Below are 72,089 nucleotides of genomic sequence, written 5' to 3'. Positions count from 1 at the left end.
TTGCAATGGCAAATGGGAGTATCTCCTTAATTTCTCTGTCAGATTTTTCATCATTAGTGTATAGGAATGCCAGAGATTTCTGTGCATTAATTTTGTATCCTGCAACTTTACCAAATTCATTGATTAGCTCTAGTAGTTTTCTGCTGGCATCTTTATGATTCTCTATGTATAGTATCATGTCATCTGCAAATAGTGACAGTTTTACTTCTTCTTTTCCACTTTGTATTCCTTTTATTTCTTTTTCTTCTCTGATTGCTGTGGCTAGGACTTCCAAAACTGTGTTGAATAATAGTGATGAGAGTGGACATCCTTGTCTTGTTCCTGATCTTAGAGGAAACGCTTTCAGTTTTTCACTATTGAGAATGATGTTTGCTGTGGGTTTGTCATATATGGCCCTTATTATGTTGAGGTAGGTTCTCTCTATGCCCACTTTCTGGAGAGTTTTTTTTATCATAAATGGGTGTTGAATTTTGTCAAAAGCTTTTTCTGCATCTATTGAGATGATCATATGGTTTTTATTCTTCAATTTGTTAATATGGTGTATCACATTGATTGATTTGCGTATATTGAAGAATCCTTGCATCCCTGGGATAAATCCCACTTGATTGTGGTGTATGATCCTTTTAACGTGTTGTTGGATTCTGTTTGCTAGTATTTTTTTGAGGATTATTGCATCTATATTCATCAGGGATATTGGTCTGTAATTTTCTTTTTTTGTAGTATCTTTGTCTGGTTTTGGTATCAGGGTGATGGTGGCCTCATAGAATGAGTTTGGGAGTGTTCCTTCCTCTGCAATTTTTTGGAAGATGTCTTTTGTTATTTATAACAAGCCCCTTTCAACCACACCTGAATTGTTGCCGGGGGACCCCCACCCTGGATTAGAGGGCTGGAACTTTCAGTCCCACCCCACCTGCCAGCTGACCTCTGACCTCTGGGGAGGGGCGAGGGGCTGGAGTTTGAATCAATCACCAGTGACCAATGATTCAATCAATTGTGCCTACAGAATAAAGCCTGTATAAAAAGCCCTAAACTACAGGGTTTAGGGAGCTCCTGGGTTAGTGAACACATCCACATGCTGGGAGATGGGGATGGGATACCCCAGTTCCATGGGGACAGGAGCTCCTGCACCTGGGACCCTTTGAGACCCTGCTCTTTGTACCTCTTTATCTGGCTGTTCATTTTTATCCTTTATAATAAACTGGTAAATGTAAGTAACTGTTTCTCTGAGCTCTGTGAGCCACTCTAGCAAATTAACCGAACCTGAGGAGGAGGTTGTGGGAATCACCAATTCGCAGCTAATCAGCCAGCAGCACAGGTGGGGGTGGTCTTGTGCCCCGGTAGAGGACATCAGAATTGCGGTAATTGCTTGGTGATGTTGGAAAACACACTTCTGACCTGCCTTCAGGCACCTTCACCTGTGGCCTCTGCCAACCCCTGAGCCCTGCCCCTGCTCAGCCTGCGGGTTAAGGCACGGGAACGCCGGCACTGTCCACTGAGCCTGTCTCCCTCCTCACCACAGAGTGGGCTTCCGGGTATTCCTCTCCCCACCTTGTCTGCCCAGGAAATGTCTCCTCAAGTTCCCTTTGAGCTCCAGGCCTTCCCTGACCAGCCCAGGCTGGGGGTGGAGGGGGCATCCCCTGGGCCTCAGGAGTCCCCTCCCCTCGTTTCCCTCCCTCCTATACTGGTCACTCTGGTGGCAGGTGCCCATTCTGGTGTCTCCTCAACCAGACCGGGAGTACCCGAGGGCCAGGCGGAGCTGGTAAGTCGTGTCTGTGCTCTGGCGTGTGCACAGGACATGGTGCTGGGCCTAAGTCCTTAGCCAGGTTTCAGGGAATGAGGATGAATGTTGAAGGGAAGAACAAATGCTCCAGAAGGTTGCATCAGGAGGGGCAGGAGGAACTCCAACACAGGGCCACAATGGAAGAGTCGTTTTGCAAAAGGTGACATTCTTTCTGTGCCCGCTGCTACCCATTAGTGGCAGAAGTGGACCTGGCATTGCGGCTGCTGACCCCCTTCCCTCCCCTGTGTCCCTGCCCCCTGCCCAGGGAGTCTGGCACAGAGCAGGGGCGGGAAGCAGAGGCTTAGCCTCAGGTGGAAGCCTCAGGCCGGTAGGGCTGGCCAGGCAGCTCAGGGAGGTGAGAAAGCAGTGGCCTTGAGGGGAAGAGACTGGAAAATAACAGTAATGGGGAGAGGTGGATGGCTGGGAGTCTTGGAGTCCTGATTTCTGCTCTCCGCCCCATCGCTCGGCCTCAGAGAAGCTCCCCTTTCTGACCTTTCAGGTTCTTGTCTCTCCGGGCCTCAGGTTCTTCAACTGAAAATGGGCAAACAGGCTGGACGAGGTAGTGGCTGAGGTTCTCCCTCGCCCTGGCCAAGAAGCTTTGAGAAGACTGTGGCCGCCTCAGAGGTGCTGCATGAGGGGACTGTCCCCAGGCTGGCACACAAATTGCCGGGGCTCACATCTAGCCAGGCACTGGGGAGACGTGTCTCTGGGCGTGGAAAGAACTGGAAGGAGCTTCCCCAAGCCTCCTGTGCTGGACCTTGTCCCGCAATGCTGGCAGGCCCAGTGCGGCCCTCAGCTCTAATGAGGCCTGCCACCTGGAGAGCCATAGAGGCCCAGCTTGGCCTATTTCGTGGTGAAGCCATGGTCACTTCTCTGCCTAACCCTGAGGTGATACTCCCAAACGTGGCCTGGGGGCTGGGCAGCACCCTTCATGGGCCACCTGGGACTCTAAGGGGTACATCTGGCTGGTCAGGGCCTGAAGGAAGCTCCAAGCCACAGGGGCCCAGGGACCAGGTCTCTGACCATGTGGACAACCTCTGTCGGCCCCGCATTCCCTGGGTCCCGCCTGGCCAGGACAGGGCCTGCTGTCCTGGGCCCGTGCCTGCAGCCATTCCCTGGGCCCTGATTTCAGATTCAACTGGTGAAGACAGGCCTCCTGGGATGAGCCAGTTGGCCCCTCCCTGTTATTTGCTTCTCAAAGTTGGAAAAACTACGCTGTGCACCTGGCAGTGCTTGCTGCTGCTGGTTTTTCTTTCTCCCTTTTTTTTAAGAAACAGAAAGTAACCCCTGTGCTTACTGCAACCAAATCCATTTTACTGGTCTTCTGCATCTGCCACTGCAATAATAATAATCCCTTACATCTGGTGAGTCTTTTACAGTTTACAAGCACTTTCTTATGCTTTCTCTTTTTTCAGTCCAGGCAACAGTTTGGGGAGGGAGAGAGAGCTGGCATTATTGTCCCTGATTACAGGTAAGGAAACTGAACCTCAGACAGTAAGATCAGCTGCCCAAAGTCATGAGCAAGATGAAACTAAAGCAAAGAACCTGGGTCCTCAGACCCAAGTCCTCAGTTCTTTCCCTTGCACCACACACCCCTCTTGTCACTTGAATACTCAGGGTCTCAGACAACCTCTTCCAAAAACCAGAAAGGGCAGAAGGCTCAGGTGCACCCCTGCCCCTGGCTCTTTTTATTTCTCAACTTTTTCCCTTGGTAAACTTAACCATCGCCTCACCTTAACTATCACCTCTAAGCCGATGACTCAAATCTGTGCTTCCCTCTGAGACCTGAGATCTTCAGAGCCTACCTGGCCTCTCCAGGTGTCTTTAATGTCCCCACCTGCCCCTCGCTCCCCCAGTTTAGAAAACTCAGCATTACTTTAGTTTCTTTGTCTTTCACCTTCTAAATCCAGTTGGCCAGGTCCTGGCCATTTAACGTAATTCATTTATTCATCCAACAAATACTGATTGTATGCTACACCTTTCCAGTCTACTCTGCATCCCATTGTTACATAATACGCAGTCTTGTGTGTGCCTGGCTTCTTTTGCTTAGTATAATTTTTTTAAGGTTCATTCATGTTGTAGCATGCATCAATACTTCATCCCTTTTTATGGCTAAATAATATTTTGTATAGATATACCACATTTTATTTATCTGTCATCAGTTGATGGACATTTGGGTTGTTTCTACTTTTTGGCTATTACGAATAACTGCTGTGAACATTTGTGTACAAGTTTTTGTGTGGACATGCTTTATTTCTTTTGGGTATATACCTAGGAGTAGAATTTCTGGGTCATGTGGTAACTATATGTTTAACTTCTTGAGGAACTGCCAAACACTTTTCCAAAAGGGCTGCACCATTTTACATTCCCACCGGCAAGGCATGAGGGTTCCAATTTATCCACATCCTCAGCAACACTTGTTATTGTCTTTTTTTATTATAGCTGTTCCAGTGTGTGTAAAGTGGTTTCTTGTTGTAATTCTGATTTGCATTTCTCTAATGACTAATGATGCTTAGCATTTTTTCATGTGTTTATTGGCCATTTGTGTATATTCTTTGGAAAAATTGTATTCTGATTCTTTGCCCATTTTTCAGCTAGGTTATTTGTCTTTTTACTGTTGAGTTGTAATAGTTCTTTATATATTCTGGATGAAATTCCCTTATTAGATAAATAATTTGCAAATATTTTCTCCTATTCTGTGGGTGGTCTTTATTTTCGAAAGCATCCTTTGAAGTCCTATTTAACTATCTTTTCTTTTGGTGTTTTAAGCAGGCTTTGTCTAACCCAAGATCACAAAGTTTTACCCCTGTTTTCTTCTAAGAGTTTTATCTCTCATGTTTAGCTCTATGATCCATGTTGAGTTAAATTTTTTTTTTTTTTGTAATTTTATTTATTTATTTATGGCTGTGTTGGGTCTTCGTTTCTGTGCGAGGGCTTTCTCTAGTTGCGGCAAGTGGGGTCCACTCTTCATCGCAGTGCGCGGGCCTCTCACTATTGCAGCCTGTCTTTTTGCGGAGCACAGGCTCCAGACGCGCAGGCTCAGTAGTTGTGGCTCATGGGCCTAGTTGCTCTGCGGCATGTGGGATCTTCCCAGACCAGGGCTCGAACCCGTGTCCCCTGCATTGGCAGGCAGATTCTCAACCACTGCACCACCAGGGAAGCCCGAGTTAAATATTTTTATTAAAAACTTTTAAATTGTGGTAAAATATCCATAACATAAAATTTACTATCTTAACTCTTTTAAAGTACACGGTTCAGGGCTTCCCTGGTGGCACAGTGGTTGAGAATCCGCCTGCCAATGCAGGGCAAACGGGTTCGAGCCCTGGTCTGGGAAGATCCCACATGCCGCGGAGCAACTGGGCCCGTGAGCCACAATTACTGAGCCTGCGCGTCTGGAGCCTGTGCTCCGCAGCAAGAGAGGCTGCGATAGTGAGAGGCCCGCGCACCGCGATGAAGAGTGGCCCCCACTTGCCACAACTAGAGAAAGCCCTCGCACAGAAATGAAGACCCAACACAGCCATAAATAAATAAAAATTAAAAAAAAAAACAACAAAACAGTACGCAGTTCAGTAGTGTTAAGTACATTCATATTGTTGTGCAACCAATCTTCAGAAGTTTTCATCTTGTGAAATTGAAATTCTTACTAAAGGACTCCCCATTCCCTCCTACCTCCAACCCCTTGCTTTTATGTATAGTGTAAGAAAGGGGCCCAACTTTATTTCTTTGTGTGTGGATATCCAGCTGTTCCAGCACCATTCGTTGAAAAGACTATTCTTTTCCCATGAAGTGTCTTGGCACCCTTGTCAAACATCAGTTGACCATAAATATAAGGGTTTAATTCTGGACTATCAATTCTGTTCCATTGATATATATGTCTATACTTATGCCAGTATCAGCCTGTCTTGATTACTGTATCTTTGTAGTAAGTTTTGAAGTCAAGAAATATGACAAATCCAACCTTCTTCTTTTTGAGACTGTTTTGACAATATATGGTCCCTTACATATCCATATAAATTTCAGGATTAGCTTGTCAATTTCTGCAAAAAAAAAAAAGCCATCTGGGATTTTGATAGAGATTGCTTTGAATGTGTAGATCAATGTAGAGAGCATTCCCATCTTAACAATATTGTTTTTTGATTTATGAACATGAGATGTCTTTCCACTTATTTAGGTCTTTAAATGTGTTGTGGTTTTCAGAATACAAGTGTTGCACTTCTTTTTTTAAGTTTATTTCTGAATATTTCTGTTCTTTTTGTTACTATTCTAAATGGAACTATTTTCTAATTTCATTTTCTGATCGTTCATTGCTAGTTTGTAGAAATATAATTGACTTTTGTATATTAATCTTGTATCCTGAAATCTTGCTGAACTAGTTTATTAAGTCTAATAGTTTTTTAGTGAATTCCTTAGGATTTTCTACATAGAAGATTATATCATCTGAATGTAGAGATAGTTTTACGTCTTCCTTTCCAATATGGGTCCCTTTTATTGCTTTTTCTTGCCTAATTGCTCTGGCTAGAACTTCAGTACAATGTTACATAGAAGTGGTAAGAGACATCCTTGTTCTTGATCATATGGGGAAAGCTTTCAGATTTTCACCATTAAATATGCTGTTAGCCGTAGGTTTTCATTGATGCCCTTTATCAGGTTGAGGAAGTTCCCTTCTATTTTTAATGTTTTAGTGTTTTTTTTTTTATCACGAAAAAGGGTTGGATTTTATCAAATACTTTATCTGACTCTATTGACATGATCATGTAGTTTTTATCCTTTGTTCTGTTGATGTTATATTGAATATTAACTGATTTTTCAGATGTTTAACCAATCTTATATTCCTACGATAAATATCACTTGGTCATGGTGCATAATCCTTTTTATATGTTGCTGGATTCAGTTTGGTAGTACTTTGTTGAGGGTTTTTGCATCTATACTCATAAGAGGTATTAGTCTGTAGTTTTCTTATGATGTCTTTGGTTTCTGGTAGCAGGGTAACAATGATCTCATAGAATGAGTTGGAAGTGTCTTCTCTTCTAATTTTTGGAAGAGTTTGGAAAAATTGGTGTGAAGTCTTCTTTAAATGTTTGGTAGAGTTCATTCCTTTCTATTTCTGAGTTGTATTCCATTATGTGAATATAGCATAATTTGTTTATCCATTCACCCGTTGATAGATATTTGGGTTGTTTCCAGTTTTGGAATAAAGCTGCTATGAACATTAGTGTACAAATCTTTATATAGACATATGTTTTCATTTCCTTGGGTAAATATTTACAAGTGGAATTGCTGAGTCATTTGGTAGGAACATGTTAACTTTATGAGAAAGTTCCAGACTAATTTTCAAAGTGATTGCATCACTACACTTTACACTCCCACCAGCAATGTATTTTGCTTATTCCGCATCCTCACCATGTTAGGTGTTGCCAGTCTTTTAAATTTTAGCCATTCTAGTGGGCATGTTGTGATATCTCAATGTTTTCACTTATATTTTATTGATAAATAATGATATTAAACACATGAACATGTGTTTATTGGCCATTTGTTTATCTTCCTTTGTTCAGAGTCTGTTTGTATCTTTTGCCCACTTTTAAAAAATTGGATTTTAGTTGGGTCTTCTTACTGTTGCACTGTAGGAGTTGTTTATATATTCTGAATAAAAGTCCTTTGTCAATATGTAGATATAGAGATAGATAGAGATAAGTGTATAGTGACTATTTCCTCTGTCTATGGCTTTCCTACTCATTTTCTTAATGGTGTCTTTTGATGAGCAGAAGCTTTCAATTAAACTTTAAATTTTGATGAATTCTATTTTATTGACTTCTCTTTTATGGTTATTTCTTTCTGGGAGTTGTCTAGGAAATCTTTGCCTATCCAAAGATCATTAAAATAACTACATTTTCTTCTAGAAAACATTTTCATAGCCAATTGTTTCAGCACTGTTTGTTGAACAGACTTTTCTTTCCACATTGAATTGCTTTTGCGCTTTGGATGAAAATCAATTAACCACTATTTCTGGACTAAGTATTCTGTCCCATTGATCTATTTTTTCCATCTTTATACCAGTACCACACTGTCTTGATTACTATGGCATTACTGTAAGCTTAGAGATCAGGTAATGTAAATTCTTCAACTATGTCCTATTTCAAGCCTGCCATTTGTGACAACATGGATGGACCATAGATTATTCTAGATCTTTTAAATTTCCATATAAATTTTTTCCCAGTTTTACTGAGAAATAATTGATGTATATCACTGTATAAATTTAAAGTGTATGGCATGATGGTTTGATTTACATATATTGTGAAATGATTACATTTCATTAACATCTATCATCTCATATAGATACAATAAAAAGAAAAGAAAAAAGTAATATTTATTATTTATTTATTTATTTATTTATTTTTGGCTGCGTTGGGTCTTTGTTGCTGTGTGCAGGCTTTCTCTAGTTGTGGCGAGTGGGGGCTACTCTTTGTTGCGGTGCGCAGGCTTCTCATTGCAGTGGCTTCTCTTGTTGCAGAGCACGGGCTCTAGGCGCACAGGCTTCAGTAGTTGTGGCACACAGGCTTCAGTAGTTGTGGCTCGCGGGCTCTAGAGCGCAGGCTCAGTAGTTGTGGTGCACGGGCTTAGTTGCTCCACGGCATGTGGGGTCTTCCCGGAGCAGGGCTTGAACCCATGTCCCCTGCATTGGCAGGCAGACTCTTAACCACTGCACCACCAGGGAAGTCTCTGAAAAAAGTAATTTTTTTTTTGACATTAAGTTTTGCTCTTCATTTTATTGCACTTCTCAGATGATGCATTTTTTACACGTTGAAGTTTTATGGCAACCCTGAATCAAGCAAGTCTATTGAGACTATTTTTCCAACAGCATTTGCTCACTTCATGTCTCTGTCACGTGTTAATAATTATCACAATATTTCAAACTTTTTCATTATAGTTATATTTGTTACGGTGATATGTGATCAGTGATCTTTGGTGTTACTACCATGACTTGCTAAAGGCTCAAATGATGGTTAGCGTTTTTTAGCAATAAAGTATTTTTTAATTAAGGTGTGTACATTTTTTTAGACATAATGCTATTACATATGTAATAAACTACAATATAGTATAAACATAATTTTTACATGCACTGGGAAACCAACAATTTTGTGACTTACTTTACTGCAATATTCACTTTATTGTGGTGGTCTGGAACAAAACACACAATATTTCCAAGGTATGCCTGTACTGTGAACAACATTGTGGCCATACGATCAACAACTTGGATCAGCACACTTTTCCTATAATGCGTCAGGTAGTAAATATCTTAGACTTTGGGGGTCCCTATTGGAACTACTCAAAAAAGTAATTTTTAAATTTATAAATGTTATAAGAGATGAAGAATTAATACCTCCACCTCTCCTTCCTCATCCTCTTCCCCAAATTTTATCATACTTTTAATTATATTGATAATTAGCTTTTGCATCATTATAACAATGTTATTGTTCACTGCAGAACATATTAGAAAACTGTGATTACACATCTTTTTTTATTGTTGTTGTTAATTGAAGTGTACTTGACCTACAACACTATGTGAATTCCAGGCATACGCCATATGATTTGATATTTCTATCAAATCATACATTACAAAATGATCATGATAAGTCTAGTTAGCATCTGTCACCATACAAAGTTATTACAATATTATTGACTATATTTCCCATGCTGTACATTGAATCTCTGTGACTTCTTTATATTGTAACTGAAGTTTGTACCTCTTAATCTCTCTTGCCTATTTCATTCATTCCCCTACTGCCTCCCCTCTGGCAACCACCTTTTTGTTCTCTGTATCTATGAGTCTGTTTCTGTTTTTTAGATTGCACATATAAGTGAAATCATACAGTATTTGTCTCTCTCTGTCTGACTTATTTCACTTAGTATAATACCCTCTAGGTCCATCCATGTTGTCACAAATGGCAAGATTTCATTCTTTTTCATGGCTGAGTAGTATTCTGTTGTGTGTGTATATTTGTGTGTGTGTGTATATACATATACACATACACACACACACATCTTTATCCATATATCTTTCAGTGGACACTTAGATTGCTTCCAAATCCTGGCTATTATAAACAATGCTGCAATGAACGTTGGTGTGCATGTATCTTTTTTAATTAGTGTTTTTATTTTCTTTGGAAAACATCCAGAAGTAGAATTGCTGGACCGTATGGTAGTTCTATTTTTAATTTTTTGAGGACCCACCATACTGTTTACCATAGTGGCTGCACCAATTTATAATACCATCAACAGTGCACAAGGGTTCCTGTCTCTCCACATCCTTGCCATCACTTATTATTTGTTGTCTTTCTGATGATAGACATTCTGACAGGTGTGTGGTGGTATCTCGTTGGTATCTCATTTCCCTGATGACTGGTGATGTTGAGCATCTTTTCATGTGTCTGTTGGCCATCTGTATGTCTTTGGAAAAATGTCTATTCAGATTCTCTGTCCATTTTTTAATTGGGTGGTTTGGTTTTTTTGATGTTGAGTTGTATGAGTTCTTTGTATATTTTGGATATTAATCCCTTGTCAGATATATCATTTGCAAATATCTTCTCCCATTCAGTAGGCTGCCTTTTCATTTCGTTGATAGTTTCCTTTGCTGTGCAAAAGCTTTTTAGTTTCATGTATTCTCATTTGTAATGGTAATGTAAATTCTTTACCTCTGTTCTATTTCAAGATGGATTTATTCTAGGTCTATTATATTTCCGTATAAATTTTAGAACCAACTTGTCAATTTCTTAAAAGAGGACTACTAGAAATTTGATTGGTATTGCTTTGAACCTATTGATCAATCTGGGGAGAACTGGCAACTTAACAATACTGGGTTCTTCCAATCCATGAACATGGTATCTCTCCATTAATTTTGAATTTGTTTAATTTCTCTCTTCAGTGTTTATGGTTTTTGATGTAGAGGTCTTGCACATATTTTGTTATATTTATTCTTAGATATTTTGTTTTCAATACTACTATGAATAGTATTTAAATTAAAATTTTTTTCAGTTCCTTATTGTTAGTGTATATAAATACAATTGATTCTTATATGTTAACCTGGTATCTTGTCACTTTACTAAATTCACTTATTAGCTCCAATAGTTTTTTTGTTTTTCTTGTTTGTTCGTTTAGATTTCTTAAGTTTTTCTATGTTTGTGATCATGTTTTTTGGAGAATAAAGACGATTTTACTTCTTCATTTTTGAAGGCATACTTTCCTTTTGTATGTCTCTTATTTACTTTTCTTGTCTTATTGCATTTGCCAGAACCTCCAGTAATATAATATTGAACAAATTGATAATGGCAGATATCACTGCCTTATTACTAAACTTAATGGGAAATGTTCAGTATTTCACCATTAAGTATATAATTAGCCATAGGTTTTTCATAGATTCTGCTTTACAGATTTAGAATATTTAGTTCTATTTCTAGTTTTTGGAAAATTGTGTTTTTTCCTTTTCATCAAGAATATGTGTTGAATTGTGTAAAAATATGCGTGGTTTATTTTCCACATGCACTTGAAAAGAACAGGTATTCTGCAGTTACTGAGTGCAGTGTTCTGTAAATGTCAATCAGGTAAAATTGGTTGATAAGATTTTTCAAATCTTGTATATTATTATATTGACTGCTTTTTCCCCCTGAATATGGGTCACACTTTCCCATTTCTTCACATATCTCATTTCTTGTATTTGTTAGATAATCTATTCTAGCAATTCAGAAATCTGTTCTTTCTTCTTTTAGGGGTTGTTGTTGCATTTGGTTGTTTAGTAACTTGCCTGGAATAAATCTGTGGAGCCTGTAGTGTGCAGCCTCTAGTGTCTTTCTTATTATTTTTTTAAAATTTATTATTATTATTATTATTTTTGGCTGCGTTGGGTCTTTGTTGCTGTGTGCTGGCTTTCTCTAGTTGTGGCGAGCGGGGGCTACTCTTCATTGCACTGCACGGGCTTCTCATTGCAGTGGCTTCTCTTTTTGTGGAGCACGGGCTCTAGGCACACGGGCTTCAGTAGTTGCAGCACGTGGGCTCAGTAGTTGCAGCACGTGGGCTCAGTAGTTGCGGCACACTGGCCCTAGCGCATGCAGGCTTCAGTAATTGTGGTGCATGGGCTCAGTAGTTGTGGCCTGTGGGCTCTAGGGCTCGTGCAGGCCTCAGTAGTTGTGGTGCACGGGCTCAGTAGTTGTGGCTCACAGGCTCTTAGACGGCAGGCTCAGTAGTTGTGGCACACGGGCTCATTTGTTCTGTGGCATGTGGGATCTTCCTGGACCAGGGATCGAACCTATATCCCCTGCATTGGCAGGTGGATTCTTAACCACTGCGCCACCAAGGAAGTCCCGCCACTGGTGATTTTCTTATTTTTTGTTTTGCTTCTTGAATTCTTGTCTTTATTTTTAAGCCTTGCTTCCTAGGGATTGCCTCCGTGTCAGCATTGCTAAGTAGTCAACCAGTGACTGGTTACAGTTTGCACTCAAACACCTTAAGCCCATAAGATTTTTGTTTTCTTCAATGGCTCTGTGATGAATCTAATGTATGGGTTAGAGAGCACATTCAAAATCCTGGCAGTTTACAAGTCTGTTGGGCACTCTCATGTCCCCTGTACCTGCATACATGGCCTCAAGTTCTACCAGGAATATGTAGATAGCCAGAGCACTCTTTGGTCTCTCCTGCACATGTGCTTTGCTGAAACTGTTTGGGAGCTTATCAAGGCCCACAATAGCTGGCTCATTCCTGGTATATCCCTGTTAAATTTCTTTGCTTGCCCCAACCAACACCTCAAAATCAAGCTACCTGAGTTGTTGGCCTTCCTTGTTTGTTTGTTTGTCACCAAGATTGCTACTGTTTCTCTCAATGCCCCAGGCATGGGGTTTTTCAAGCTCTGCTCCAAATCAAGTGAGACCCTTCCTGAAACAACGCTGCAGTTTTTCATGGCTTGCCTCTCCCTGTAGAACAATTACCACAATGACTGAGCTGGGGTGGTGGTGTGAGGGGAAAGGGTTAGGAGCAGCCACAGGCTAAGATGTCACAGACTGCTTATGTTTCTTACCAAAGGTTCAGTAATATTTCATGAATCAACACTTCTCAGTTTGTTGTAAGCCTTTGATCATTTTTGTTTTTGCCAATTTTGTCCAGTTTGATGTTTTGGTTTTTTGATTTTTGGTTTTTTTAAGAGCATCTTCTGAGCTTCTTACTTTGCCATTCCAGAAGGCCTGTCCTCATCATTCTATATCCTTCTAAATTGTGGATTTATCTCTTTTTTCAGTTCTATTAGGTTTTTTTAAGTATAAATTTATTTATTTTATTTATTTATTTTTGACTGTGTTGGGCCTTTGTTGCTGCGGGTGGGTTTTCTCTGGCTGCAGTGAGCGGGGGCTACTCTTTGTTGTAGTGTGCGGGCTTCTCATTGTGGTGGCTTCTCTTGTTGCGGAGCACGGGCTCTAGGCATGCAGGCTTCAGTAGTTGTGGTGCGTGGGCTCAGTAGCTGTGGCTCGCGGGCTTAGCTGCTCCGTGGCATATGGGATCTTCCCAGACCAGGGATCGAACCCATGTACCCTGCATTGGCAGGCAGATTCTTAACCACTGCACCACCAGGGAAGTTCCAGTTCTGTTAGTTTTTACTTCATGTGTGAGTAAAGCTGCCCTAAACATCCACGTACAGGTTTTTGTGTGGACATAAGATTTTCATGTGTGGGCATAAGTTTTCAACTGATTTGGGTAAATATCAAAGAGCACCATTGTTGGCTCGTTATGGTAAGACTGTTTAGTTTTGTAAGAAACTGCCAGACACTGTCCAAAGTGGCTTTACCATTTTGCATTCCCACCAGCAATGAATGAGAATTCCTATTGCTCCCCATCATTGCCAGAATTTGGTATTGTCAGTGTTTTGGATTTTGGCCTTTCTAATAGGTGTGTAGTAGTATCTCATTGTTTAATTTGTAAATCCCTAATGACATATGATATAGAGCATCTTTTCATATGTTTATTTCAATGCGTATTTCTTCTTTGGTGAGGTGTCTGTTTAAATCTTTTGTCCACTTTTTAAAAAAATTGGGTTGTTCATTTTCTTACTGTTGAGTTTTAAGAGTTCTTTGTATATTTTGGATAACAGTCTTATATCAGATATATCTAGTGCAAATGTTTTCTCCCGGTTTGTGACTTGTTTTCTCATTCTCTTAACAGTGTGTTTCACAGAGCAGAAACTTTTCATTTAAATTAAGTCTAGCTTATCAATTCTTTCTTTCATGGATTGTGTTTTTGATGTTGTGTCTACAAAGTCATCCCCATACCCATAATCATCTAGGTTTCCTCCTATGTTATCTTCTAGGAGTTCTACAGTTTTGCGTTTTATATTTAGGTCTATGATCCATTTTGAGTTAGTTTTTGTGAAGGGTGTAAAGTCTGTGTCTAGATTCATTTTTTTGTGTGTGGATGTCCAGTTGTTCCAGCACCATTTGTTTAAAAGACTGCTTTTGCTCCATCGTATTGTCTTTGCTCCTCTGTCAAATATCAGTTAACTATATTTATATGGATCTACTTCTGGGCTCTCTATTCTGTTCCATTGATTTTTTGTGAATTCTTTTATCAACATCACATTGTCTTGATTACTATAGCTTTATAGTAAGTCTTGAAGTCAGATAGTGACTTTGAACTTTGTTCTTCTCTTTCAATATTGTTGGCTGTTCTGGATCTTTTAAGCCTCCAAATAAACTTTAAAATCTGTTTGTCTATGTCCACAAGATAACTTGCTGGGATTTTGACTGGGATTACATTGAATCCATAGATCAAGCAGTGACATTTTTAAAAATTATTATATTTTCCAGTCTATCATTTCTATTTGTCTTTTTTATAACTTTCAGTTCTCTTTTGATGTTCCTTATTTTCCCTCTTTATGTTTATACTTTTTTCTAATGCCTTGAACACGTTCATAACTATTTTAAGCTCCTTGTCTGCTAATTCCAACATTAATATCATTTACAGATCTGTTTCTATTACATTATTTTCTTTTGGTTATGAGCCATATTTTTCTGCTTCTTTGCATGTCTACTAATATTTTATTTTATGCTGGACATTATGGATGCTACATTGTTGGGTGTCTGGATTTTGTTGTCTTCTTTAATGGGGTGTTGAGTTTTGCTCTGGCAGGCAGATAATTTACTTGTGGATGAGCTTGATCCTCTTGAGGCTGGTGTTTGTTAGGGTGCATCCAGAGTAGCCTTTACTCTAGGGCTAGATTAGCCTTGACCTTAAGGCTTGGCCTTTCTGAGAGTTCTATTGAATGTGCGGAGTACCCAGTGAGACCTCTATATTCTGACTAGTTACAACTCAACCATATCTTAGCTCTCTGCATGCAGTGGTAGTTGTTCAGCTCACAGTTCTCCAGTAGTTGTTCCCTGCCTGGACTTACGGCGCGTCTTCCTCTGCATGTGTTGGGGACACCTATGCATACTTCTGGAGCTCCTTTGCTATGCAGCTCCAGTCTCTCTGAAACCCTGCCCTGCAAATTTCAGCTGCCGCAGTAACCCTGAACTTCACTTTCTGTTTCTTCTTCTTAGCAAATGTTCTGTTTAGCAACCCCTTCCCTGCATCAGGGTCTAGAAAATGCCTCCAAATTGGGTGATAATGAGGCACATCATATTTGTTTTCTTTCTATTAGGGATAATATTCCTACTTTGCCTGTTGTCCAACGTCTGAAGACAATTTTTTCATATGTTGTATCCAGTTTTGTAGTTGTTCATGATGGGGCAGCTAATTCAGTACCAGTTACTCTGTGTGACCAGAAGCAGAAATCTGTCATTTTTTAACTGTGTGATCTTGGGCAAGTCAATCTCTCTTAGCCTGATTTTGACATGAGAAAATTGAGGCTTATAATAGCTAAATCAAAATGTTGTTGCATAAACAAATGGGACCTAATGAAACTTAAAAGCTTTTGCACAGCAAAGGAAACCATAAACAAGACCAAAAGACAACCCTCAGAATGGGAGAAAATATTTGCAAATGAAGCAACTGACAAAGGATTAATCTCCAAGATTTACAAGCAGCTCATGCAGCTCAATAACACAAAAACAAACAACCCAATCCAAAAATGGTCAGAAGACCTAAATAGACATTTCTCCAAAGAAGACATACAGATTGCCAACAAACACATGAAAGAATGCTCAACATCATTAATCATTAGAGAAATGCAAATCAAAACTACAATGAGATATCATCTCACACCGGTCAGAATGGCCATCATCAAGAAATCTAGAAACAATAAATGCTGGAGAGGGTGTGGAGGAAAGGGAACACTCTTGCACTGTTGGTGGGAATGTAAATTGATACAGCCACTATGGAGAACAGTATGGAGGTTCCTTAAAAAACTAAAAATAGAACTACCATACGACCCAGCAATCCCACTACTGGGCATATACCCTGAGAAAACCATAATTCAAAAAGAGTCATGCACCAAAATGTTCATTGCAGCTCTATTTACAATAGCCAGGACATGGAAGCAACCTAAGTGTCCATCATCGGATGAATGGATAAAGAAGATGTGGCACATATATACAATGGAATATTACTCAGCCATAAAAAGAAACAAAACTGAGTTATTTGTAGTGAGGTGGATGGACCCAGAGTCTGTCATACAGAGTGAAGTAAGTCAGAAAGAGAAAAACAAATACAGTATGCTAACACATATATATGGAATCTAAGGGAAAAAAAAAAAAGGTCATGAAGAACCTAGTGGCAAGATGGGAATAAAGACACAGACCTACTAGAGAATGGACTTGAGGATATGGGGAGGGGGAAGGGTAAGATGTGACAAAGTGAGAGAGTGGCATGGACATATATACACTACCAAACGTAAAATAGATAGCTAGTGGGAAGCAACCGCAGAGCACAGGGAGATCAGCTCTGTGCTTTGTGACCACCTAGAGGGGTGGGATAGGGAGGGTGGGAGGGAGGGAGATGCAAGAGGGAAGAGATATGGGAACATATGTATATGTATAACTGATTCACTTTGTTATAAAGCAGAAACTAACACACCATTGTAAAGCAATTATACTCCAGTAAAGATGTTAAAAAAAATGTTGTTGTTAAGATGAAAAGAAGTAATACATATCAATTCCTGATCTTAGTGCGTAGAGCATTTGCAGAAGCGTCACAAATGATTGTTGTTTATCACTGCAGTTATGTTACGGTGTGTTAAAATCTCTGTTGGACAGATGTGATGGAAAAGGCGAACAGATCAACAGACAGGTGAAGAATCATATCTGAAGCCACAAGCTCTCACCATCCCACACAGTAATGGCCCAGCCTGTAGGCTTGGGGTTGTCCTAACCAGCTAGTGACATGCTTGGCTAAAGGATGGTGTTCTTGGAGCCAAGGACCAGGTGAAGGCCACTGTCCATAACAAGAAATGAAAGTGAGGGGCTTCCCTGGTGGCGCAGTGGTTGAGAATCTGCCTGCTAATGCAGGGGACACGGGTTCGAGCCCTGGTCTGGGAAGATCCCACATGCCACGGAGCAGCTGGGCCCGTGAGCCACAATTGCTGAGCCTGCGCGTCTGTAGCCTGTGCCCCGCAACGGGAGGGGCCGCGATGGAGAAAGGCCCGCGCACCGCGATGAAGAGCGGTCCCCGCACCGCGATGAAGAGTGGCCCCCGCTTGCCGCAACTGGAGAAAGCCCTCGCACGAACCGAAGACCCAATACAGACAAAAATAAATAAATTAATTAATTAAAAAGAAAATCCTTAAAAAAAAAAAAAAAAAAAAAAGAAATGAAAGTGAGAACATCAGACACAACGGAGGCAGTGGGATATATGGGAAGAATACACAGGCTTTGGAGTCAAACAGGCATGGATTTCAACCCCACATGTGTTATTTGACTTTAGGTAAACCACATAATCTCATCTATAAAACAGGGGATAATATATATTCTGTAAGGTTGTTCTGAAAATAAGAGATGCTATATGTAAAGTCTCTGATATACAGCTGACGCATAATAACTATCATCTGATTATATCACTTCCTTGCTTAATAACTTTCCTTGATTTCTTATTTCCTTTAAGAAAAAAATCCCAACTCCTTAGTATAAGACCTCCTTTTACCTCTTCAGCCTTGAATCTTGCCACTCTGAGCTTCTTTGACTTTCTTCAGCCACATTGAACTATCTTCTTAATCTATCCAGGCCTTTACACTGCCTTTATCTCTGTATGGAACATTATTTCTATCCTTGACTTGGACTTCTATCCTTTCTGTCTTACCAATTTAGATATCGGCATAACTTCATTCACTCATTCTTTTGTTCATTCATTCATCAAACATTTATGGAGGACCCATCATGTAGCAGGTACTGTGATCCAGCAGTGAACAAGGTATACACGGTCCCTGTCCTCATTGGAATTCACCCTGCACCCTTACCATATCCACCAGGTCTGGACTTGGGGCCCCTTCTGATGTATTTTTATGATGTCCTGTACTTCTCTCTCATAGCCCTTCTCTTAAATATTATAATTAGTTCTTACCTATAGTTAACCCTCACTAGATTGTAAACTCTGCAGGATCACAAACCATGGTCATCCTAATCTTCACTTTATTTCCACTTCCTAACACATTAAATATTTGTTGAATTAACAGCAAATTACTGAAAAGTCCCCTTGGCCCTGAAACATACCCAGAGCACGGACTCTGTGCAAGGCCCTGTAGGAGATAAAGATACAGGTCTATCACACCAGCCAAGTGAGGGAAATGACCGGCAAGATCTCTGACTCTTGGGGTCACTCTTGTTAGTGACCCCACTCGGTGAACTAACAAGCCCATTATGATACTCTCTCGAGTCTGCTGGCAGTGATAACTCATGCTGCTCTCCCTACCGACTTAGCTTCTGCTGGAGTTGTTTCTTCCTTCTCAGGACTTTTAATGTCCCCAGTCCACAGGGCTCTATCGGCTTCATAGACCCTCTGCTTACGTCTCCAGGAACCACACCAAGTTCTGAGCAGCAGCAGTTGCACAGGAGTGCCCTGCTGTCAGCAAATGACCCGACCCCATGTGAGGTACCTTTCGGCTTCCTCCTAGGCCTTGGGGAGTTTCCTGCCTCCACTGGACACCATCTCTAACGCTTCATCTTCTTTCCTCATTAAAATTGTCAAAGTCTTGTATTTCCTGTCTCTAAGCGAGAAAATTAAGTATGGCTGGCAACTCAGTTTTGTTTTGTTTTTTAATTTTTATTGGAGTATGGTTGCTTTACAATGTTGTGTTAGCCTCCACTGCACAACAAAATAGATCAGCCATACACATGGCAACTCAGTTTTATGTTATTTGAAGCAGTGAGAAGGTCATTCTCATGTACTGACAATGAACATCAAATCGGTACAGGCTTTGAGGGGGCAGTCTGCAACGTGTCTTAAAAATGTATATCCTTTGACACAGTAATTCTATTCCTAGGAATTGATCCTAAGGATAACTTAAAATACATCAAAGATTTGGTTGCAGTTACCCCAAATGCAAGCATAATGCTCACGAGAAGTTGATCTCTATCAGACTTGCTTAAAAGTGGCTTATGAGACATTCAATTTTCAGATAAGAGTTACTATTACAAGGTATTTAGGTCCAAATCCTAGCCATCTGGAAGATTTTAGAGGGAGAAAAAGGTCTCAGCTCTGTAAAGCGATGATAGGGTATTGAGAGGAGTGGACTGAAATGTCTAAGATGAGGCTCTGCCCCTGACCTGCCCAGTGGTCACCTGCCCTCTCTGGACCTGTTTTCTCACCTCTAAAATGGGGTAAAATCTGCCCATTATCTTGGACAGGCGTATAAGGAGGGCATCCAGCTTTCCCTTTTGTCTGTACTAGGGCTCTCTCTGTAATGACACGGATTGTCTTCCACGGCTTCTCTCTGCCTTTAGAATGACACAATCCTTCCCACAGCCTCAAGCTTCCCAACAGTCTGGCTCAGCCTACTTCTCTGGCCTCATCATGGGTACAACCTCCCTGTCAGTCACTGTGCTCCAGCCACATTCCTCCCCCAGGGTCTTCACGTGTGCTCTTCCCTCTGCCTGAAATCCTGTACCCCCTTTGCCTGGCCAACTCCTACTTATCCGTAAAGTCTAAGCTTAAATGTCACTCTTACCAGGTTATCTTCCCGGATGATCCCCAACATGGTTAGGTACCCCCGTTACATCCTGTCATAGCGCCTGCTACAGATCCTTCGTAAGGCTTATCACAATGGTCCTTCAATACCTGTTTACGCCATAATTTATCTGGTTTCCTCTCCCTTTCAAAACTTCATGAGGGCAGGTTCTATTTCTGACTTGCTCATGACTGTGTAGTGTCAGGGCTTGGCAGAGTGCCCAGCCCAGAGATACAAGGTAATTTTTTTTTTTTATAAATTTATTTATTTATTTTTGGCTGCGCTGGGTCTTCATCGCTGCATGTGGGCTTTTCTTTAGTTGCAGTGAGTGGGGGCTACTCTTCGTTGCTGTGCGCGGGCTTCTCATTGCGGTGGCTTCTCTTGTTGCGGAGCACGGGCTCTAGGCACATGGGCTTCAGTAGTTGTGGCTCGCGGGCTCAGTAGTTGTGGCTCACGGGCTCTAGAGCTCAGGCTCAGTAGTTGTGGCACACGGGCTTAGCTGCTCCGCGGCATGTGGGATCTTCCCGGACCAGGGCTTGAACCCATGTCCCCTGCATTGGCAGGCGGATTCTTAACCACTGCACCACCAGGGAAGTCCCAAGGTAATTTTTTAAATGAATGAATTCTTATCATCTTAGAGCATCAGGGATAGAGATCTACTGGCTTCATTTTACAGCTGACAAAATGAAGGCCCAGAGAAGATAAATGACTTTTCCCAGATCACATGGCCAATGAGTGGAAGAGGCAGTTTTAGAATTCATTCATTCATTCAAAAAATCTTTTCTAAGAGCCTACTATGTTCCAGGCACTGTCCTAGGTGCTGGAGATAGAACGACAGCCAAAGCAGGCCCTGACCTCCTAGGACTTACTGCCTGTAGTGGAGGAGATAAGCATATAAACAAATAACACTTATATAACATCTGAGATAGTGATATCTATGAAGAAAGAGATGCTCTAAAGACAAGATCACATAACCGGCGAGGACTCAAACCCATGTTTTCTGCTTCCAAGTGCAGGCTCCTCCACTACACCACGCTGCCTGCCCTAAGTAAACAAACAAAACCATAATTTATGAGGCTCCTTCAGCTGCCTGTGTGTGTGCTTGGTGGGGTGAAACCCTCATGAAGTCCGTGAAAAAGGGCCAACATCATCAGAAGCAGCAGCTGACTGGCTTGCCTGCTAAAGCAGGTGTCCCAGCATTAGCCAGCCTGGCCTCTACTGCCTTGAAACTTCACATCTGCCGCCCGAAGAGAGAGGGAGTGTGTTTAAATAAGACAGCTATTGACCAAGTGGATTGAGGAGGGTTGGAGTTGGCTTGCGTCTGGGAATGATGCAAACCACAAGGGGACAGTACTCAGGAGGCGGACAGAAAAAACAGATGGGCTCAAACTGCAGGCGTGACTATTGCCTGAGCACCCCACCCCCATCCCTGGGCGAAGCAGAGGGAGGCCTCTTCGCTGCCGAAGATCTGTTTATTTTTTCATTTATAAAGGCGCCCTCTGATGTCTGTACTTGGAGAAATCGAATGTGCACTCAGACCACTGACTTTCCTCTAAACTGTTTCAAGTAGAAATGTGGTTGAAACAAGAGTTCAGAACATATGCAGAATGACACAGCAGCCCACTGAGAGGGAGGGGTGCTGGTGGATCAAGGGGGCCATGGTTTGGACAGGTGAGCAGATCACAAGGCTGCCCACTGAAACACTCCCTCCTCACTTTGGCAGAGCATCAGTTTTGATAGTCCGAAGTGTTGTTTATAACATAAAGTAGATACTCTAATAAAGATTAGTTGAAAAACAAATAAATGAAGGATGACAACCTATTTTTCTCACATAGGGAAGATTAAAGCCCAAAGCACTGCTTTGAAAATAATGATGATAGTTATCATTTACTGACCAAGCACTATGAACTGGACATTTCATGATCTCTCATCCTCACACTAATCTTGACATAGATATTATCTTCATCTTAGAGATGAGCGAACGGAGGCTCAAGGAAGTTCAGTGACTTGCAAGAAGTCACCCTGGTGGTGAATGGGCACTGAGCTCCAATCTGTCTCTAAAATCCAAGTACTTCCTACAAAACCAAGAAGTGACAACCACTTGCTGGAGAGCAAAAAGCGACCCCCTCTAGCTGCTCTGCTGCTACTCATGTGTTACTGGTTGGGAAGCCACGTAATTCATGTTGTGAGTTATGTACGATTCTAAGTAAGGGTGGGGGGCTTCATGCAGAGGCTTCAGGATAGCGGGTCCCTTACTTTAGGGGTGAGCTTAGGAGTTTGCAGCAAAAACTCACTGCTAGAGTAGAAGCATATCATTGTACAATCCCAAGTATAATGGCTGTTCAGTGAGTGCCTGATGTGAACCTTAGTTACGATAAGCAAGACTGCTTACCGCACTCCACCCCACTGGAAAAGAACTCATGTCAGGAGTGGATGACAACGGGACACTCAGTCTGCCCCTCAAATCCCCCAGCTCTACCGTATGCTAGCCTGGTGGTAGCCTCTCTTAATTTCCTAACTCACAAAATTGGGCTGATATCTACACTTCACAAAATTGTGAGGAATAAATGATAAAGTATATGGAAACATCTGGCATGGAATAGGTGTACAATAAATATGACTTTAGTCATATTTATTCATTATTCATAGGATGAGTTTGGTTGACCAGTCTGGGACTATGGGTCATTGTGGCCCAAAGAATTCCAGGGAGATGCAGTCAGTTCCAGGTCTAAATCAGAGTGTGTGTTCGTGCGTCAGAGAATGGCCTACATGGATCCTTAGTGGAACCGTGGAACCAATCCCATCTCCATGGTTTAACGAGGACCATGGCTCAGGCAAGAGCCAGAGGATTTCCAAGCATGAGATGAACCAGCAAAAGGCTAATCATTCCACATTTGAAGTCACTCCCAATTCTCTCCTGTCCTGAGTTTCCAAGCGGATCAAAGGAATCATTTGCCTAAAACTGAACTAAATCCAACTTCAAGCTTGTTCATCTTGAGATAGAACAAGCTTTTCCTTGGCTTGTTCTGTCTCAAGATGCAGGTGCAATTTGGCCTTTATGACCTATTTCATACTGGTAATTCTCTCTTTAGGCTACAAATGGCGATTTTTCTAATGTACGAATCTGAGATGTTAAACTTCTTCAATGGCTTCCTATTGCCTGTAGAGTGAAGTCCAAACTAGCAAAGAATTCTGTGATCTGGCCCCTACCTACTTATTTGTCTCATAACCCACTATTCCATCTATCAATCACTAAACCACTTATAGCTCCCTAAACACTCTGTGCTTTCTCATGTGTCTATGTCTTTTATGTAGTATGTCCTGTTCCTTTTGCCTGGGGTGCCCTTCACTTTCCCATTTGGCAAACTTCTATTCTCAATTTAAGCACTTCATCCTCTGTGAATCCTTAATCCCTGAGGTAGTCACAGACAACCCTTCCCTGGGCTCACCCTTACGCAGGGAAGGAAGGACATGGTACAGTGGAAAGAATATAGGTTTCAAGTCAGGAAGCCTGGAGTTTAAACTCTGGCCCTCCTCCCAGGCCAGCTGGAACACCAACCAGAGGGAAAGACATAGTCTTCTAGCCTAATGTATAGTCCACTGGTGTGGTTTTCCTTATGTAAAGACAGATGCAGGGGCTTGTAACCAAAAGATTCAGTGACCTGAACCACTGGTGAGATCATCCCTATCTGGGATTGACAATTCTAAAGGTGTAATTCATTTAACTCCTTTTGTTCCAACCTCCATGTTTGCTCACACACCCATATGACAGGAAGTCAGCTTCCTATACAGGTTTGCTAATCACAACCACTTGAGTATTCTAGTTCCTCCAATTTTTTGTTACAAATTTATTATTAAAAATAAATGCATCTCACCTTTGCCACTTACTGGCCAAATCATTTAAACTCTGAGCCTCTTTTATCTTCATTTGTAGATGAAAATTGTGGGGATTAGAGAAAATGGATTGAGCACAAATTTTGGCCCATGGTAAGCACTAATATTATTGTATCATTATAGCACATTTAAATTATTTATCTATGTCTCTCCCTCCACTAGATAGTAAATCCCTCAAGGGCAAGAAATTCATCTTTATATCCCCCAGCATCTAGCACAACAGTGCTGGGCACATAGAAACTTTTGGCAAAAGTCTGTGAGATGCATAACACGCACACATTTTGCCTTTCCAATGCCTGTCAGTTCCAGGAAGGCAGAGAACTTGTTGTGTGCTTTTTGTTTATCTTTCACAGCAGCCACCATGGTTGTGGAGCAAATCAGTAAGCAGTCATTCAAGGCAAATTCATGAGTAGACCAACACATTCTTCTTCTTAGCAGTTGCTCTACAGCGGAAAAGTTACATGTTGTGAAGTCTGAAGACCTTGGTTCTAGCCCTGGTCCACTCCCTTAATGTGAGGTGTTAGGCATACTCATTAAATGACCGACGCTTGTTTTCTGCAAAACAGGGGACAGAAAAACCTTGAGGGTTATCACAAGGATGAAATAAGATGAAGTAAAGCACCATGTAAAGGTGCTTTAAGAGGGACAAAGGAAACACTCCTATCAGGCTTTATGGTTTTCAGGAAAATGGTTCTGCTTCCTGTACATCCCATTCCAGGAGAGAATAAAAAAGCACAATAGGGCTTCCCTGGTGGCGCAGTGGTTGAGAATCTGCCTGCCAATGCAGGGGACACGGGTTCGAGCCCTGGTCTGGGAGGATCCCACATGCCGCGGAGCGACTGGGCCTGTGAGCCACAACTACTGAGCCTGCACATCTGGAGCCTGTGCTCCGCAACAGGAGAGGCCGCGGCAGTGAGAGGCCCGCGCACTGCGATGAAGAGTGGCCCCCGCTCGCCACAACTAGAGAAAGCCCTCGCACAGAAACGAAGACCCAACACAGCCAAAAATAAATAAAATAAATAAATAAAAAATTTTAAAAAAAAGCACAATACCATGATTATGCTATATTTATGTAATCTTCACATATCTTTTAGGAAAACCTGGTTTTGAGAAGACTCCCTTGGCCTAATTCAGAGCAATCAGTGGCTAACAAGTGTCCTGGGGCCACTTTACTACCTGCATGGCTTACATAGGGCAAAAAATGCCAAATTTCTTTTTGATTTTCTTACAAAGCTTAAGTCAAAGGCAAGGCCAAGAGTTGGACAATCTTTTCCAAGGAAAAAGTGTTCTTGATTTAAACTAAAAGCAACCAAATGGATTACTTAGGGAACTATGCTCTGTTCAGAAGAGTTTCCTGATGATCTAAAATTAATTATAAAACTTTATTCTAGCCTCTCTTTACCTTCTTCTTAACATTTATTAGTCTACTTATCTAACTTTGTAATTTAGTAAGTATGGTATACTGAACATAATTGAATCTTTGTTTACAGATTCAGGACCACGTGGCAGGGATGCTGTAGAAAGGACTCATGCAGCAGACGGGTGGCTGAGTTAGATAAACATTAAGATCACCTTCAAATCTGACAATCTGGGATCTGAACAACTTAGTTGTACTTTCACTTGTAAAACCGAACATGAATCGTCATTGGGCAGTGTGGCAATGTGAACTAATATATAGCCAAGAGCAGTATAGCACAGTGGTTACGACTGCAGGCACTAAAGCCAAATTGTCAAGACTGATATCCTGGCTCTGTCATTTGCTAACTCTGTGACCTTGAACAAGTTTCGTTATTTCTCTGCTTCAGTTTCCTCATGTGTAAAATGGAAATAAAAGTACCTGTCTCCTAGAGTTGCTGTAAGGCTTAAGAGTTAATATATCTGGGGGGAGAGGCAAAATGGGGATAGGGGATTAAGAGGTACAGACTACTAATATAAAACAAATAAGCTACAAGGATATATTGTACAACACAGGGAATATAACCAATATTTTATAACTATAAGTGGAATATAACCTTTAAAAATTGTGAATTAGTATGTTGTACACCTAATATTGTACATCAACTATACCTCAATTAAAAAAAGAAGCTAGGGGCTTCCCTGGTGGGGCAGTGGTTAAGCATCCGCCTGCCAATGCAGGGGACACGGGTTCCAGCCCTGGTCCGGGAAGATCCCACATGCCGCAGAGCAACTAAGCCCGTGCGCCACAACTACTGAGCCCATGTGCCACAACTACTGAAGCCTGTGCTCCGCAACAAGAGAAGCCACCGCAATGGGAAGCCCTCGGCAACTAGAGAAAGCCCACACACAGCCATGGAAGACGCAACGCAGCCAATAAATAAATAAATTAAATAAATCTATTAAAAAAAAAAGAAGAAGCTAATACCTTTAACATTCTTCGAACAGTGTCTGGTACATAGTAGGTGCGCAAAAAAATATGAGTTATCCTGCTTTGTGTTAGCTTAATATATGTCAGAATACTAGGGACTGACTGCCCATGCAACATTTCATTAAAGCCTGAAAACAACACTTTAAGGTAGATGGTGTAGCTCATTCTAAAGATGAGGAAACAAGTTCTCGGAGGATGAGTGTCTTACCTGAGGTCAGTGCCTTAAACAGGGTTTGAATCCAGAGCCCTCTGCCTCCCAACTTGTGTTATTTCCATCACAGCACCCTGCTTCCCCAGTATGTCAAAATTGTTGAGTGTGTGCAAAACTGAGTTGAATTCATGCTGATCCAATATACGTAGATCCTGTAAACTGCCTTTTGGAATAACGCTGGGTACCTGCTTGCTATCTTGTCAATACTCTCATTTTTAAGGTAGGGCAGAAATAACCCCATTAAGGATTCACTTTATCATGGTTTACTTATACCGTGATTGTATAAATGGTGATGTTCAAACAGCTAGATAAAAATCCACTAAAGGGGGGCTTCCCTGGTGGCGCAGTGGTTGAGAGTCTGCCTGCCGATGCAGGGGACGCGGGTTCGATCCCTGGTCTGGGAGGACCCCACATGCCGCGGAGCAACAGGGCCCGTGAGCCACAACTACTGAGCCTGCGCATCTGGAGCCGTGCTCCGCAACGAGAGGCCATGACAGTGAGAGGCCCGCGCACCGCGATGAAGAGTGGCCCCCGCTCGCCGCAACTGGAGAAAGCCCTCGCACAGAAATGAAGACCCAACACCGCCAAAAATAAATAAATTAATTAATTAAAAAAAAAATCCACTAAAGGGACTTCCCTGGTGGTCCAGTGGTTAAAACTCTGCACTCCCAATGCAGGGGGCCTGGGTTTGATCCCTGGTCAGGTAACTAGATCCCACGTGCCACAACTAAAGGAGCCCGCATTCCACAACTGAAGATCCCACATGCCACAACTAAAAGAGCCCGCATGCCGCAACTAAAGATCCCACGTGCCGCAACTCAGACTCAGTGCAGCCAAATAAACTTTTTTTTTTTAAATCCACTAAAATGGTGAACCTTCCTTAGCCTGTTTCTCGTCTTAAATCCTTTGTTATTCTTTACACAGGACTATAAATTTTCACCCATTATGATTATCCAGGTTCTCTTCTGAATTAAGTCCCTCTTACCACTCATCTAAGCATCATCTCAGTTGCTATCTAATGCTATTTAGTGTGCCTGTCCTCCACTCCAAAATGATAGCCTCTGAGCTCTTGCAATCCCTCAAGTATCTTATCCAGGACTAAACATAACTAGTATTCAACAACTGTTTGACCCTTTGGATTTGAATGACCCAAAGTAGATGCTAAATAATGTGGTTTTTCCATTCTTCAAGAGCAGTTCAATAAAAGACATAAGAACCTTGAGAAAGAAAGCCTTAAAAGACTGAAAAAAAAGGAAGTTAAAGAAGGACTAGCTGTGAAGAACTTTGAATATTAAAAAAAAAAGGTGGGGGGGAGGTGCCTAAGTGAAGCCTCAAGAAACAAGGAGTCTGGCAAAAGCAAATGAGAAAAAAGAAGGGGAGAGGTGGCGGAGGAGCCACATGATATTAGGGTTTGAAATGAAGGGGAATTCTAGAGTTAAGGTGGGTTTGGATCAGAAGCCTTCCCAAGTTTCTCAGGCTAAAGAGCCTGGGTGGCAATCTGTGGGTGGCCCACACTTAAGAACACAAAAAAACTGGACACAGATACAAGTGGTGAGAAGTGTCATGCAGCAGGGAGTGGCAAGAGTCCATCCTAAATGCAGTCATTTGGGTACAACGTGCCCTTCAGAGAGGGCATAGTGACAGCATGGGCTAATTTACAGAGCCGCCAGGGTAATAACTCAAAAAGCAATACTGCCTTCTCACAACAAAACGAGGCAGCCCAGAATGTTTTGTGGTGGTAAAAAGCTGCATTACAGCATACTGAGATCCCGGAACCAATGAAAGGAGACAAGTTTACCAAAACGAGTCTTGACACAGAGTACGTTTCTGGCAAATACATTATTATGCACTCACTCTACTCAGGTCCTGGAGCAACTATTTCGTTTCCTTATATGGCCCTTCTCTTCAGCTCTCTCCTGTATAATAACTAATGTCTTCTTAGAGAAACAAAGAAAAGGAATAGAACTGTTCCACTCGTCCTCCTCCGTTTTTTTCAGGGAAATGAGTACAGGCTCATATCATTGAGAGTGTCAGAGAAGAAGTACCAGTATTTGAAATCACTTTTTAAAAACTGAAATCATTTCTGCTAGAGAAAGCTGCTTTGATGGGGGGAGGCAAGGGAAAATACTGCAACTGCCTACCCTGACTGCCAGAATTAAGCAGTCTTACTTTAACCAGAACATTTTTCTTTAATTCCATTAGAACTTTAATTTGAATACTACTAGAACTAAGATACGATGGGCAAGCAGGGGTAGAAACACTCCCCATATGGCACACAAAATCAAAGAAAATGCCAGCTGTCACGCTTAAATAAAAATCAACTTCTAATGTTACTCCTCTTCTTAAAATTCTTTGATTGGCCCTCATAGTCTTCAAATAAAATCCAAACTCCTTAGCAGGACCCCAACTTCACTTCCCAATATATTTCCCTCCCTATTCCCAAATTCTAATAGTCCATTTCTTCCCAAAAGTCATGTTCCTCTACCTGGAAAATCCTTTCCATTCCTCTTTGCTTGGTAAAATCCTACTCATTCTTCAAAAAAACTGCTTGGCTTTCTCTCCTACAGGAAGACGTCCTCAACACCCCCCCTCCTATGAGCTCTCTGAGGACCCTGCGCTTATTTATCATTGCGCTCACCATGTGATGCTATGATTTCACTTTACTGTCTTGTCCCTTCCACTAGTTCCTGAGGACAAGTGCCAAATTCTAGGATTCTACCTTCTAGTGCTCAGATAGAAGCATGACATATAGGAGATACGCAATAAATGTTTTAATGAATAGTAAATATAGCCATCTACGAATCTCACTTTCTCTAAATAAGAAAATATACTCTCTAAAACCTTTCATAAAATAGGGTAACTATCTTCCCTCTTTGACCACACTGATAGCCAGAATGATGATTTTGAAAGAGTGTAACATCTGGGTCATATCCTTGATAACATTTCAGGAAGTTGGTGGCTGACTGCATCATTTATGACATCAAGAAGGAAGCCATCATTTGCAGAGCACCTATGTGTGCCGAATTTATTCTGTATACACATTACTTCACTCTTGGTGGCCCATGGTAACTTGTTTGAGCTCTATTTTGATAAAGAATCTGAGGCTTAGAAATCTGCCCAAGGTCACAGAGCCAGCAAGTGGTGAAGCCAGACTAACACAATGTGCAAGATCAGGACTAGATTTTCTTCTAAAGAAGCTAAAAAATGAGGTTGGCTGAATCTAAGATTTCCCACAGGACTGAAAAAATGATGAAGACAGCAAATAACTTGTCCATCTCAGACTATGGGTATGCAGTTTGAACAATATAAACTGAAAACCAGCCTTGTTCCTGTTCAGAGTTTAAATAATTGCATACACTGTTGCCATCCTGTCAAATAACAGATTCATCAGACAATCAGTTTGAAGCACTGTTTTAAAACAACTTCTCAAATTTATTTAACTCATGTGGATAACATGGTAGAGTTTTCTTTTTTTTTACAAAAAGAAGGAAACAGCCAGCACTTACTACTCACTAAGCCTTGCCAACGGCTCAGAGTGTAGGCAGCATACCGGGCACAGTGACCACAGGATTTGCATTATGCTTGCAAAGACAGAACTCCACTAGCACCAGAGTTTTCCAATTCAAAATGTGATTTAATTAGAGATCCCAGCATGATAATTTTTTTTTAAAAAGGCTGGATTGTTGCTTTTTTTTCTTTAATTTTCCATTTCTATTTAGAAAAATGACTAGAGGCAATGGCGAAAATAACCATTTAAAAGGGATTCCTCTCCAGAAGTTTTTTGTAAAGTTAAATCCAGCCTTTCCACCCTTCTCTCCATCCTTTTACATTTTAAAAAGAAAGGAGTTTGGAATGTGTCAACCTTTACTCAGCTTGCTGCACAAAGCCTCTGCCTTCTCAAGTTGTAGACGTAATGCTGGGACTAATCTCCCAAACCTCTGGTTTTAATCAAGTCCATGGGGTGCCTGGCTGGAGGGCCCTGGGTGACAGTTGCTAAAGAAGCTCCTATTAATCTAAGGTCAGTCACAACACAATCCTAACCTTAAACAGTAGACGGCTGACTGCATCACTTACGACATACACCAGGCGAAGGCAGAAGGAGCAAGAGGCAAGTCAGACGTCCCTCGTCTGTTAGTCATGAGTCACGCCAGCAGCTGAGCCTGTGTTCCTTTCCCCAGAGCTCACTGTGCAAGGTCACTGCCACACCACCTCCATCCCCTGAGCTCACTCTCCAGCCATAAAGGAAGGTGCTTCCAAGTTATCACTGGAATAAATGATTTTCCATAAGTAACAAAAGAAAATGTTTAGAACTACCAATGACTCAGCCTCTCCATCTCTTCCTGGGGAGCCTGTACTTCTAAGCATGTGAGGAAGTTAAAAATACAGAGGCGCAGCATCAGTAGACAATGTGCTTTACCTCTTCCTCATTACCTTCCTGGAAAACTGTTGTTTCTAACATTCAGTTTCCCTGAAAAGGAGAAATTTTACTTAACTGTTGTACATTGCATGTAAGAAGGGACTTCTCTTTTTAGCCTTCATTTCACTGTATGGGTTTCCCTCTCTAGGTACTGAGAGTGGGAAAGGGAGAGAGAGGAGGAGACAAAAATCACAAAGTGTCGTATAAAGCACACCCTGTGTCAGCAACATGACAAGTCCTCTAATGGCATCAATGTTGACTCTAAGTAATTTCTGGCGGGGTTGAATACATCATTACATTTCTATTTGTGCTCTGCCTGAGGCTTTTCCCTAACCACTAATTGCGAATAAAGGGCTCAAGAGTAAGAGCTTTTGTGAAAGGGCTAGAACACAAGTAACGTGCTGGTCTGTGGCCAGGTGTCAGTGTACTTTATAATGGAGGAAAAGAGGATTACCGGGAGATTTTTGTTTCAGCCTTTAGTCCAACCAAGATTTAAAAGACTTACAGAAAATGCTTCACACAGAAGTGTGGTAGTGGGGAAGGGAGGATGGGGCAGTGGTAAACACATCCAGTAAAATTCAGGCATAAAAGAATACCCACACAAGTCCACAAAATACAAAAGAACAAGGAGGATCACTTCCTGAGCCATAAATGGATGGATAAGGGCACAGGGTGGGTAGGGCACAGTGGATTAGCCACTAACGGCTTCAGTGATAATTCTGAAACCTGTTCCAATTTATTTTTGGAGCGAATTCTTCTCCTGGACAGGTCAAAATTGTACTTAAAAAATGTCATTAGAAGATAACAGCTTTTGAAATATTCTTTTGCCTCTTGCTTCCAGGTGATTTCCTTTTTGTTGAAAACCAGAAGCCGTATAAACCTTACAGGATGGAAGAACAGTCTTTTGATAAAGATGAGGAGAGGCACTGGATGAACTTACACAGTAAGTGAGAGTCTGTATGTCTTGGTCTTGTCCCTTGACCACTCCACATCTCTGACCTAACAGAGATGGCAGTTCACTTCCTCTGGAAGAAGCCAGTAATGGACACTTGTCTATTGGCTTTGCCCAGAGCAGCAGTTCCTTTCTTTGGGCCCTTTCGTTCCTCTTTGGGTTCCTTTTTCAGAGTCATGGCGGGAGGCCTATGTACAGAGGAAGTCTTCATCTTGAGCTCTTCTTCACTATCTGTGCAGGATTCACTCTCGTAGACCTTTTCAGTTACTGGAAGAACACAGAAAAAAATGGGATATGAGTGGGTTGAGTCATTTAGAACACTGCTCTCCCGAGAGGATGAGATGTCTGGTTCACTCCAGTCCCCTCAGACCCACTGACCAAGGGAGGTGTGCTCACTGACCACCGCAGCTTAATCCCGCTGGGAGATCAGATCCCTCCTCAGGGAGGAAGCAGTATTTTGAGCTCACACAGGCCTCTAGCTGGGGCTCAAAATCAACATTCACCCTTACTCCGTCACTGCTATGCCCCATGCCTTTAAGTGGGCGCTTATCATGCGGTTGCCCAAATCCTGCATTTGGGCCTTGGTCTATGCTTAGCTAACTTGCTGAGCTCTACATCAGAACTGTCTGCATCTCAAACACCTACTTCTACCTCCATGCTTTGACTGACTTCTTCAGTCTCACCTCCCTGACCCCCAGTGCCTGCCATTTCCATCACTGGTTTTCCTGGTCTTAAGCTCTGCTCTACCAGCCAGTCCCCATCCTGCCTAGCCAGACGCATTGCCATGGACCCTCCTGGCTAGTCCTATCCTGATGTCACCCACTGTGAACTGGAGATTAGCTACTCAACTATTCAGTTCTTGGTTCTCAGTGACCCAGGATTTAGTAATGGTCTACATCATGAAGATGACTATCTCAAGTAAACTTGGTCAGATGACAAACTTGATAGTTTTAATTTTTTTTATTTTTTTTAAAATTAATTAATTAATTAATTAATTTTTATGGCTGTGTTGGGTCTTCGTTTCTGTGCGAGGGCTTTCTCTAGTTGTGGCAAGCGGGGGGCACTCTTCATCGCGGTGCGCGGGCCTCTCACTATCGCGGCCTCTCTTGTTGCGGAGCACAGGCTCCAGACGCGCAGGCTCAGTAATTGTGGCTCACGGGCCTAGTTGCTCCGCGGCACGTGGGATCTTCCCAGACCAGGGCTCAAACCCGTGTCCCTTGCATTGGCAGGCAGATTCTCAACCACTGCGCCACCAGGGAAGCCCAAACTTGATAGTTTTAAAGAAGGACAAAGATAAAATGAGAAAAAGTTCCCAGTGTTTTTACTCCCTGTCAGCCAAGGGTGTCTTTTGCCTTTTCTCCTACCAATAAAATTCACTGATCCCTCCCCATTGGAAACTTTTAAAAAAATTATACCAGTGAGGAGTCACTATAAGGAAGCCCCAAAGGACACAGGCACAGACAATCGCTTCCAACAATGATGTCCCACAACTGATGAGGGTCTCTTCAATACTACTGCAGTGCACACACCAACCGCAAGAAACAGTACAATGCCACCCTCCTGTGACTTTAGAGAGATGCAGCAGCTGTACAGTCAACGTCATCTAAATCCTTTCTCAGCAAATGATGGAAAAAGGAAAACACCTTTTCTTAGCTGAATAGAGTAACCTAATATGCATAATACTCAAATGAGTAAAGTGAAAGGTATTTTTTCCCATTAACAAACAATGATAGTTTTAAGCTCTCAATTATTGATCATTTCTTTCTAATAAAATATATACGCCGAACTGTTCTAGAGGCATAGGCTTTGGAATCAAATACACCTGTGTTCTAATACCTAGTCTGTCACTTACATAATCTCAAATTTTAATGTGTATCAGAATTACTTGAAGGCTCATTTAAACACGTATGGCTGGGCTTTATTTCCAGAGTTTTAGATTCAATAGGTCTGGGGTGGACCCAAGAATTTGCTTTTCTAACATGTTCCCAGGTGATGCTGATACGCTGCTGGTCTGGGGACCACACCTTGAGAACCACCATTCTTTGCTCCCCTGTAAAAGGTGATATGCTGCCCTACGAAATGTACAAATACACCCAGTAATCTTTGGCAAGCACTCTTCAGTGCTATATTTTCCCCTTGCAATGGGCCACGCTGGAGGTCAACTGGCTATAACCAGTGGAGTATTCCTTCACCTTATTCATCTATTCTTATTAAGGTTGCATAATCAACAGTCCCCTCCCTAAGAGTTCCTAGGACTTGTCATTACTTTCAACAGCCTAGAATTCACTTTGGCTGACCCCTGTCAACTAAGAGGCTAAAAAAACACTAGTAAGCTTTAAATATATACTAAGCATTCTTGAAGGTCTTAAGGCTCCACAGACCAGAGGCATTAGAATCTCCCATGAGCTTATTAGAAACAAAGAATCTCAAGTCCTAACCTAGGCCTACTGAATCAGAATTTGAATTTTGTCAAGATCTTCAAGTAATGTCTCTACTCAGCAAAGTTTAAGAAATGTTGCTCTAAGATACTTGAGGAATTTCCATGCTGTACCTGTTAGTTCAACAATTATGATCCCAGAACATCAGCCCCATCCTGATGCAACTTCAAAAGCATTACATAACTGGATTTTAGAACAAAATTATGAGCTGTTATTTACTCAATATCTCAAATTAGGGAATTCTAAAGAGCCACCTACAGATATAGAAAAGACAAGACTTGCTCCTCCATAAGCTGTATCATGTATTCAAATGGCGGCATGTCTGTAATATTAAACTTCAGCATCAATTAGCTCATTATTTCATGACTAACCACTGGTTGTTTCATTGCCAGTTCTGTGCAATGCACTGCTTGAGGGAGTTAAAAACCAGTCAGGGCAGCACCAACAGAATTTCTTAAGCAGAACACTTTGTATATACCTTAAGAGCTAAAAGGAGCATTTTTATATTCAAAGCTGTGGCTACTTCAAACTACAGAACAAAGGAGATTTCAACTTAAAAATACAGGACCTTTATTTTAGCTGAACAACACGCCACTTTTCTGGGCTGCCATAAAAACAGGCCCAGTTTGCATGGGTAAAAGAATTCTTTTCCACTCAACTGTTTTGCTCTTAGAAATCTACCCTGTCCAGAAGTCCACCCCAAATTTATCTCAGGGGCCCAACTCCCCAGTCCCTGTAGTAAACTCACAGACAGGGAAAGATCAGCTTTTTAAACCCACAGACCAACTCCCACCCAACACAGGACAGGAGAAGCCCCCTGTGCTGGTACATTTGGAACAGTCTGAGCAAAGAGAGGAAAGCAGAACTCCTTTGTTGGTTACAGGAGCCAAGATTCATTAGGTTGAGCTTGGACTAAAAACCTTAAAAAAAAATGTGCTATGTGAGCACAGTTTTCATTGTTGCATCCAAGGCTCTTAATAGTCCTGTCTGGAGACAGGAGTACAAAAAAGTTCACATCCCATACCTGGCCAAAACTTGAGTACTATGTTTTGAACAAAGCAATAGGTAATTAGCCACAAATTCCCAATGAACTCTCATAAAGATATTTTTGACACTTTTCTTTTGGGGTAGCAGGAGGGAAAAACTGGCACTGATGCTTTTGTCCTCTTAAGTTTAAAAGAAAAAAGACTGCGCACTGCGATGAAGAGTGGCCCCCACTTGCCGCAACTAGAGAAAGCCCTCGCACAGAAACGAAGACCCAACACAGCCATAAATAAATAATAGTAAAAAAAAAAAAAAAGAATAAAAAATTCAACAGTAAATACGTAAATTACCATTAACAGTCAAACGAAGAGGCTTGAAATTCATTACTAGAAGACTAAAAGCAAAAAACAAACAAATAAAACAAAAAAAGACCAAAATCCAGAATTCATAGGCACAAGAAAGTTAGCACTGAAAAGACAGAAATTTCCTGTGTAAGGAATTTTATTCCCAATCACCTGCTACAATTAAAATGGCAGAGGCCTTTTCAGATGAGTGGGAGGTGGGGAAGGAGAGAGGGCTCAAGACTGATGAAAGGTCTTCACTAGTTTTAACAACCACATTGCCTAAGGAAAGTTGATTCTTCAGAGTCTATCAATCTTTTTAAGACAAAAATTTGAACCAGAAAAGGAAAATCAAGAAAGGGAAAAACTACTTCTCTAGGAGAGTCAGCGTGTGGCAGGTGCCACAGGAAAGGAGAAATGACAATTCTGGGCTATCTCACTAACAAGAGGTTGAAGAGCCTAAACCCACAACTTTTTACAAACACAAAAGACAGTACCAGGATCTGAACATCTCATCGGGCTTCAAGTGCTAAATCCTAATAGCCCCACAGAAGTCGGTCAATCGTGGTAGAACAAGCTAAAACATGGCTGAAGAATCAAGCAATGACTCAAGGCCTGAATTCTAATTTCCCTCTAGGCCTCCATAAAAAGCACATGCTTTTACCTAACATGGCTTACAAGCAGGAAACATAAAGGAAGTGATTTGGAAGAGTTAGACCCCTCTACAGAACAAATGGGACAAAACACAAAGAAGACTCTTGACACTCTCTTCAGAGTCTAGTCATCTATAGGAGCTTCTTTTCCACTGTTCAAATGTATAAAACAAACATTCAAAAAAACCCCAAATGTTTCTCAATGTCTATGATTTAAAATTGGTATTGTGGTTTCCATCTTGAAAGTGTTTTTTAAATATATTACTTCACATGAATCTTCACAACAATCCCACATGTAGGCAAAATGGTATTTTCCCTCCACTCCACAGATCAAGAAACTCCCCACCGAGATGATGTGACTTATGCAAGATCTCAAGCATATGACCCAAACAGGAGCCCAGGTATTCTGACTTTAGTTGTAGTGTTCCCTATATTCCACTACTAAAAGTGTGGGCCACAGGAAAGCAGCCCAGCACCACCTGGGGATGAATCATGTGCATATTAAAGTCTGAGGCACCCTGCTCTGTAAGGGATTAAGGTGCTCTCCACGGTAATAACTCTATCTCTGGATTTGGAGTCAAAGAATTTTCTTACCTATGCAGCCCTCCTCGTCCACAAAGGCTTTAGATTTTAGCACACGTTTTCGTTTTCTTTTGTTTTCTCCACTTGAGCCCTAAAAGATCATAGGAAGATCAGAGGATACAACATTAAATTGACCTATCAAGCTATAGAGAAAAATAACAAAAGCTTTTTACTCTATAACAATCACCCTCCAATATTCTATGACGATAAAAAGTTAAACAAGTTATCTACAAATTTCCCTTTAGGGGACCAGCCCAACCACAGACAAGTTACGCTCATTGATACTTCATTGTGAGAAGAAAAGTAGCATGTTGAGCAAAGAACTGTGTTCATTCAGTCAACAAACTTTTGTTGGGTAGTGCAGGCGTCAAGGTTAAAAAGACCAATAGGACAAGGGCCTTAGTGGAGGAGAGAGACAAAGAAAACAGACCATTGCAATCCACTGTGGTAAGGGCTTTAATGGAAGGCCACAGCAGATACTATGGAAGTGCTCAGGGAAGGCCTCTAAACCAAACCAGAGGTCTCCACGGCATCCACCCTTGCTGTGGATACCTGCTAGTTCAATCTTGACACTGCAACGTTACAACTGTCTAATTTAGTATCAAAAGGTATTACTTATACCAACTTCCTTTTCTCTCCACTGGTCTTCCACCCCATTTTCTCTTCAGCTAATGAGGAAATTAGTGCAAAATTTAAATGACAGTCTTAACACAATGAATTAAGGAAAACTAATAGTCATAAAGGAAAAAAACCGCCCATCTTCTCAGTCCTTCATTATCTACACTAACAGATGCAGACAAGAGCCAGATGAAGATCATTGAAAACTGTATTTCCCCATTTGCAGCCCTTTTCTGGAAGAGCAACAAACCTGCATAAGTTGTTTGTTCTACTCTGTCTTTCACATACTCTGCTGCAAGACTTCACTTTGCACAATGCCAACAGGAGTTGGGTGGTACAGCTGCCCTAAAGCTGGAGGGAATGAAAAACAAAAGAGCTCCCAGGATTGACTTCGGCCACATTCCTGAGATGACACCTAATGGCTGAACTCCCTCTTCAGGTGAGAAGAGAGGGAATGCCCATTCTGCACTACCTATAGGAGAGCAGCACGAGACAGGAGCCAGCTACTGACATCTGTGAAGTGTATAGCAGCGAACTAACGTAGCAGAGTAGTTTTATCCTTGGGTGATAAAGGACACATCCCAGTAAAGTTGTACCTTGACAGAAGGAGGCTCTGGCTCAGTCTTCAGCACTGGTTCAGGAGATGGAGAAGCAGGAGGAGGTGGGGATGGTGACTCAGCTTCATAAGCCCCAGGAGAGTCTGGTATGACTGAAATAAGGAAACAAGCTTAGATAAGAGAACTACAGCAGTGTCTGGTACAATGCCTTCTCCACTGGCTCTCTAAAATTCCATGTCCAACAAAGGGTATTTTGCAAGCAGTAATTCATGACAACCAAGGACTCTGCAATTATATAACTATAAATACCTTTAAAATACATATTTTATTAATTTTCATACAAAGAGAATCAAAGAATCAAGAATTATTAGAGCTGGAATATACCTTAGAGATCATCTTAGCTAAGCTCCTAATTTTATAGATAAGTCAAAGTATGATGTTGTTTTATAAATATCCACTGATCATCTACCATGTGTCATGTATTTCACTTACATTATTTTACTTTATCCTCACAACAAACCTAAGAGACAAATACTATTATTCATACATTAGAGTTGAGAAAACAGAGGTTCAGAGAGGTTAGTTAACTTGCCAGGGGCACAGAGCTTGCAACCGAGGCAGGAAGTTTTAGACCCCTGTCAGTCTGATTCCATAGCCTTACTATTCCAACTATCCCATGCTACCTTACCACTCAGGGCCAGACATTTTCTCTTAAGATCAAGTAAGTGGAGATAATCCTCAGATTATACCAAATGGGAGTACCTTTCATCTGAAGAGCTACAAATCCGTTAACAAATATATTTAAAATACACCGACGCATCCACATTCCTTATGCTTATGTCACTAAAAATATATTGAGGGAGGATGCTTGACTAAGGCAGACAGACATGGATTCTAGCATATGAATGTGGGCAAGCTGTAAAAAAATCTCTTTGAACTTCAGTTGTATAAAACAGAAATAATAGTAACTGATTTTGTGACTGTAATCTGAGGATTATTTGCCATCACTTGAGATGTATGTTAGACTGAAATTTTCCAGCTGATATTAAGAGCATAAACTGTGGGGTGGGGGAATCATCTTTGACACGATGATCACAATTACAGCTCTAACAGCTAGGACTTGCCTGTTAATATGTGTTTGGGAACTACGTCTCACTTGCCTCACTGATGAGGCTTATTTTGCTACACTGAGATTATCAAGAAAGAATATTTTAAGGAGAGAAATATTGCTATGGAAGTGGTACCACCTGAAAAGAGAGTACCACCAGAGGGATCCCATCATTTCTGAATAGTTCCAGAAATAGTATAAGGCCCATAAGAGAGGAAGTGAAAATCCTCAGCTGACCTATTGCTTAATTACCACAAAGAAATTGCTGGTCAAGGGACTGGGTAAGCTGCTTAGCCTCACCTGCTCCCTGAATCTCCTGGCTGTATTCAAATTCTTAGCACAAGTCTTGGATCTGAAATTCTCCCAACCGATTAGGTCAGTGCTAAAAATTATGACAGTGGAGGGTTCAAGGCCAAATGACCTGAAGAGGTGAAGCAGAACAACAGCCAGAAAGAAACAATAAATTATACACTTCAAGTATGAAATGGGCCCCAAAACTTTATAAGCTCTAGGAAATAAAAACATAAAAGGAAAGTGGTCCAGCTATCAACCAGCTCTGGGAGGCTAGAACATGATGGGAGCTCAAGGAAGCAAAAGTCCAGTCAAACCACAGAACCAAGCACCCGTTTTTCTGAAGGTATAGCTATTAAGAAAGCTGTGTCGCAATGTGTTACAGTGGTAGGAGTGAAGTTTATGTGGTGAGGATGCCAAAAAAAAAGGAATTTTGAGTACTCTCAGTAATAAGTTTAAGAGCTCTTACTCTATTTCCAGTTCTGTAACGACTTGACTTAACGAAGGAGAACACAATCCCAGTGGCGCCCTCTAAGATCCCTCTCACTGCACCGCGTGGACTGTTTATCTACGCTCCCCCTTCAGACTCTAAGCTCCACACAGGCAGAGGCACCACGATTTCCCTAGCATTGAATATACAGTAACAATTTCTTTTAAATAAAGGAAAAGAATCATTTTCTGAACTAAATCTCGGATGATGGGCTTCTAGGTCAAGGAAGATTCAGCATATACCTCCTTCTCCCTTCCACACACCACCAAAGAGAAACATTATAAACGATAATAAAGGAAAGAAATGTTGTAACCCTCTCATAATAGGGAAGAGAAGAACACCAGAGGAGCCAAGGGCTCCTAATGAATAAGAAATTTCAACAAATCCCTGGAAGATGGAAGGCAGATGGGAAAAAGTTGACAAGGGAAGCATCAGTCAATTAGGTGAGTCTGATAGGAGAGGTTACTATACATTATAAAACTTGTATTTTATCTGATTTTTGAAATTGTGTACATGTATTACTTTGCTTAAAATTTTTTTTAGGGCTTCCCTGGTGGCACAGGGGTTGAGAGTCTGCCTGCCAATGAGGGGGACACGGGTTCGAGCCCTGGTCCAGGAGGATCCCACATGCCGCGGAGCGACTGAGCCCGTGCACCACAACTACTGAGCCCGCATGCCTAGATCCCATGCTCTGCAACGGGAGAGGCCACTGCAATGAGAGGCCCGTGCACTGCGGCAAGAGTAGCCCCTGCTCACCACAACTAGAGAAAGCCCGTGCACAACAACAGAGACCCAACACAGCCAAAAATAAATAAATAAAATAAATAAATTTGTTTAAAAAAATCTATTTGTTAAAAAAAAAAAAAAAAATTTTTTTAAACAAAATATTTTAAGAAAGGAAGGACAGGGAAAACAACTAGAATTTTCTGGGCTTTACAAACATTAATCATTCATTTTCATAATAACCCTACAAAATCACTATTACTATTTCTGTTTTATACTGATACAGCTGAGGTTCAAAGAGATTTTTTAAAAACTTGCCCACATTCATATGCTAGAATCCATGTCTGTCTGCCTTAGTCTTTATTACCAAGCCAAGCATTCTCCCTCAATATATTTTTAGTGACATAAGCATAAGGAATGATGGATGCATTGGTGTATTTTAAATATATTTGTAACGGATTTGCAGCTCTTCAGATGAAAGGTTCTCAAGTAGTGAAACATCACTCACCCCAGGAAAGCAACCTTTGTTGGGGCAGAATAAGAGCTGTGGTAAAACTAATTGCAGGGATCCAGTAATGCAACCACTGTTTATCAGAGTTTTCTGGAAGAGATGGGTAACTAGAATTCCTGAAAATCATTCATAGCTTCCTAGGAAATTTTTTTAACTACTTATCTTAACCTTTAAAAAAGGGGTTGTGGGTCATTTGCTTAACATTCTCTATAAGCAATTTGCAAGGACTGAAACATACCATTTAAAACTACTTTTTCCTAGCAATATAGATATTATTCTTAATGTTTTTTCTCTCTGGGTCTGGCCTTTTCTTGCTTTACAAAGAGAGTATGTACAATAGAACTGCTAAAGGTGCTTATGACTCTGCCAGGGAGAAAGAGAAAGGAACAGTCCCTTGGGTAGAGAGTTAAGGATATGAAGTTGAGGGGAATTTTCTGAGAGAAGGTACTTTCAAGTGTGTTTATTACCATTAAACGCTTACTGAATTTCAATAGGAAAAGTGGGGTGAATAATAAGAAAACTGACTATATGTTAAGCTCTGTCCCGGCACTTTTGACGCAGCATCTTATTTAATGTTCATAAAAGGCCGGCACAGTTTGTGATAACATCCCTATATTAGAGATGAGAAAACAGGAATTGATTAAGTTATCTGCCTAAAGTCACATGGTCAGTGGTAAAGGTTACGATTTAAACCAAGGTCTGTCTAACTGCAAAGTCTCTGCCATTTCCTCCACTCCTGCTGCTCATGTACTAACTTCTAGCTGAAGACAGCATATTGAACTAATAGTGTAACAGAAATAAAACAATAATAGGTTAGAGACTATATGAAGGTTTAAAATGAAATCCCACTGGCTTTGAGACAAAGAAGAAATTTAGGAATAAAATGGCAAAGGTTTATAAATTTAGTCAGATGCCAAAAATTACCTTTGCCAGAACAAAAAATCTGAGAGCCTCTGCTTTATATCATCTGCTATTATACGTTGTCCACCTCTTTCACATTTCTTCTCCCTTCCAAACTAAATAACCCCACTCATATTTCTAATCACTTAAGGGTATTATTTTTGTGAGCTAAGGATCAGAACTACAGAGAATATTTCAGAAGTATGTAAAGAGTGTTCAATCAACCACAGTAATTCCTTGACTTAGAGCTGACTCCTTCACTAATACTAGAGTATCTAGTTTACTTTTTTAATGTACATTAGGATGATGGCTTCAAAGACTTTTCTAGAATCTTCCTCAAGTTCTTTTCCTGGTTGGAATTTAGGGAAAACTGTTCCAATTAGCACACATTCCTAAGTTACTTGCTAAGTTATTTTCCTGTGTGTCTGCATAGATTTGCCTCTATTTCCTCAACTCTTAACCAGTCAGAATGTTCCTTGATGGTTGTTTCATCACACACTTGGGAATCTTCCTTTCTGTAGTCTTGGTTAAAGCATTTTGATAAATGACATGGAATTAAGTATACAGCAACTGCCCCACTGGGATGCTCACAATACCCTATCCCTATCCATTCCACAGCCAATGGAAACCCTAAATCCATGGAAGAGTCAAAGATGTACCTCTGCCATAGACATATTCAACTTTCTTGTACAATTTCTTAGATATATTCATTTCCTTTGCATTACTGTCACCTGTATATGTAATTTGTTTTTTCACTCACTTGAGCTAATATCCCCCCACTTTTGGGGAGCCTCTGTTACCATTTTCAGTGCTTCTTACAGTAGTTTCTGGTAAGAGTAGAATCTAACAAGTTTAGCTTTGTCCTTCAACAGCATAGCAGGTTCCTTTTTTTGCATTCATTTTTCTTTAATCTCTTTTTAGTGTCAGTTTGTTTGCTTTTGTCTACCTTTATATGATGCTGAATCCCTTTGGACGAGAGTTCCCCTGGCCATACCTAAAATGTTTATACTCATTAGGCCATGAATTCATGGAGAATCAATCACAGCAGCTCAAGCTTTTCACCACTGGTTCTCAAACCAGGCTTTTCAGGATCGAAGTCGTCTGGCATATCAGTCCAACCCAGGTATCGTTCTCTTTGGTCTCCTCCTTTTTCTGTACACTTTCATTTACACATTTTGGGAAGGATACTTGATACTGGCTCTTAGAATAATTGATATTCTTTAAAAAGGCACATTAACTTTTCAGGCGAGACTCTTGCCCTTATTCTGTTCGCTTATTGTACAACAGTGTCTACAACTTAAAACTGGAAGGGTTCACAGTGTCATTCCCTCTCAGCAATGACCATACAGATTCTTCATCTTAGCCTGGTTTTACTTATGTGGTACAAAACACCACCAATACCCCTGATGCCTACAATATCACCCATTTTATAAGATTCACATGAAGGTACCCAAAGGAAGAGCTCCATTTTATTTTTTAAAAAAGAAAATGTCTTTGATAATAAATGTAATAATCCTTATTCTCTTTCCCTTTGTATTTGCTACTTTGACAAATTACCATAAGATTATGGTTCTTGTCAAAAGGTTAAAGTAAGTTTTAAACAGAAATAGGTACACTGTATCTCTCAGTGCTTGGATTACTATTGTCACTGTGACCCATAATAAGTAACTTTTTAGCTCCTTGAGCCTAAAATCATCATAATAAGAACTGACCCTTCTGTGGACCGAATGTTTGTGTTCCCTAAAAATTTGTATGTTGAAGCCCTAATCCCCAATATGATAGAAGTAGGAGGCGGACCTTTGGGAGATAATTAAGTCTCGAGGATAGGGCCCTCATGAATGAGATTAGAGACACAAGAAAGATGATTTCTCTCTTTGCCATGGAGGATACAGCAAGAAGGTGTCCGTCTACAAATGAGGAAGAGAGCTCTCACCAGGAACTGAATCAGCAGGCACCTTGATTTTGGACTTCTCAGCCTTCAGAACTGAGAGGAGTAAATTCCTGTTGTTTAAGCCTCTCAGTCTATGGTATTTTTGTTATAGCAGCCCAAATTGACTGAGACAATCCCACTAGCCAAAAATTAAAATTAAAATTTAAAAAATTAGCAATGCCCACCTTCATCTTCACTGCTATCAGACTCAGGAAGTTTGATTCTTCTCCTCTTTTTCTTTATGTTTTCAGTTTCTTTTGTCTCATCATCAGATAACTCCACTTGCTTCCTCCTGCTGCCGTTCGGGAATAATTTAAGCATGTTACACAAAATAAAAATGTAAGTATTCATGTGCTACTATCAGCCTTGCTTCATAACTCATGATCTTAATTCCAGAGGGTAGAAAGTAAGAGTCGTAATAGACCCATAAGGATACTCTGCTAACTGACCACAGCTAGGTCACTTCATGGGGTAACCAGAATAAAAACTTTCTCTAGCTCTCTAAAGACCACTGTAAGCTACTTACCAGGTTATTGAAAAATTTTCCAAATTCCTTCTTACTTCCCCTACTGGCCTTTCAATCATTCAACAAGCATTAAATTAGCAGCTACTACCTACATAAAGGCTTTTTGCTAAACACTCAGATGCAAAGATCGAGAAAATACCGTTGTTCTCAAGAAGCTCTGGCAGGAAAAATGGGTATAAATACCACTAACTATAAAATACAGTGTGATAAATTTTACTGGACAAATAACCTAGATCCATCTTTACATTACTTAGCTCCTCTGTCTGGATACTCCACCACACTATTCATTCAATCAACAATAATTTATCAAGGGCCTAGTGTGTGTTATAGACACAAATAAGTACAAGACATAGTTTTTACCTTTAATCTTATTTCTTATGTAACTAAATATCAACTTATTTTTCTACCTTAAGCTAGGAAAATAACAAATTAAACCCAAAATAAGTAGAAGGAAATAATAAAGAGCAGAAATCAATGAAATAGAAAATTTTAAAAGGTAAAAGTTATTTTTCAAGAAAAGATTAATAAAATTAGTAAGACTTTTACAAGACTGATAAAGAGAAAAGTATACATTACCAATGTTAGGAATGAATGAAGAAATCTATAGTGATACCTACAGATTCCATAGATACTCAAAGAATAAGGCTATATATATTATAAACAATTTTATGCCAATAAACTCAACAACTCAGATGAAATAAATTCCTTTAAAAACACATTCAAAATTGTCCCCAAAAGAATAAGAATATTTGAATAGCTCTATTTAAAGAAATCAAATTCATAATAAAAATTTTCCCCCAAAGAAAACTCCAAGCCTGGATCCACTGGTGAATTTTATCAAACTTTTAAGAAAGAAACAATATATACCTTACACAAACTCTTTGGGAAAACAGAGGAGGAGGAAACTCCTCTCAACTGATTGTATGAAATGAGCATAACTTTGACACTGAAATCTGACAAAGACATTACCAGCAAAGAAAATAACTGATTATAGCCCCCATAAATATAGATGTAAAGAATTCTTAATATAACATTAACAAATCGAATCTAGCAATATATAAAAAGGATAATACATCATGACCAAGTGGGGTTTATCTCAAGAATGCAAGGCTGGTTTAACATTTGAAAACCAGTCAGTGTAATTCACCACATTAACAGAAACACCATACGATCACCTCAATAAATGCAGAAAAAGTATCTGTCAAAATTCAACACCCATTCATAAAACATTTCAGCAAACTAGGAATAGAAAAGACTTCCTGAATCTGGTAAAGGGCATCTACTAAAAACATACAGTTAATGTCCTACTTGGTGGTGAAATCCTGAATGCATTCCTGGCAATAACCATCAACAGCGAGTGTCATACCCATGGTTAGAAACATTTTAATCCATCCCAATCATATGTTCCTAGGAGGTGAGGCCCACTGGACAGAGAGCTCTGACCCTCTGAAACATCAGCATTTTGTTGATGTTCTCTAATAGCGTAGCCCCAACCTTGCCACAAAAGTCAAGTATGTCTGAGCCTATCAGTGCTGACAGTGTCCTTTAGAATTTCTTTCAACAGACTAGCTCCTACCAACTATGAGGTAGTGTCTCAAATTCCTGGATTCATTTTTAACAGCTTGTGTGCTTTTTATTTTCTTTTCTAATTACATTTTACCACTTGAAAAATAAACTCATTGATATAAAAAGAAAACAAAGAACTTTTTCTCTTAAATTTCACTGGAAACAGTAACCCCTCATTTGGCAATCTGAGGTGAAAAACAGACACAGAGACATACAATCAGGCATGCTTATGCCATGTCCACAAATATAAAATGAAGTAAAGGAGAAGACAATCAATTTAAATCAATGGGGCCCAAAAAACTGGCTTTGGGCTCTAAATCATCTGAACTGGCTGATTCAAGTTCTGCTTCACTAGACAAGCTATGGAGCTTCTCTCTTCATTTTGGTTATACAGCTGTATCCCTAAGGCTATCCCTAGTAGGATTTAGTGCGCAACTGAAAACTGCCTGCTTGTCAATAAGCCCAAAAAGACCTTCTCACCCCCCAGCAGAGACACTCTTCCCCCACAAATAACAAAATTTTCCTACCTTTTTTTTTCCTTCTGCTGCATCTTAACAGGCTCTGCTTTTTTGCTAGATTTCTTCAGGCCCACAGGGGCTGCCAGCTTTGGTTCAGTGACAGACACTGGAGGTTGCTCCACTTTTTTTTCTTCTTTCACTGCTTGTTCTGAATCCAAATTTTTAATTTTATCTGTAAATAAAGTATAGCAGATGACATATAACCCCATCGTGCAATATTAATCTATCATTCCTTTGACAGTTTACTAAGTGCCAGGTAATATATTAGGAACAGGGGCTAAAGGGATAAAAAACAGTCCCTGTCCTAACAGAGCTCATGGTCTAGTCAGAGAACATTTCTCCTTTCCAACTACCACTCTAGCTATAACTGTTTTCATTTCTGCCTCCTGCTAATCCCTCATTATATCAAAGCCCCCAAGCCAAATGATAGTAAACGTAGCACTTAGAAAAAAAATGAATACAACTTTATGAAGTACCAACATTCTCATTTGTTAGATGAGGAAATTAAGAGTCAGAGGGATTAAAAGATGTTTCCCAAGAGTATGCAGCTTATGAATTCTGAAAACAGAAAAGCATCTCCTTTGTATATGCAAAAAAATATGAAACACCCTTTTAAGCAAAGAATGATAACAGATGACTTTTTAATTGTCACCAATGCTGTAATTTTTTGAAATATATAAAGCATTAAGGTTTTTGTTACTGAAACAGAATTCATATCATAAAATTTACCCTTTTCAAGTGTACAATTCAGTGGTTTTTAATTGCAACACCACCATCCAATTTTAGAACATTTCATCACTCCTAAAAGAAACCCTATACCCATTAGCCATCACTCTCCAACCCATCCCTTAACAACCACTAATATACTTTCTGTCTCTATAGATTTGCCTATTCTGAACATTTTGTGTAAATGGAATCATATAACATATGGCCTTCTGTGTTTGGCTTCATTTATTTTGCATAACATGTCAAGGTTCATCCATGTTGTAGCATGTATCAGTATTTCATTCCTTTTCATGGCTGAAAAATATTCCATCATATGGATATATCACATATCATTTAACCATTCATCACATGATAGACCTTTTTGGTTATTATGAATAATGCTGCTATGAACATTTGTACAAGTTTTTGTGTGGACACACAGTTTTAATTCACTTGAGTAGATACCTAGTAGTGGAAGTGCTGGGTAACTATGTTTAATTTTTTGAAGCACTGCCACACTGTTTTCAAAGTGAGCACATCATTTTACATTCCCTACAGCAATGTATGAGGGTTCAATTTCTCCACATTCTTGCTAACACTTGTTATTGTCTGGCATCAAGTTTTAAATGGTTCAAATACCAACAATCAACTCTTTTCATCCAGCTCTCAAGCTTCATTTTCATTGCATTGATCTTGTCATGTGTCAAATACAATAAAAACATTCATAATTTTACTCTAAACGTTAAGCCTTGAAAAAAAATCTGTTAAATAAATCAGCTTTGTAAGCCATTCTTTTAATTAAGTGAATATTTCATTCCTTTATTTTATCCAGGTTTCCCCCCTCCCTCTATTACATTCTATCATAATATCCTGTTACTCTCTGCCTAGCTATTACAATCATTAAGTATTTTATTTTTTCTGTATTTATTTGTCTTTCTATTCCAGTAGAATATAAGGGACATGAGGACATTTTCTGCATTGCATCACTAGCGCATAATAGTTCCAAGCATTTAGTAGGTGCTCAATAAATATTTGCTAAATAAACACATGAATAAATAAATGTATACTTCTGTTTGACTTTTACAATTTGCAGTCATGTTTTATGTATTTTAGAAATAATAGTAATTTTAAAATTCACTGGCTTTTAAGGTTACAAACATATTAAAAACAACAACAACAAATAAACATGTGGGCCTCATCAAAGTTGCCAAGAAACCACACAATCTGATTGGGTATAGTGGACTAGCACCAGCCGTGCAGGCCAGTGACATTAGCGTGACATATTTTCACAGAAGTAGGGAGCCCTCCTTATGCACTGTGCCTGCAGTAATACAATCATGCCTCCCAATAACCTGACAGTAGCAAACTTTCAATATTTTTTCAGAACATAAAAATGTTCTCTGATAGCTTTTATGGCAAATAAAAATACTAGTACCCCAATCTGTCCCCTGACTACCATTTTGACCATCACAGAAAAGCAGATTTCTGACTAATTTTGCTTGCACAGGCGTGTAACAAGTGCTATGCTCCAAGAAGTGTGCCATCATTATCCTGCAGCTCCTGCATTCTTCCTGGTGTTCTGGCCACATACCCTCAGGGGAGGTGTACTTGATATGAGAAGTACAAAACTATGTGGTTATTGGTTCTTTCTATATGAAAGAATTCTCATCTAAATATATTTTTTTACATAAAGGAGATTTGCTTTCTCAAAAAGTAAACATTTATAAATGGCCATTATAAATAAACTTCCCTTTTATTTTTAACACCCATTTTCAAGAACACTATGAAACAAATATTTAATTCTCTTTTCAAGGCAGGAAGTAAAAACAGAAATAAGTAAACTACCCTCCAGGATATCTCGACTGAACCCAGCTCACCCATAAAATCTACTGTTCCAGTTGGTTATATTGGTTATATTCATCAACATATAGGTCCGTATACTACAAGTTTATGTTAGGATGCGGGAATGCCACATGGTAGTGTGTTAGATGGGTAAAAACTGGACAAGGTGGCTTTCACCTCAGATATAATGTTATTACATTAACATTCATATATTAGTCAAAGGAAGGTAAGAACATGCTTACTCATAGCAGCTTTTCCAAAAAAATTGCTTATCGCATTCGCTTTCCCTGGTGCCTTGTTGCCTACCGAAGATGCCTAAAAGCATAGAAAAAGAAAACACACATGATTTTTTTTCTAGTGTTTAGGCTGTTCTTCAAGTAGCAGTCAAAAAATCTCTTCAATAGCAGAGCACACTCTCATGATCATACAGTCTCTATATTATCATGCCAAAACGTGTAGGCACTAGATATAAGAACAAATCCAGACCAGATAGTATTTGGTGTTAATTGCCATAGCTTAGTTTCCCCTGGTTTTTATAAAATTATTATCCATGAATATGTCTAAACTTTTTTAGAGTATATTTAAAAACTACTTAGTTTGACAGAATTAAAACACATCAGAGGCAACAAGGTACAAAATGGGGAAAAACCTCCAAAACATTACATTTGTAATCATCCTAAGTGGAACTGAATGCTGGTTCCACCACGTAATAGCAATATGACATCCAAATTACTTAACAAGATGATAATATCTCCCTCACAGAAGTGATAAGAGGATTTAAACAAAGACCAAACTATTGGCACTCAGTAGGAGCCCTATAATTGTCAGTGCTTTCCCTCTCCCTCTCCTCTCCTTTCCCAAAGTGGAAGCTTTAAAATGACAATAATGGTAATAATAATAATGGCAATAATTACGCTTTTCTAGATTATTTTTAATAGTATCTTATGAGACTTTTCTTAAGTCAATGCACTTTAGTTCAGATGACTGAACAATAAAAAACTAAGGAAAGGGATGAAAGAAAAAAATAAGAAAAATTCATTAAATAGAATGAGAATGTTAAATACACTGGTAAAGCCCAAAATATAGATGTTCCCAAATAACATACTGCTAATATACAATTCCTTGCATTATTTCAACTGGGTCTCACAATAATCTTGTGATGTGTACAGGGCAGGCTTTACATTTTACAGGAGCATCTGAGTTTTGGTGAGAAGCATTAACGAAAGAAAAAGGACTACTTCAGGTGAGAATATCAAGAATTAAAGGATTTAAAAAAAAAAGAATTAAAGGGTTTACACTAAAGCAGAAAAAACAGAATTAAATATCAGACCTTAAATAGTTAAACTACTACCACTGGAATTGTTAAATGCTTTTCTAGTTACCCATTCTGAGCTGTAAAAGCATATTTTTAAAGAAGACTTACATTCGTTACTTCTTTAGCCTCTGCTCTGGTTTCCTTGTTGGCATCTTGGGTTTTAGAAGCAGCTTTAGAAGCAAACATGCCCATGATTCCTTTGGGCTGCTGGGAACTCTGTTTGGGGATAGGTGGGCCATGACCATTGGTGGTCAACTCATTACTGGCTTGTGTCTCAGGTGATACCGGAAGATCTGACTGCTCAAACTTTTCAGAAGATGAGGATTCAGCAGGAGCTCTAGGGACAGCAGCTGCACACTGGATGGCACTAAACCTGAGGACAGAAATGTTACATTAAATTAACTGATGTCAACATCAAACCTTATTTTTAAACTCTTGCTTCTTCCCCACAATACTTTCTAACCCTAATACTATAAAATTAGAAAATTTTAGAACTAGAATGGATTTTAGAAATTAGTTTGTGCAACAAGTACTGGAGAGGAGTGAGTGAAGTCCTAGATTATACATCTCGTTAGTAATAAAACTAAGATTGGAAGGTGTCTTCTACCAAGCCATATGGGTATTCTTGCTTTTTTGAAAAAAGCATCCTAATTCAAAATAGTAAGAATACACCAAACAATAATAAAACATTAGTAATTTCACCATCTTTGGTAAACCAAATGGTTATCTCTTGTTTTTAAAGACCTTCAATGTATAGGGCTAGCAATACCATAAATACTGACAGAATCAAAATTAAGAGCCTTAAATATTAACAAATTTCCTGGCAACTCTCCTGGCCAGAATGGATCATGCTTTAAAACATGGAATAAGCTGGGAACAGAGCCACTGGCTTCTATAACCTGTGGTCCTTTATAGTCACTTGTTTAATAATTTATAATAATCCCAACTAACAGCACCAGACAAGTATGCCCATCGCCAAGTGAAGAAATTTGGAACAATATGCATGACGTATTAAAGGGAACATTCATCTCTTCTTCTCTAATCATTGTAGATGTGCCTGTTTCACAAAGATCCATAATGGAATGTCCTACATTGTGAATGGGTAACTGATCCAGCCTTGTCAAACAGTTGTACTTAAAGCAAAGTTTCCAATGTTTCCTAAGAAAGAAGAACATTCTATTTCCCTCAGTCTTTTGCTTATTGAGGGTAGGTAAGAGCTCCTTGAAGGTAAGTATATTATTCATCTTTTGTATTTCAGGCACCCAGTACAAGACCTGGCACAGAGAAATACAGGTTGAAAGAAAGATTATTTAAGTCACTGAAAGTGAGGCTTCTGGCTTCTCTCCTTTCTTTAGTGTATCATCTCGACTTGGGGTGGGAGAAGATGGAGGTTAAGAAACTATGTGGTGATAGAATTATCTTACAGATCAACCAGGCACAACTCTGAGATTAACTGGCCTAAGAGAAAAAATCCCTGATAATATCACTTAATTTCTGAAGTAACTTTAGGCTGAACAGCCCTGAGCTAGAGTCCACAGTTCCAAAAACCTTCCACTGATTTATTACAGTCCACATAGAAAACCCCATGTTAACACAAATATTTTGTGCATCAGAGTTAAGAACAGACGGAAATCATTTCCTTTCACTCACCACTCTTCCTCTCTGGCCCTGCAGTGCCTCCATGTACAAGGAAAGAGAGCAATGTTTTATTTCATTGTCAACATCTAAAGTTGGCCCCGAGACAACTCTTTCTCCATTCGGTCTACATTCCACACCTTAGGGTCAGAACCAGGAATTGGCAATGAGGAAGAGACCAGGTTAGGCTGGGAACATGTCCGAAGAGAGAAGAATCTGCTCAATCTAAAATTTCAACTTTCTTCCTGTCACAACACTTCTTAAAACACATGAAACAATGTGTCAGATCTCAGTTGGCCCATGATTCTCAGGACCAAATACAAACTTCTTTACTGGAGATAAATTCCTCACATTTCTACCGAGGATACTTTAAGTATTTAAAGTTTCATTAAAGTGCTTCCTACTATCACATTTCTACTTGCCATGTTTATTTTAGCGGTCCCTATGCAAATTTCATTTTGGACTTTTGAGTCACTTTTATTCTTGTTTGCTTACTAACTAGATATAACAGAATTGATTTTTAGAGTTTGACATACCACAACTAGATTTTAATACAGATTATTTTTGAAATCTAATAATACAACTTACAAAAACATATCTGGGTATTAATGTTTTCTTATAATCCTTCCCTAAAAGACACCAGACATAAATTACTCTTTAGCTGTATATTCATTATTTATCTAATAAATATTTGTATGCCTATTATACTCAAGGTTTTGAGCTGAAGAAAAAAAAAGAACCAATGTCTACCATTAATTCACTCAACAATTATTTACTGAATGCTTACCATTTGCCAGGCACCATTTTGGATATACACTGGTTAACAAAATAGACATGATCCCTATGCTCATGGAACTTACAGAAATTATTTTTGGCAATCCTATATCTATTTCTCCTCAAGGACCCAACTTTATCAGTTATCCCATCCCCCCCCCCAGTATCTTCAACCATTTCTTCTTTTTATAGCTCTTTCCTAATAATACAAGTTCAAGGCATTCTCAACTTTAAAAATGTATATATCCTCCCTGAGCCTCAATTCCTCTGTAGCAGGTTACCTCTCTTTTTCCTCCATCTTACCGTCAAATTTCCTGGAAAGTTGTCCCTATCTGCTGTCTCACTTCCTTATATCCCTATCTACCCAGCTGACCAGAAGCTGGTTGCTCCACTGAAACTGCTCTTACCAAGGCCATCACTTTTCAGTTCCTGTTTTACTCAGCTTCTCAGAAAGGTTTGATATTGTCAACCAGTCCCTCCTTCTTGAAACTCTCTTCTTAGTTTTTAGAACTCCAGACACTCTCATGACTTTCCTCTTATCTCTGGCTGCTCCCTCTTAGGTCCCTCTTTTCTGCCCACCCCTTAAAACACAGCTGTCACTTAAATAGTGCTTACTGTGTGCCAAGCATTGCTCTAAGTGCTTTACATATATTAATTCATTTAATCCTCTACAACCCTGAGGCTGATACTAATTTTATCAGTTTCATTTCACTGATGAGAAAACTCAAGCAGAGAGGTTAAATAATTTGCCCAAGGGGTTACACAGCTAGTAATTGTGGCTGGAGTTTAATAACTTTCTGCCCTTCAGTCTATGCATTCTCTCTGCATGACTGTATCTACTGCTGTAGCCCAATTAATTATCTATTTTCTCTGATTCCAAAATCTCTATCTTTACCCTCAGATTTCTCTCCTTAGCTCTAGACTCCCCTATCTATTGCAAAGGACACCTCCACTTGGACTCCCGACAGGGTACTAAAACGCAACATGTCCAAAGCCAATTCATCATTTTTCCCTTCTCCCAAAGCCTGCTCCTCCTCATATATTCCTCTTCTTAGTGATGGTACCATTATCCATCCAGCAATTCAAGCCAGAAGCACGGCCATCATCCTTAACACCATGAACCCCACCCCCATCCCCACCATACACACTCTCCTGGTCCCTAACCACTACCACACCATCCAGGTTTTGATGGTATGACTCTTTAACCTCTGTACCTCTCCATTTCCAACACCACTACTATACTTCAAATAACTGTCATCTCCACCCTGAATCACTGCAACATTTATCCTTCCTGATGGCCTTGCCTTCAGATTACTCCCTTCAGATCCATTTTCACCATCACAGTCAGAGTGATATTTTTATGATGCAATTCTGATCATTTCAATCATCTGCTGCAAAATCTTCAGTGGCTCCCCTGTGCCCTTGGAATAAAGCCTAAACTCCTTATCCTAGTAGTCAAGCATACAGTCTGACTCCTTGTATCATTATTTCCAGCCTCTCACTCTAATTTCCAACCATAGAAAACTACTGTGGTTCTGCACAAGCACCACGTGTTCTCTCAGCCTTGTCCTTACTCTCCCACTTCCCTCTGACTGGCTACTTCTACTAGGCCTTCAGGCCTCAACTTCAATGCCGTACCCTTCAAGAAGCCATCTCTGTCTTGCCTCCTCACTACACCCCAACCAAAAAGGGGGGGATGAGTGTCCCCCAACATCCTCCCACACTCTTATTCATATTGTAGCACTGTCACACTATACTGTAATTGCCTCCCATAGGATCATCAGTTCCATAAGCAGGTACTGGGCCTTATTCACTCTATAGTATGTGGCATGTCACACGTACTCATCAAATCTTTGTTGAATTAATTCAAATTATCCTGCTTAGTACCTATCAAAGTAGTAGGTGTTCACTATATGTCTGGGGATCTGGTCTGAACCCTCCATACAACCTCACAAAGTAGGCATTTGACCAAAGCTCAAAAGAGTTTAAGTAACTTGTCCAAAGCTACTGGGCCATGAGCAACAAAGCCAAAAATCAAGCCCATGGCCATCAATTTCCAAAACCCATGTGCAATATAGTCCACCTCCTCCTTGTGCTGTGAAAGATACAAAAGATGAACAAGATCTGATCCTGGCTGTGGAAGATCAACTGATTTTGGATGGAAGGTAGAGGAATATTAAATTAGGAATAGTTTTTTGAAGGATAACATTTGAACTGGTTCTTGACAGATGGGTAGGATTTAGACAAGCAGAGACTGGGGTAAAGGAGTAATGAGGGGGCCCAACAAACAACATTTCTGGTAGTAGTGACAGGATAAATACATGAGAAATAGATTTATGGGGAGTCTACTGAGGTTTTCAGTATGGGTTGTGGCTGCTATTTTTCACCTTATGATGTACTAATAAAACCAGGCATGTGTCTTACTGCAAGATAAATGGGGTTTTACTAGACTTGGCGTTCACTCTTAAGACGCAGCCACTGTGTAAACATCTTACAAAATCAATTTGTAAAGAAGCCCACAAGAAACATTAAGGAGCTCACTTGCTGCAGTTCTGCAAGTTGCTTTTAAGGATGTCATAGTCGGTATTGAACAGAGGCCCACTGTCCTTTAGCATGGCTTTCTGGATGCTGTACACATGTACACTGGCAGTCACAGCTAGCTTGGACTTCACTGCTACAAGTCAACAGGAAAAGCAGTCTGTTAATACACAAACTTCATAGCATGTGGGGAGTTTAACAAGAAACCCTTCTGCATTAAAACCATTTGTAATCTGTGGTGGTCCAAAAAGCTCTAAAAGGCCAAACAGTCTTATATACAGTATAATATCAACTCTTCTGTCTGTGACAAGGACATTATGAAAAGTAGGTGGTGGTGAGTCAGTTCTAAGTACAGTACTGTGAAGGTATCACTCATCCAGTGGACACTCAGTAAATATTAATGAATAATTGATGATACTATGATGTGGTTTTTTTCCCCCCCTCAGTCAGGGAAGAATCTTATACTGTAGCATATAAACATAGCAACTGAGGAATAAGTAATTTCTGAGAAGTCTCGCTTATATAATTCAATTTTAGTTTACAAAAAGAAACTCTATATAACAAAAATACTACTAACCAGATAAGTCTGCAGAGGAAATACACAAAAGAACATCACAAGAACAAATTTTAGGTTCCATGAAGGAAGGGACCATGCCTAACTTGTTCCAAGTCTCTAGTGCCTAGCACAGAGCTTGACACAGAGTAGATACTCACTATGTATCTACTGAATGAATAAATCTACCACTGTGGGAATTCAGAAAGAAAATACTGGACATTTCCACCATCTTGAATACCTCAAAGTTAATTTATAAGAAAACAACTCCACTGGTAGGCATCTTTATATACAAAGTACAACAGTGCAGGTTTTGTCTTGAGACATAACCCAAGATCATGTGGCTATTACAAAATTCCTTTGAATTGGGTATTAAAAAATAGAACAGTAGCATTAATAGTCTTGAAATGGGTAGACAAATTTAATTTAGAAGTTATACTAAGTTTTTCTGACTTCAGAAAAGCATTCTTTAATTTTCAATTTTCTTCCTAAAAAAACTGTTATGGGATACAACACAATATTTAGAGACCACTGTCTTCTGACAGCTGATGAGGTGTTCCATATGGTATTCATAATAGTTTTTTACGTCTGTCACGGTTTTGAAACCCCGTGATAAAAGCGCTTTATAAATATCAGCAGCCATTGGCCTTAAAAATGGGAAATTAGTGTAGTATCATCTTTTAACATGTTTCAGAAATTACTAATAAAAAGAATACATGGCTCTCCAGTAAAACAGCTAAATATATATGAGATGTTAATGACACTGATGCCATAAGAGGAAAAACTTGTTAAATCGCTAAAATACTTACCTTCCAATTTATCTTCTCTCACTACTGCAACCTTGTGGCACTGTAACAAAATAACACTTCATTGGTATTTAAAATAGTACAACTTGCAATTTTAACGTTTCCTTGCCAAAAATTCATTTGCACTTGGATGTGAAATTAGCAACATTAGGTACCCCTGAAAATGTATGTTACAGTTTAATAAAGTCAGACTCATTTTTAACTTGCTTACTTTGAAACTTCTCAATAAGGTTAAGGAAAGTGAGAGAGTGTAGATATCAGTACCAAAAAAAACCCCAAAACTCAAAAAAACACAGCAGCTCAAAATAGTGTGAGGAAAAGAGGACTTTTTACTAAGTAATGTAATGAGAATTACTGTATAATCATATGGAACCAGATAAAAATTGGATCTCTCACACCATACAAAAAAAATAAATTCTAAATGGATCAGAGATCTAAATGTAAAGAACGAAACATATATATATATATATATATATATATATATATATATATATATATATATATATAAAATATGCACAGAAAGAAAATATGGGTGAATTCTTCTATAAACTAATATAACCTGAGAATGAGGAAAAGTTTCTTGACTATAATTCAAAATCCAGAAGTAACTGAAATAATCCATAAAAACTAAAAAATCATTTTTGGATGATAAAAAAAAAAAACTTTAAGCAATGTAAAAAGACAAATGATAAAGTGGGAAAAATATCTGCAACTTACATCACAAAGGGTTAATATATAGCTCCTAAAATAGAGAAAACAAAGACTAACTATCCTTTTGAAAATCGGCAAGAGGTATGAAGAAACAGTTCACAGAAGAGAAATGCAGATGACCCTGAAACAGGACCACATGTGCTGTGTAGAAACGGATGCTCTCCTACATTGTTGGTAGGAATGAAAAATGGAGAGGTATTTGGCAATACCCAACAAAGTTTATATATATCCTACTTCTAGGGACGTAACCCTAAAACACACTGGCAAAAATATACAAAACACATATACACTGAGCTATTCACTGCAGCACTATATGTAATAGCCAAAGATGGTAAATAACTCAAATAACTATCAATAAGGGACTGCTGAATAAACTAAGGTATATCTATCAATGTAGGATCATGTGGCTGTAATAAGGAACGAGAAACATTTCCATAACTGCAACAGAGTGATGCTCGGGATAACTTAGAAACCTTAAACTGTTTTCAGTCATCATATGGTTAGTAAAATTGTTGGTTTTGCTTTTCTAAATCACATATATTTGGCTAAAGCAAATAAATATTTATTTTAATGTTAGGAACAACCAAAATTCACAACATAAGAAAAAAGAACAATATAAAATCAAGTAAGTTTTTAAAAAATATAATTGTAAATTTGAACTGGGAATTTAGCTTGTCTTCATAATGCATTTTCTCTTAAAAAAAGCATTCTTAAAAATGTCATGTTCTGCAAAATTGTACAATAAAAATTACAGAGCTTATGAGAAAAAGAGCATTAGGAACTAATCACTCAAACCTATGTAATAGGAGCCCTAAAAACAATAATTGGTACCCTCAGGAGAAAATATCGCAGCCCAGACAGTTCAGTGTGACTAAACGCTGCCTTAGGGGATATTAGAAATGCATAAAAACAACGCAGTGGAAATGCCAGTGCTAAAACAACGTAGACCAGAGTAGAGCTCTGGTTCAGGGGGATCCTATTAAGGGGAACACAGGAGTTGAGTTCAGAATCCATAAACCCAGAGCCTGGCTGGGGGCAATCCCCTTGAGCTTTTTATCAGTTAAAGAAAAAGGGAAAACATAGCTAGTTGATGAGAGAAAGTTCTTCTTTATAGAAACATTCCAGCCAATAAATCCAGAAGGAATGACAGAATTAGAACATCACTATTTTGTAACTCCTAGTGAATTAATGATCTAGGCAATGATAAAAATCAATCTCAGCTAAAATCATTAGATGAAAAGCTAATGGGGGACCTAATAAAGAATGGATCAAGCTAATAACCTCTAATATCGCAAAAAGAATCAACCAAACATTTCCTTGAAATTTTCAATAATTCTCTGGAAGACTCTCCAGGATGAGATTAGAAGGAGGCTTTTACTTTCTGTGTATTATCAAGCATTTTTTACAATAATGATCATTGGAAAAACAGAAATTATTCGTATGTTTAAAAACCCATACAAAGCCTATGTATCTTTTTTTCTTTCTAGAAACACTTAAAACTTAAAAAAGAAATGAGAAAGAATAAGAACAAAACCTGACATTATGCTTAATAATCTGCCTTTTCTTAGCCTGGCTCTCTTAAAAGAAAAAAGCATGGATAAGCATCCACACTTGGTCAGTAATTAATTCTACAGGGTTCCACAGGGCTCTAAAATTCTCACAACCACTTCAACCACAGGAACCCTACTCTTAATATATTTTATATTTTAGGATTCCAGGATTTCATTTGATAAAGCGTTCTGCTGCTTTAAAAAAAAGTGGGCAAAAAAAAAAAAAAGGTGGGCAGAATTTAAATGCCCTCTTAAACTTAGAAACAGAAGGCTTTATACAAGCAAACCACAGCACAGAAGTTTTTAATTGATCATGGGTTACACATCATTTTGAAAAATGGTCTCAAAAAAATGCACTGAGGAACACAATTTGAATGTACTTTCAAGGGTTCACCCAAGAATCCCTTGAACCCTAAAGACCATCCAAGAATCTGAAATTAAGAACCTCTGTCATATGGGTTAGAATAAAAATCTACCACTTTATCTTAAAACATAAATTCTTAACCTTGGACCCTTGTTCAAAAGATCTGTGAACACTGAAAATTTCATGAATATGTCAACATATGCATTTTTCTTTCAGATTCTCAAGGAATCAGTGACCAAAAAAAGAATAGAAACCACTGCTTTAAAGGTACACAGTGATTCCCAGGTAAAGAATTGACTATGACTAAATGGAAGGCTTTGACTAAACTCAAGAAAGAGACAGAAGGGAGCTGATTAACCTTGGAAACAAAAGAAGGCATTCAGATGCAAACTTTGGCAGAATCCATTCAAGGGCCATACAGGGAGAGGATTCTGGTCAGGTTTATTTCTGAGAGCAAATGAATCAGGTCTGCTTAATCTGGTTTCAGATATATAATGACATCTGATTCCATCTACACTTGCAAATATCTTAATTAACATCTGGCTTGCCAAACAGCTTACCAACAAGAACAGAATATGCTAGTCAGGGAATATAAGGATCTGATACCCCTAGCAGTTTTGTTTCTCCTTGTAAATTACTAAATCGCCATTCCAGTTTTGAATCTCACATGCTTGGGACTCTATTGATACAAGACAAATACAGTCAGTATTTTGATAAATCTGGCTTCTGAATTTATGAATCTTAGGGAAAGTCAAAAGGGAAGAGGAAAACAGGTATCAGTGGATCTCTGAGAAGAAGTCTTGATCCTTGGGCTAAATTCTCTAGGGCTGGTGGTATGGGAGCAAAAGAACCTTCAGGTAAGAGGTTTGGGAAGTGAGAACAGAAGGGGTGTGCCTCAGTTTGGGGAGGAAGCAAAAGAGGAGGAATTATCAAAGTTCCAAGGATCAGTCTGGTACGGGAGAAGGAATGGAGTTATCTTAGCAGAGCTTCTGGGACGAAAGCTCAGATTAAAATCAAGTTCACTTAAAAAAAAAAAAAAATTGTACTTGCTGAACACCTGAGTTTGTGGCTTGACATTTGAATGGGCTGAAAATTAACCACCATTGCCCCCAATATACCTTCAAAAGGAAGAAAGAGGAATAAGAGAAGCAGTTCCGAATGTCTTGTTGCCTAGGAAAATTGCACAATAATGACAGTCTCTGTATCACAGCCGAGATGTTACCCAAACTTCTCAAGAGTTTTAGGTTTAGTCTAAAAATCCAAAATAATCACCATCTTCAAGTAGCTTTTTAAAATTTCCATAATACTGAATCTTGTTGTTTTTGCCCTGTGTTGCGTTATATAACACTATTCATAGCTCAAACACATTTAAACTCATAATAAGATTCTGAGAACTTACGGAATGTCCATTCTGAATGAGACTGCCAGACACTAAATAAGTGACATGCAGTTGGGCTCCTGAATTTTCCTTTCGCTTCCTTTCAACATAATCATACAGCATCCTGTTACAAACAAAAGGCACAAGTAAGTCATTAATAAAAATTTACCTCATCAACTCTTAATCCATGACTTAAAAGTTAGATATATTAAATCTGACAGTCCATCAAATATTCTACAGAATATTTTTCCTCTGTCCATGGACAGAGAGTTAAAAAAGATGAATGGAACATAGGGGTTGGGGTCAACTTGTATTGAGCTGGCACAGTGACCAAGCAACTGAAATAAAAGAAATCTAATAATTGGTCAAGTGGGACTGAGCCTGCACTAAAAGAGGCAAAGACATATAATGGACAGAATAATCAATCAAGGATAAGTTTAGTCACTATCTAGCCATTTGATCCTGGATAAATAAATTAGTTTTTCTAGGCCTCTTTCTATCCTGAGGTATAATTTGGGAGGGCTGTACAAGATTGGCAATTCTGTTAATCTGGGATTCCTGTGGCCATCCATAACCCTCCATCCCGGACTTCCATGGTGGTCCAGTGGTTAAGACTTCACGCTTCCAATGCAGGGGGTGCAGGTTCGATCCCTGGTCGGGGAACTAAGATCCCACATGCCTCGCGGCGAAGAAGGAAGGAAGGAAGGGAGGGAGGGAGGAAGGAAGGAAGGAAGGAAGGAAGGAAGGAAGGAAGGAAGAAAGAAAGAAAGAAAGAAAGAAAGAAAGAAAGAAAGAAAGAACATAAGCCTCCATCCCTCAAAACTGTAAGCAAAATGTAGGTGTTTTTTTTGCAGGGAAAGAGGGGAGAGGGGAGAGATGGTTCAAGGTTTTCAACAGATTTGCAAAAGGATTACTCCAGAACATTAAGAACCACTATGTAGATGACCGTAAGTGCACAGCTCTGAAGTTCCAATTTTATGATCATTCAGAATCAATGCTGTTTCAAAACTACAAATGTAACAGCTTACTCACACTGTCCAGTATTCATTAACCCGAGACTGCCAAACACTCAATATAGAAATAACGTTGCTTTTATAACATTCCCTAAATTCATTTTTATCCTTATCCACTTAGTATCAGAAGCTGATTCCCCCCAATAACTTAGTTTAACAAAAACATCAACCAAGAGACATCATTTGTGTCATTTATTTCAAGAAACATTTACCGAGCCTCTATGACATGTCATACTTCTGGCAAGAATAAGGGAAACTCAACCTACACTGTTGACTACTCTCTTAGCTTCCTTGATCCAATGCCTCACTGAGTCTCCTGCCACCTCTCTAACTGCCTCTGATCCATTTCCTGCACAGACCTGACTACCTACTCCTTTTCTGTACTGCTGGGGTTGTCTTCAGCTATCTTTTCTCTATATACATTAGAGTGATCAATGATCTGGGTTTGCCTGGGTCTGAGGGGTTTCCTGACATGGACTTTTAGTTCTAAAACCAACAGTCCAGGGCACACCAGGATGACTGGTCACCTTACTAAATCTTCTCCTTGATCCATTTCATTCATCCCCATGGCTTCATTCATTCCCAACAACAACATCATCTGCTCAAACCACCCAAGCCAGAAATCTGGGAGTCGTTATCCCTCACTTTTCCCAGTCTGGTGAGTTGCCAAATCTTGTCAGTTTTCCATCCCAAGTAATTCTTGACTCCATGCCCTCCAAATCTCTTGGCTGGACTATTTCAATTCCAAGTGTCAATGCCTTCCTCACACCACCTTCCCTTTCATTATCCACAAGGCTGCCAAGGTGAAGTTTTAAAAATGCAAATCAAGTCATTCAGTCAACAAAACCTTAATGAGTGGCTACTTCATGCTCTATGCCTTGGGGATAGAGCAGAGAACAAAGCAATCAAAGTTTCTACCCATTCAGGGTTTGCACTGCAGGAAAGAGAGATACAATAAACAAACAAGTAAATATATGTCAGATGGTAGTAAATCTATGGGGGAAAAAAAGATTAGGAGAACAAAGAGTGCCTGAGAAGTTTTGCTATTTTATATAAGATGATTAGGGAAGGACTCCTTCCCTGCAGGAAGTTACAGAGCCGCCAATGTGAATATCTCAGGGAAGAATGTTCCAGGCAGAAAGTACAGCAAATCCAAAGGTTCTGAGGCAAGAATGTAAGCAAGGTGCAAGGAACGGAAAAGAGGTGAGTGTGCTGAATAAGGAAGAAGGGAAGAAGAGAGCCAAGTACCAGACATGCAGGGCTTTGTGGCTCTATGTAGGAAGGAAGTCCTCAGAAGGTTTAAATTATTTATTTTTATTTATTTATTTATTTATGGCTGTGCTGGGTCTTCGTTTCTGTGCGAGGGCTTTCTCCAGTTGCGGCAAGTGGGGGCCACTCTTCATCGTGCTGCGGGCCTCTCACTATCACGGCTTCTCTTGTTGCGGAGCACAGGCTCCAGACGCGCAGGCTCAGTAATTGTGGCTCACGGGCCTAGCTGCTCCGCGGCATGTGGGATCTTCCCAGACCAGGGCTCGAACCCGTGTCCCCTGCATTGGCAGGCAGACTCTCAACCACTGCGCCACCAGGGAAGCCCCTCAGAAGGTTTAGAACAGAAACAACATGATCTCACCTTTTAGGAGGATTCCTGACTGCTGTGTGGAGAATATATTGTTAAGGGGCAAGGAAGGAAGCAGGGAGACCACTTACAAGGCTACTGCAATCATCTAGGCTAGAGATGATGGTGGCTCAGACTACAGTGGTAGCAATGGAGCCAGTAATCAGTGGATGAATTCTGGGGACATCTTAAAGGGAGAAACAACAGGATTTGCTGATGGACTGACTGTGGGGTATGAGAGAAAAAGAAATCAAGGATGACTGGATTAAGCAACTCAAAGAATAAAGCTGTCATTCACTGAGATGGAGAAAAGCAGGAGAAGGAGGCGATGTGGGAGAAATTAGGAGTTAAGTTTGGGGGCATGTTAAATCTGAGATGCCTATTAGTCATTAAGTGCTGTTAAAAAGTAGCTGAATGGGGCTTCCCTGGTGGCGCAGTGGTTGAGAATCTGCCTGCCAATGCAGGGGACACAGGTTCGAGCCCTGGTCTGGGAAGATCCCACATGCCGCGGAGCAACTAGGCCTGTGAGCCACAACTACTGAGCCTGCGCATCTGGAGCCTGTGCTCCGCAACAAGAAAAAGGCCAAGATAGTGAGAGGCCCGCGCACCGCGATGAAGAGTGGCCCCCACTTGCCACAACTAGAGAAAGCCCTCGCACAGAAACAAAGACCCAACACAGCAAAAAAAAAAAAAAGTAGCTGATTATTCTTAGCTGAAGTATTATTCCTTGTTCAAAAGTTTTCAGTAGCACCCCATCCCCTAAGGAGCAACTCCACAGGTCTATCAGTGACATGTAAGACCTTTCTTGTTCTGGCCCCTGTATCTCTCACCATTCTCCCACACTCACACAATTTTCAGCCTTATGAAACATTCTGCAGTTCCCCTGGCTCTTCTGTATGCCCCTCCTTCTGCCTAGAATGCTCTTCTCAGACCTCATCCACCTAATTCCTCATCAAGATAGCAGCTCAGTTATCACCTCCTATGTGAAGCCTTCCCTAACACCACTAGGCCAGCAGGGCAGCCTTGCCGTCTAAGTTCTAACAGGACCTATCCCATATCTGTTATTATAGTTACCACACCGTATTCCAATTACTTAGTTTATGTATCTGACATCCCCACTAGACTATACACATCTTGAGGAAAAAAATCAACATTTTTGTTGATTCCTCTATCTTGTTCTCTTTAGTGTGTCCCTCCATGCAGCAATTACGTTAGGAAAGATGAGGAACACAGAGTCATGAACGTTTTGGTTTATTTATGCTAGTTAGGACCATGCTAGCGGAAAAATGGTAGAAAGAGACCATGCCCAAGATGCTTTGAGCTTGCTGGCGAAACATGCTGTCTTTTATCAACAATTCAGTCTTGCTTGTATCATCAGTCATTGTCCTCTGTGCACTTATCTCCCCAAATCAGGCCCAGTTCTCTTTTATATTAACAAGATGGTCAAAACGGCACAAACTCTTAAAAACATTTCTGCATACCTTTTGAATCCCTAAGACATGTTCATCTAATTTGATTATGCCAAACACCTTACCAACAAAACACGCAAAGTGTTCTTAAATATGAGTAACAATGCATATGACTTCTTACAAGATGCACTTCCTACACACGATTAACTATACCTTCGCATCTTCTCATCCCTCCTGATCAGTTCCACCCATAATTTTCCCATAGGATGAACACAGTGTATACCTATATTGTCTTCCCTAATCTAATTCCTTCACAGCATTTTTATAACCTGAAATTATCTTGTTTAAGTCAATGATGGGAAGGGCCTTGTCTGTCAAGTTTGCTGTTTTATGACAGAGCCTAAAATAATGCTAAAAACTGAAAAAATATTTCTCTATTGCATCCAAGCAAACAGTAACAACCATGCCCAGTCACTGCCCTCAGTGCCAACAGTGAAACTTTAAATGCTCTCACTATAGTTAAAAGAAAAAAGGGTGACAGGACACTCTAAGTCTCAGTTTTCTCATCTGTTAAAAAAGGTTGATAGGGACTTCCCTGGTGGCACAGTGGTTAAGAATCCGCCTGCCAATGCAGGGGACACGGGTTCAAGCCCCAGTCCGGGAAGATCCCACATGCCACAGAGCAACTAAGCTCGTGCGCCACAACTACTGAGCCTGCGCTCTAAAGCCCACGAGCCACAACTACTGAAGCCTGCACGCCTAGAGCCCATGCTCAGCAACAAGAGAAGCCACCACAATGAGAAGCCCGCGCACCGCAATGAAGAGCAGCCCCCGCTCGCAGCAGCTAGAGAAAGCGCGCGTACAGCAATGAAGACCCAATGCAGCCAAAAATAAATAAATAAAATAAATTTAAAAATAGAAAATAATTTATTGCTAAAATATGCTAACTATCATCTGCCTTCAGCAAGTCATAATCTTTTTGTTGGTGGAGGGTTTGAAACATGATGAGAATTACCAAAATGTGACACAGAGACAACAAATAAGCAAATGCTATTGAAAAACTGGCACCCACAGACTTTGTCAACACAGGGTTGCCACAAACCTTCAATTTGTAAAAACAAAAACAAACAAACAAAAAACGCAGTATCTGCGAAGTGCAGTAAAGTGAAGCACAACAAAATGAGGTAAGCCTATACACATTTTAGGGCTTCACTTATAAATAAGCTTGAACCAACACAGTGTATTCTTACTGTGAGGACTGAAGCATTTTTAGTATAACAAGCACAAGATACGTAGAAATGTTAAATAAAGTGATAATTATTGATTTAAGAGCTAAAACTACAGAACTCTCAGAAGAAAACACAGAAGTACATCTTCATGATTTACTTGGGTTAGGCAAAGCCTTCTTAGATACTATATAAAAAGCACAGGCAACAAAAGAAAAAAAAAACCGGACTCCATCATCAATAATAAGAACTCTTGGGCTTCCCTGGTGGTGCAGTGGTTGAGAGTCTGCCTGCCAATGCAGGGGACACAGGTTCGGGCCCTGGTATGGGAGGATCCCACATGTCGCGGAGCGACTGGGCCCGTGAGCCACAACTGCTGAGCCTGCGCGTCTGGAGCCTGTGCTCCGCAACAAGAGAGGCCGCGATAGTGAGAGGCCTGCACACCGCGATGAAGAGTGGCCCCCGCTTGCCGCAACTGGAGACAGCCCTCGCACAGAAACGAAGACCCAACACAGCCAAAACTAACTAACTAAATAAATAAATTTTAAAAAGAAAAAATAAGAAGAAGAAGAAGAAGAACTCTTGCGCTGCAAAGGGCACCATCAAGAAAGTGCAAAGAAATCATTATCTGATCAGGGACTTGTCTCTAGAATATATAAAGAACTCTTACAACTCAATAATAAAAAGACAAACACAATGGAAAAAATGGGCAAAGGATCTGAATAGGTATTTCTCCAAAGAAGATACACAAATGACTAATAAGCACATGAAAAGATGATCAATGTCATTAGCCATTACAAAAATGCAAATCAAAACCATAATGATACTGCTTCACACCCACCAGGATGGCTAAAATTAAAAAAGACAGATAACAGAAAGAGGTGACAAGAATGCTGAGAAATCAGAACCCTCACACCTTGGTGGTGGGATTGTAAAATAGTGTAGCCACTTTGAAAAAACAGTTCCTCAGCTCCTCAAAATGTTACATATGACCCAGAAATTCCAATCTTAGGTGTATACTCAGAGAACTGAAAACACATGTCCACACAAAAACTTGTACACAAATGTTCATAGTAGCATTATTCATAACACGCCAAATGTGGAAACAACCTAAATGTCCATCAACTGATGAATGGATAAACGAAATGTTATATATCCATATGTTATAGGTTGAATTGTGTCCCCCCCAAAAAAGATAAGTTGAAGTCCTAACCACCAGTACCTCAGAGTATGACCTTATTTGGAAATAGGGTCTTTGCAGATGTAATAAGTTAACATGAAGTCATACTGGAGTAGGGTGGGCTCCTCATCTACTATGACTGGTATCCTTGTTTTGTTTTTTTTTAACGGTATCAACTGCTTTTTATTGAGCACATATTAAGTACTTTCCATAAAATTCAATCTGCACCCTAACCTTAGAAGCTACATGTTTTTATTTTTTATTTTTTATTTTTTTTATAAATTTATTTATTTATTTTTGGCTGTGTTGGGTCTTCGTTTCTGTGCGAGGCATTTCTCTAGCTGCGGCGAGCGGGGGCCACTCTTCATCGCGGTGCGCAGGCCTCCCACTATCGCGGCCTCTCTTGTTGCGGAGCACAGGCTCCAGACGCGCAGGCTCAGCAGTTGTGGCTCATGGGCCCAGTTGCTCCGCAGCATGTGGGATCTTCCCAGACCAGGGCTGGAACCCGTGTCCCCCGCACCGGCAGGCAGACTCTCAACCACTGCGCCACCAGGGAAGCCCTACATGTTTTTATTATTCCCATTTTTCAAACAGAGACAGAAGCTCAGAACCTAAGAGTGGTGACTCAAGTGGGTAACTCAGCTAAATGAGTGGATTCTGATTCTGGATGCATGGCCTCCAAAGCCAGTGTTTGTAATCCTAAGGCTCCTGTGCCTCAAACTCTGCTCTGCTGGCATTGGCTGGAGGGAGCCAGGATGAGCCCTCTAAGGGTTAGGCCTTCCAAACAGGAGCCACCAAGCCTGGTGTCTCATCTGTCTCTCAGTTTAGCCTGACTGGTATCCTTATAAGATGGCTATGTGAAGATACAGACACACAAGGAGAATGCCATGTGCTATGAAGGCAGATACTGGGGTTATGCAGCTACAAGCCAAAGAATGCCAAACATTGCTAGCAAACCACCAGAAGCTAGGAAGAATCAAAGAAGAATTTTTCTCTACAGGTTTCAGAAGGAGCATGGCCCTGCCACTATCTTAATTTTGGACTTCTAGCCTCCAGAACTGAGACAATAAATTTCTGTTGTTTTAAGCCACCCAGTTTGCAGTATTCTGTTATGGCAGCCCTAGAGAACTAATATACTATATAATGGAATATTATTCAACCATAAAAAGAAATGAAGTACTGATACATGCTACAACATGGAGAAACCTTGAAAATATTATGCTAAGTGGAGGAAACCAGACACACAAGATTACTTATTATTAATAAGTAATCTTAAGTATTAATAAGTATTAATAATTACTTATGATTCCATTTATATGAAATGTCCAGGATAGGCAAATCTATAGATGGAGAGTGTATTAGTGGTTGCCTAGTGCTTGGGGGGTGAGGGGAGAAGAATGATGAGGGACTACTAACGGATATAGGGTTTCTTTTGGGGGGTGATTAAAATGTTCTGAAATTAATTATAGTGCTAACTGCATAACTCTGTAAATATATTAAAAATCATTGAATTGTACATTTTAAACGGGTGAATTGTATGGTATATGAAATATATCTAAATAAAGCTGTTTTTAAAAAAAATAATTATGAAAGAAAGTAACAGGGTGCATGACACAGAGAGAGGAGTAGGGACACCGGAAATAGAGCATTAGGGAAGAGTTACTATATGAAGTAATGTGTGAAATTTGAGCTGAAACCTGAACAATGAGGACAGCTGTGAGAAGAGCATTCCAGGCAGAGGGAATGGGACAAATTTCCTTGAGTGAGAATGGGCTTGGCACATCTGAGGAACAGAAAGGCAAATATGGCTAGAGTATAAGTGATGTAGAGGGTGGTATGGGATGAAACTGGTAGACAGGCAGGGGCTAGACAGCGTATTAATTCCATAAAAATTATAGGAAATAATTCCATAAAAATTATAGCTACAGTAAAATTGCCGGCAACTTTATTTCATCTCCAGTCCTCAATATGCACCTTTAATCTCAATAGGCTTATATAGTAACAGTTAACTCATTTCATATTTAAACATCTATAACCATAACAAATAATTACTCTTATGGGTGTCTAATCCCAAAGTTACCTAAACCTGTTAGGTTTGGGCCAGGACTGGTCTCAGCAATGGTAATCTCAAATAGTCAAAATCAGTCCGAACCCATCCCTGGGCCAAGAGTTTCAGGTCTTGAAGGCATAAACATCACAGTCAAAATTAAACTCCTGGATCTGCCAAACAGCAACCCAAATCAAGCCAAATCAACCCATTCTAGAGATCAGGGATTTTTTTTTAAGACTCACAGAATGTTCCTATGACTCAAGGAATAGGGAAAAACCAAACCACCTTTAGGAATAAAGCAAACAAAATGAGTATTTAACTCAATATATGTTAACAGGCTCTCAGCCTGTTCACCAATTCCTACCCATTGGACATAGACAACACCTGCACATTTTCAGGTGAAGAAATTCCGAAGTTAATTCAAAAGCCTGCCCCTTCCATTTTGGCCCCAGGTCGGACTACAAGTTTCAGCAAGGAAAGGTGATAGGGCAAAATTCAAGAAGGGCAATGCTCTGTCATCCTGAACACTCCCTTTTTAGTTTCACTTAAATAGTTCTACCCTGTCTTATACTGTTACACAGCTGTGTCAAACACCTGTTGACCTCATTATGGAAGTTATTTCAGTAACACCCAGAGATGGGCCTAAGGAGCACATGTGAAAATGTAATGAAGATGTTTAAGATAACAGACATATAAATCTGAGATGTAAACAGAATTGGCTAGCCCATTTAATAAATTAGAAATAACAAAGTGATGTTAACCAGAGGGCAAGGCTACAAATAAATCCAGTAAACATATCACCACACATTTGTATACAAGTCCACCTATCTCCTAAATAACAGACAAAAGCATTAAAGGTAGTAAAAAAAGGTATTCTTTCCCATTCCCCCTCAGGGTGGGTGAGGTGTGGGTTCTAACCTAGAGACTATCTGTAAAGCTAACAAAGCAAAAGAAAACAAACAAACAAAACCAAAAATTCCAATCAGATTAAAATTAGTAATAAATTGTACTTACTGTTTGGCCTGATTAACATGAACTCCTAGTGTATAGCTCAGCCATTTGTATGTCACCTGCAAGAAGGAGTTTTATTTTAATGTTTTATTAGATGACTCCAGAGTGCAGGTCAGTCCCAAGGGCTCCTAAAGATTCTTACTCCTAGATGATTAAGCCTTATAAATTACATTAGATGCCACCCCAGTTTTGCCAAGAACCATACACCTAGGCAGGTAGGACTCAGATATTTATCTTACAAATACTAAGAAGTCTGTATCATAGATTAATGCAAGAATCTAAAAAGAAAGGCTGAATATACATAGAAAAAAAATCTCATTTTTCTCACAGTCCTTGTTTTACTAAGGCCCTTTTTTTCACATTCTGTCCTTTTTTGGGGCCACCACCAAAAACTATCCTCAAACTCACCCAGAAGCTAGGTTACTTTGGAGTGTATAACTCAGAAACTTCTGAGGAAAGTTGCAGCCATACAAACATTAAAGGGCACAGGTGGTGCAGGGGTCAGGGAATGAGTGAAGTTGTTGAATACTGTATCAAGAGGTTAGACTGGGCACTACTGGCATCAAGCTTTGATCTTCCTTCCATCCTTCGTTGAACTCTCCTGTCATTTGCCACCTCCTTATAACCTGTCACCCTCCTCTCAAAGTCTTCCAATTCTAAACGCTGAGTTTCCAATAATTAGAAGACTTATATAGGTTAGGCAAAGGCAGTGTGATGTAGAGGAAAGCACTAGCAAAAGAGACAGACCTAGGCTGGAAAACTGATTATCCCTTACTAATCACAAATAAATTATTTGGTCCCTCTGCTTCAACTGCCTTTTCTAGGGATACTTCCACCGACCTCCAGGTGGGTCACTGTAGAGACTAAACGCAATAATGTGTATCCAAAGCTCACAGTAGGCACTCAGTCATCACGATTTGCGAAGCGCTCTCACATCCATCGTCTCACTTGATCTTTACTCCAACCCTGTGAGGCAGGCCAAGCCTGTATCAATACCAAACTTCCAGGAGGAGGAAACCAACTGACGGCCGGAAGGTTACATGTCACTTAACCCGGTCAAAACACAATTTCCTCAACTGAAAACTTGAGACTTCAAACGCCAACCACGTCGTCAGGCAAGTGTAGAGACGCCTTAGAAACACTATCAACCAATGTTCCTCCCCGCCCCCCCGCCCCCGACCTCCGGGGCCCCGGGCCTGTGCACAGAACCCAGCACGCCCACCCTAAGGACGCGGATTTGCGCGCGAGCCACAGGTCCTCCCCGGCGAGTTCTCGCTCGCCCTGGGGCACCAGGCGTGGGGACCGTGTCCCCTGGGCCAGTCCCCACGCGGCACACGCAGACGCGTCAAGGCCCCCGCCGCCCTCGCTGGGCCCAGGACCCCAGTCGCACGCCCGCATTCCCCAAATCCTAGCTCCTCACGATCTTGTTCTGGTCCGTGACGAACTCGTCTATATTTTCCAGATAAAACTGGTCCGCCATGGTGCCGCTGCGCCGGACCCGCAGCCTCCGAGCTCCCCTGGCCACCACAACTGCAACTCCCGCCGGCGGGAAACGTCTTTCCTCCCTCACAGGTCCCGGGTCGTTTCCCACAGCAACGGAGGCGACGCGCTACGGCGGCCGCCCGAGGGTCAAACTAGTCTCGGAGACGAGGCAGGCTGAGCGAAGCGGAGCTAATAGGAGCGGACGGAAGTGAGGTCCTAGCGGCGCAGGCGTGCTCTGGAAGGGCTGAGTGTAGAGCCCTAGTTTCAAATCCCAGTTCTGCCTCTTAGTGAGTGACCCAGGGCAAAATACCTCACCTCTAGGAACTACAGTCTTTCCAACTCTAAATTGATAAAATAATCCTTACCTTTTCATACATTTATTCAACAAATATTTATTAGGTACCCAGTCTATTCCAGGCACTTCTTAGGCAC

General features: G+C 40.2%; 1 protein-coding gene across 2 annotated transcripts; it reads right to left on the bottom strand.

Annotated features, from left to right (window-relative positions):
* Window positions 1-29,806: 29,806 nt before the first annotated feature.
* On the bottom strand, window positions 29,807-71,755 carry POLD3 (DNA polymerase delta 3, accessory subunit). 2 transcript variants are annotated; one of them, XR_009009359.1, is made up of 13 exons: window positions 71,596-71,755; window positions 70,179-70,234; window positions 60,693-60,795; window positions 56,672-56,711; window positions 55,313-55,445; window positions 50,471-50,735; window positions 49,290-49,362; window positions 46,510-46,672; window positions 44,076-44,185; window positions 37,977-38,089; window positions 36,775-36,853; window positions 31,753-32,031; window positions 29,807-30,659 (listed from the first exon to the last, which is right to left on the bottom strand). XR_009009359.1 is itself a non-coding variant. In XM_057553856.1 (12 exons), exons 1-12 carry the CDS (start codon window positions 71,653-71,655, stop codon window positions 31,829-31,831), a joined length of 1,398 nt encoding a protein of 465 aa, XP_057409839.1. In that variant the 5' UTR covers window positions 71,656-71,755; the 3' UTR covers window positions 29,807-31,828. The 2 variants fall into 2 exon arrangements, 1 of the variants encoding a protein (XP_057409839.1); XM_057553856.1 differs by having other exon boundaries at window positions 29,807-32,031.
* Window positions 71,756-72,089: the final 334 nt, after the last annotated feature.

Source organism: Balaenoptera acutorostrata, chromosome 9 (genome assembly GCF_949987535.1).
Source record: "Balaenoptera acutorostrata chromosome 9, mBalAcu1.1, whole genome shotgun sequence".
Classification (NCBI taxonomy): Eukaryota; Metazoa; Chordata; class Mammalia; order Artiodactyla; family Balaenopteridae; genus Balaenoptera; species Balaenoptera acutorostrata.
Note: the sequence above shows the minus strand (reverse complement) of the source record. Positions and strands in the feature narration are given on the sequence as shown.

Coding starts and splice junctions, on each gene's coding strand:
- POLD3 (XM_057553856.1), bottom strand. CDS start 71,655: ATGGCGGACCAGTTTTATCTGGAAAATATAGACGAGTTCGTCACGGAC. Junction 70,235..71,595: donor TCACGGACCAGAACAAGATC/GTGAGGAGCTAG, acceptor TCCTTCTTGCAG/GTGACATACAAATGGCTGAG. Junction 44,186..46,509: donor CAGCAGAAGGAAAAAAAAAG/GTAGGAAAATTT, acceptor CCCGAACGGCAG/CAGGAGGAAGCAAGTGGAGT.